The 72,089-nt window shown below is 34.9% G+C and overlaps 5 protein-coding genes, 1 long non-coding RNA gene and 2 pseudogenes across 7 annotated transcripts in view; 4 read left to right on the plus strand and 4 right to left on the minus strand.

The window, feature by feature from the left end:
• LOC122610411 (fruit protein pKIWI502) overlaps positions 1 to 1,512 on the plus strand; it is a 5,475-nt gene extending 3,963 nt beyond the window's left edge. The window contains exons 2-5 of the mRNA XM_043783405.1: positions 260 to 359; positions 437 to 532; positions 901 to 981; positions 1,105 to 1,512. Coding sequence (XP_043639340.1) covers positions 260 to 359; positions 437 to 532; positions 901 to 981; positions 1,105 to 1,167 — 340 coding nt within the window. The 3' untranslated portion in view covers positions 1,168 to 1,512. The remainder of the gene's footprint in view (positions 1 to 259; positions 360 to 436; positions 533 to 900; positions 982 to 1,104) is intronic.
• Positions 1,513 to 2,014: 502 nt separating this feature from the next.
• On the minus strand, positions 2,015 to 11,299 carry LOC122583427 (annotated as a pseudogene).
• Positions 11,300 to 15,219: 3,920 nt separating this feature from the next.
• On the minus strand, positions 15,220 to 17,914 carry LOC122584307 (sarcoplasmic reticulum histidine-rich calcium-binding protein). Of its 2 annotated transcripts, none has more exons than XM_043756520.1 (3): positions 17,829 to 17,914; positions 16,722 to 16,810; positions 15,220 to 16,548 (listed from the first exon to the last, which is right to left on the minus strand). In XM_043756520.1, exon 3 carries the CDS (start codon positions 16,521 to 16,523, stop codon positions 15,339 to 15,341), a length of 1,185 nt encoding a protein of 394 aa, XP_043612455.1. In that variant the 5' UTR covers positions 16,524 to 16,548; positions 16,722 to 16,810; positions 17,829 to 17,914; the 3' UTR covers positions 15,220 to 15,338. The 2 variants fall into 2 exon arrangements, with proteins under 2 accessions (XP_043612455.1, XP_043612449.1); XM_043756514.1 differs by having other exon boundaries at positions 15,220 to 16,582.
• Positions 17,915 to 20,847: 2,933 nt separating this feature from the next.
• Positions 20,848 to 24,832, minus strand: LOC122603127 (lysM domain-containing GPI-anchored protein 1-like). The gene is made up of 5 exons (XM_043775750.1): positions 23,992 to 24,832; positions 22,411 to 22,525; positions 22,166 to 22,327; positions 21,401 to 21,432; positions 20,848 to 21,302 (listed from the first exon to the last, which is right to left on the minus strand). The coding sequence occupies exons 1-5, from the start codon at positions 24,674 to 24,676 to the stop codon at positions 21,025 to 21,027; spliced, it is 1,272 nt and encodes a 423-aa protein (XP_043631685.1). The 5' UTR covers positions 24,677 to 24,832; the 3' UTR covers positions 20,848 to 21,024.
• A 2,777-nt stretch (positions 24,833 to 27,609) lies between these two features.
• On the plus strand, positions 27,610 to 32,819 carry LOC122592291 (GDSL esterase/lipase 6-like). Its single transcript, XM_043764489.1, has 4 exons — positions 27,610 to 27,844; positions 31,614 to 31,765; positions 31,927 to 32,392; positions 32,581 to 32,819. Exons 1-4 carry the CDS (start codon positions 27,610 to 27,612, stop codon positions 32,817 to 32,819), a joined length of 1,092 nt encoding a protein of 363 aa, XP_043620424.1.
• A 9,892-nt stretch (positions 32,820 to 42,711) lies between these two features.
• Positions 42,712 to 46,424, plus strand: LOC122599361 ((3S,6E)-nerolidol synthase 1-like). Its single transcript, XM_043775009.1, has 7 exons — positions 42,712 to 43,107; positions 43,439 to 43,712; positions 43,979 to 44,336; positions 45,108 to 45,326; positions 45,407 to 45,545; positions 45,634 to 45,882; positions 46,061 to 46,424. The coding sequence occupies exons 1-7, from the start codon at positions 42,856 to 42,858 to the stop codon at positions 46,331 to 46,333; spliced, it is 1,764 nt and encodes a 587-aa protein (XP_043630944.1). The 5' UTR covers positions 42,712 to 42,855; the 3' UTR covers positions 46,334 to 46,424.
• A 97-nt stretch (positions 46,425 to 46,521) lies between these two features.
• On the plus strand, positions 46,522 to 47,582 carry LOC122592301 (annotated as a pseudogene).
• Positions 47,583 to 64,544: 16,962 nt separating this feature from the next.
• LOC122597765 overlaps positions 64,545 to 72,089 on the minus strand; it is an 8,330-nt gene continuing 785 nt past the window's right edge. The window contains exon 2 of the long non-coding RNA XR_006323456.1: positions 64,545 to 64,898. This is a non-coding gene — a long non-coding RNA (uncharacterized LOC122597765). The remainder of the gene's footprint in view (positions 64,899 to 72,089) is intronic.

Genomic DNA, 72,089 nt, shown 5'->3' on the forward strand with positions numbered 1-72,089 from the left:
AATTTATTGTACGTGGAAAAAAAATAGATACTTTTGGACAGTACCCTGTTATATATGTTGGTTACTAAATGTTGCAAGCTATTTATAGTTTTAGCAATCATAAATGATGGTTTCATCCATTCAATAGGATTGTAATTTGTTAGTGGTGCCTCATTTACGGAAAATGTCTCCTGGATTACAACGTTCATATGCATCGACCATTGATTTTTCTATTTCTTCGTCTGTCTACAAATTACTCATTTCTGTTGTATTTTTGTAGCCCTATTCGTTCTTTAATCGAATCAGGCTTTAGTGCGGACAAGAGATCAGATGTGAGGTTATATTATGGTGCAAGAAGCCTTCAAAGAATGGCTTATCAGGTATCCTACAGTCTTCTATCATTTGTTGTATTTTATGCTCACATGATTCTTATCATCATTTACTTGAACCATTATAGGATAGATTTAAAGCCTGGGAATCTGCGGGAGTTACTATTGTGCCTGTGCTGTCCCAGCCTGATGAAAGTTGGGCTGGTGAATCCGGTTATGTACAGGTAGGTATCATGTTCTATTTTACTAGTGGCAGTTTTGATCCTTTACTTATGAATTGGTAAAGGAAACGTGTCAAGTGGTTTAAATGGGTTGTAAGTGATGCAACGTGTGTTTAAATGTATAATCTTTTTAATCATTTTGTTATAAAAACACCATTATGATTCCAATAACTGAGTTTTTATAATTGTTATCTGTTATAATTCTATAGAAAAAGATGATTTTTGGGACAGAGAGTGTAACTCAAGCCAAACCAGTTTTGACCTATACTGAAAAGTATCTTTTTTGACTTTTAACCCAAACATACCCATTTTACCACCTAGTAAGTTTACTTGTCAGTATAATAACCTATGCCACCATGTATTTTGAGCAGGCAGCTTTTGCTAGAGCTAAACAACTATATGCCCCTGAATCAACCGGCGCAGTGCTTTGCGGTCAAAAACAGATGGCTGAGGTCACTTTCATGTTTTTTGGTTTCTTAGATAACCAATAATTCGACTAGAAGTTATTGCTTTAATAAAATTATATGTATCAAAACAGTTGTGCAGCTGAATAACAAAATGAATGTGTGTTGCAGGAAGTTACTTCTATTCTTGTTGGCAATGGAGTACCCAACGAGAAGATCTTGAAGAACTTCTGAGGTCCATTTTGGTGGATTGTTGTACAATTATGGGGGAATAGTTGCTCTCAGTTCGTTCATTCCATGTTGCTAAGTGCCTGACTGGAATTACAAAATTTTTACCATTTTTGAGATGCAAGTGTAGAATTATTGCCTACATAGAAGCTTACTTTAAATTGGTCAGGCACCCGGGCAGTTTACGAGAGTAGACCAGGGTCCATGAATCGTGCTTGGTCACTGCCTGTACTATGTACTAACTACTCGTATATTTTTAGTCATGCTGAAATGTTATATAATGTCATAGGTCCAAATTTTGAACTTCGCTTCTTATTCAACATCAAATAATATATGGAGAACTTAAATGTTTTTCTCTGGTCCCAATACCTGGGAATCGATACTCTTTTTGATTTACAGTAATGGATTTTTCATTGCCCTTTAGGCGAATAGGATATGTTTTTGTCTACATTGAAGAAGTCGGGTTGAATGGTCAAGGGTGATATTCAATCTGAGAGGTTGGATAAATTTTTGTTTATAAATTATAATACTGGTATCAAATGATAATTTCCACTGTTTGTATACAGAATAACAGGATGTCATCTAAAGATAAACAATCTAGCACCACGTACAAATTCTTCAAAAAACTAAGGGGAAAGAAATTTCACACAAGTAGTTTCCAAAATATACATTCAAACAAGAATAACTGAAAATGACTACAAATATTATATGCTTAAATATTTACAACTGAAAACGTAACTATAATAATAGTAGGAACACTGAAAAATCAACAAATACATTAGGCAATGCAAGCTTGCTGTGAGACTATTGAGACCCACTACAACAATTTGGATCAACAGAAGGTGGCTATATATTTGCAGATTTTTAACTTTACACGTTGATTGATTTAATAATCACATCCGACGGTTTTAATTCATCTGGAACAATAAGCAAAAAAGTTATTTACTTGTTCAAAACAGCAATGATTAGGTATCAAACAAGTTATTGCATTCCAAGTTATACAACAACCATATCAACCACAATCTGTTAAGGGTTAGATCGAGAAAATGAAAATTTTCCTACCACTTAATGTCTAAAACCCATCTAAGGCGTCAACTCATCGTCCTTGTTGCTCACTTCAGAAGTATATGGGCTGGATGATGACGGTGAATACCCGTAACTTGGACTGCAATAAACCCATACAATTATTTAACAAGCTGAAAAGCATTATTAATCTGCATACCACCATTAACAATGCAGCATTTTATCTGAAATGTACCTGAGGGCACTGTAAGCAGGGCTTGAAGGAGAATACGAAGGAGACGTCGGTGAATACCGCGGTGAACTCAGACTGGGATAAAGAAATATACAACATTTAAATTTATACTGAATAAAGAACCACCCATATATAGTCAACTATGTTCAAATAACATATAAACAATATAAACGTAGAAGAGATAATTAGAGAAGACAACATATGTGGGACGTGTTTCCTTGACCCAAAATACCTTTTAGATTTTTGTTACAAACTTTTTGGTTGTTTTCATTTAAATAATGTGTTAAGGATAACCTGAAACATGACTAACTTATTAGTTGCCCATTTGAAATCAAACATAACCCAATTAAGTCATCCATATGTAAGTTTTTTTATATTGCCATCTGTACTCAACCAACTAATGGAGTACACAAACAGTAAGTTTCAGAAAGGAGATGCTGGCAGTAGTACCTGTAAGTTGGCGACAATGTTGGACGGCTGGGCGAATAGGCCAGACACGGGTAGGCGGGGGATGTTGGCGAGTAGGTTGGGGAGGTCGGCGAGTAGCCGGGGGAGGTCGGTGAGTAGGCGGGGGAGGTTGGCGAGTAGGTGGGGGAGGTCGGTGAGTAGCCGGGGGAGGTCTGCGAATAGGGGGAGGTTGGCGAGTACGCGGGGGAGGTCGGTGAGTAGGCGGGGGAGGTTGGCGAGTAGGCGGGGGGGGGGGGGGGTCGGTGAGTAGGCGGGGAGATTGGCGAGTAGGTGGGGGAGGTCGGCGAGTAGCCAGGGGAGGTCGGTGAGTAGGCGGGGGAGATTGGCGAGTAGGTGGGGGAGGTCGGTGAGTAGGCGGGGGAGGTGACCAAGTAGCTGGGACTGGTAGAACTATAACCTGGAGCACTCATACTATATGCTGGGGAAGTGGGACTATACCCGGGTGAAGCAAAATCAAAACCCCTGGCAATATAAGGCGAAAAATTTGCATGATTGTTGGGTGAAACTAGATAAGGATAGGGAGAAACCACCGGACTCTGAATCGTTGATCTGCGAGGAGACACTCCAATCTCAATCCCATTTCTATAAAAATGGTATCCGAGCATCAATAGCTTCTTGTATCATCCCCTCATTCATATACAAATAAAAGCCTCCTGTCCCTATCGGAGCGAGCTGGCCCACCATTATATTTTCCGTTACTCCCGAAATGTAATCAGTTTCGGCATAAACAGCTGCGTCGATTATAATATCAACTGTTTCTTCAAATGAGCATCTCTTCAGCGGCCCAGTATCATTCCTATTGATCCCGTGACGTGTTATGGCCATAAGGTGACCACGATAGGTCATAGTGTCGCATAATACAGCCAAATGCCGGCAATTCACATAGGATCCATCAAACGAAAGGACTGCTCGAAGCTCATCCAGTAACGACCTCCTAGCTGCTTCAATCCCAAGCACTTGAAACACTTCAATCAAATGATTACTGGTTGTTCTTGATGCATCAACATCCTCATGACACATGACCCCCAACAGATTTACACCTTCTGTGTCAAGCACCCATTCAACTTCTGGCTTGAATCCTTCATTCTCGTCAAATTTGTTAACTCTGCCTGATTTAATAAACACCTTATTGATGTCAGGTATACCACATAATGCCAAATCTGTTAACATATAACTCTCAATCTTCCTGAGGAACACATCATCTTCGGCGGATTCATCTTGTAGCTCGCTTTTGTGAGCCTCATCATTCATGATGCGAATTCTTAGAATCAACTTATCAGCATTGTCATCAGTATATATACAGTTTAGATCATCACCAAACGCGAGATTAATCTTCTGGGCAATATCTGCCATGCTCAACTTCTTATCAACCATCATCTCCCGATTCAGTTCAACACGGAGTAGCCAGGGAGATATCTTTTCTGGGTCGATTTCTTCATCAGGCATTTCATAGTATGACTTGACAAAGTCAGCATCCTCTTCTATAATTGTACTCACAGGATCCGGATCATACCATACTTCTGTTGCTTGAGTCACATCACGAAGAGTCGTGTATTCCAGATCACACTGGACATTCTTGGCCCGATCCTTTGACTTGCTGACATCAGGCTTCAAATAAACCGACAATGATGGGGTTTTGATGTTTTTAGCAACATTAATAATCTCTCGCAATCGAGGAACACCAAGAGTCACATTCTTGGCACTCACACCAGCATAATGGAAAGTGTTTAGAGTCATCTGTGTTGCTGGCTCACCAATCGACTGTGCTGCAACACACCCAACCATTTCCCCCGGTGAAACAAGTGACTGTAAGAACCTCGACTCTATCTCACCAATAACCCACTCAAACGCCTCTTGTGTAAGTTTGTACTCACTCAACACACGTTTGCTAGCAAGCGTGCTACGAAGAAGAATGTTGAAGAATAGAGTTGCATTCTTTTGAGCTTCAATACTCAATAAATCATCACCATGAACAACCCGCAAACGTTCTTGAAGCTTATCAACACATTCCACAATTTCTATGGGGTGCATATCTGAAGGCTGCCTCAAGTCAACCTTGAAAGTCTTCTGTGCATTCCATATAATTCGTTTAAGATTCACGGGAATGGGCCATGAATTATCACCTGTAGTAGCAATCTCGGTTGCAAGTTGGAGTCGATCATCTTCAAGTGTTTGTATTTCAGCATCAAACACATTGCGAAGTTCTGGACAAAACTTTAAACCCTCAACATATTCCGGAAGCATGTAACTCGGATTCCAATTCTCGTCATCAATCTCATATCTAAAAATCCGATCAAACTCATCTTTCTTAATTTTCAAAGAATCGAGTTTCTGATTTTCTACCCAAACTGCATCCATACCATCTTCGCCGTACAGAAATTGGATAACATCTCCCAGAGAGTTCCTGACTGTACCATCATACTTGACCATGATATCTTCCATGGCTTTTACTAACCGCCTTTGAATATAACCAGTTTCAGATGTTTTCACTGCAGTGTCAATTAGACCTTCTCTACCACCCATGGCATGGAAAAAGAATTCTTGTGGTGTTAAGCCTCTAAGATAGGAATTCTCCACAAACCACGACTTTCTGGCCCGTAGTCGTCTTTTGTGAAATGAGGGAGAGTCCGGTCCATGAAACCGAATGGGATTCGCTTACCCTCAACATTTTGTTGTCCCACACAGGCAGTCATTTGTGATATATTGATGAAACTTCCTTTTGATCCTGCTGTGACCATTGCCTTGAGATTGTTACTTTCTGATAAACTTCTCTGGGCACTACTTCCAGCATCATCACGAGCCTTGTTTAGCACCTGAGCACAGTAGTACGTTAATGTACGTAGAAATATAGTAGGGGTGGCAATATTGGTGATTCACACTTCAATTATCAGTAAGTTAACTGTAATTACAGAAACATTAATCTTCATATGTGGCAACTTAAAAGGTTGTATTAATTAGACAAAAAAAAAGACTTCACAGGGAACTATGGACCTGTTTGACCTGTTCAACCCATTCGACCCAATGCCGTTTTTATTTGAACCGTTTGAGATAAAACAATATCCAATTGACACATTCATAAGTATATGGGCTGAAACTGCCACCAACATTGGCGGCCATAGAACATAGCCAAGTACCTGATTCACTTTGTTTTCAAATGATTCCATCATGGTTCGACCAGGCTCTGCCTCCAACTGGTTGATTTGAGCAGCCTTGATAAGTTGTTGCACCTCATTCTTGGCTTGTGAAATAGTTTCATTGATGGTTTCCATAGTGGTTTCATCAGCAATCATGTCTCCAATCCCAATGCTGAACCCTTGTTGCAAAAGCCAGTAGTTAACAAGCCACTGGGTATGTCCAAGAAACTTACGGGAAGCATCTGGACCAACCTCCTCCCTGTAATATTTTATTTATACATTACAGACACGTGAACTAATTTCCATAAAATGTATAAGAGCAGTAGATGATAACGCACCAGATGACATGTGTAAGACTTCCAGCAGATGCACCGAGGGTTCTTTTACAAAAGGTACCAGTGACAACCTCTCCCTTCTCTATTCGAACTTGAGTGTCACTAGGCGTTAAATATCCAGTTTCAGTTTCTGAATGCCAAGCAGCTGTCCGGATGAGGTTTATCTTCTTTGGGATAATGAGATTGAACACCTGTTTTCCCGTCCATAGAGGTCTAGGTTTCAAAATGGCAGGTGCGGGTACGTTTCCATCAAAATCTTCCCACCACATCAATATATTCATAAAAACATCCTGCATACATGAAGAGGATGAATTCAGAGCATACCATGACAAATTTAATGAAATCTTGGGACACCATTAAAAAGTTGTTTTTTATTATTTAATCAAAAAATTTATCGTCCCTAATGAACGATTCATTCCATTCCAACATAACGGTCCATTTGTTCATATCTACTGTATCAGTGAGCAGTCCAAATAAAAAAATTTAACAAGATTGAATTGTGAGGATCACCTTCTCAATAAACGTATCTCTCTTGGTGATCATACGGCAACCTAAGAGTGTATCCTGCACAATACCCATAACAGGCCGATTTGCCTGTGGGGAAACAACGCATTGAGGTACCATCATCAACTCCAGAACCTCTGCTTTTGTTTCAAATGACTGAGGTACGTGCATGTTCATTTCATCTCCATCAAAATCAGCATTATATGGTGATGTGACTGATAAATTCAGCCGGAAAGTAGAGTACGGCATGATCTTAATCCTATGCCCCATTATGGACATCTTATGTAGACTTGGTTGTCGATTAAGAAGCACTAGATCTCCATCAATCAAGTGTCGTTCCACCTGTAAAATCACAAGTTTACCAAGTTAACACCATTAAGTCTTCAGATACGAAAGAGGATGTTGGACAGTGAACAAGAACATACACTAATGGAATGTGTGGGTATGTGTGTTTTGATAGTGATTATGTAATTCTGAAACAACTGTAGGAGATAAATTTTGGGTATGTCTTTGCTAATTACAGTTATAATAATCATATAATCAGTTGTTTCAGAGTCCAGAAAAAAGTAGACACGTAAGTTAGATAGGACTAGAGGTCTCTCCAATTAGATTAAAGTCATTAGACAAAAAGTTAATTACATAGTTTGGTTTCACCTTAGATAATCAGTTTTAAAACACATATCTTTAATACCCCTTGAATCAGAAGAGATAATAGAGTGAATATAGTGATCTGTCAAAGCCAAAACCAGAAGCCTATACATACTAAAATACCTTATATCCAGGCTCCAAATGACGATCACTGTTTTTCGTTAAGACACGAAGATCGAGCCTTTGACCATCATTTCTGATAATATACTTGGCCCCAGTTTTACCAGGGGGAGGATGGGGGCCATACTCAACAAGCTCCTTCAGCCTAGTGAAAAAAGAAAGATGAAAATCAACAGTCAAAAGGAAAATAAAATGCAAAAGCAGAATTGATGATAAATTTGTAGAAGAGTATACCATTCTGTGTTATAAGGAGTGACATTCTCAGGATAAGTAAGATTAAGAGCAATACTCCATGGTACTCCAAGTTCGTCAATGTTAATGGTTGGATCTGGAGTGATGACGGTACGTGCCGCAAAATCAACACGCTTCCCCATCAGGTTGCCTCTGATCTGACCTTCCTTTCCCTTGAGCCTACTACATATAGATTTGATTGGGCGACCCGACAGTTGAGTAGCCTGTGGAATAACCCAAGTTTTATTGACCATAACCATACTACTACTAATGCATACTTTCATATGAGTTGAGAGTAAAGATGTATGTATACATACCCTTGGCTGGCCCGGAAGCTCATTGTCAAAATATGTGGAAATATGAAACTGCAGTAAGTGAGCGAATTCGGAGATTACATGAGCAGGAGCTCCAGCCTTTTCTTGCCGCCTCAGGTTTTCATTGTGTCTGATTATCATGGCCAGCTGATGAGTTAAGTCATCCTGTTTGGCAGAAAATAAAAGTTGAGATGAAGTCTGTCAAGGCAATTAGGATGTCGATTAACTAGAAGCTCACATATTCACATAGTTAATCTCTTCTGAATTAATGAACATTATACATAAAAATAGAAGTGGCAAAATGGGCGGTCAGGCAAGTTGAGTGATGGTTCATAACGAGAGGGTCGAGTCTGGCTGGCCTGGATAGTGTGTTAAATACGATGATAGCAAGGACTAGGGTGTTTGCGTATTTACCATCCAAAATAAATGCGTATAATGCTAATGGTCAAAAAACTTGATATGATGGTATTATGGATCATACGCAATTTGTCCAACCTGCAAAACTTGGCCCAATTCCTATTCTGGTTTTCTATTTTGACATGTTACTATGTTAGAATTGAAACATTGAAACATAATCCAAATCGACCAATTCACATGTAAATGGGTAGAAATTTCCGCATCTACTTTAAATGCTCTGTATAAAAACACAAAGAAGAGGATCTCTTCTATTCCTTTCATTAAAAATTTTCCTTCTGCTTTTTTCTTTCCTTTTTCTGAGAGGAGTTCTAAATTATGTGGGCCAAAAGAGCCCAGATGAGAATGGTCAAAGCACATAATCAAGAAACTTGCCTCACACCGAGCCGACGTATCCATCATCACTGATGGTCTGACTGGAGGTGGTGGTATTGGGAGGACCTGCAGGATCATCCAATCTGGACGAGCATATTTGGGGTTCAATCCCAACAACATGCAGTCTTCATCACTTATCTGCTTTAATACGCCAAGAACCTAAAAAAAGGTTGAAGCTTATGAACCGTTGCATTGTAAAATGGAAGATAGAAAGAAACACAGTAGGTAGATATGTAAAATGCAATATGTGTTCTAAAATTTTACTCGTTCTGCAGAAAGCTGCTGCTTTCTTTCAGCTGGTTCAGGAAGCTGTTGAGAGTCATCAGTTTCCTTCTTCTGACACTTGTATTCTGCAACCATGACCATACCTTCAATAGTAATCTTTGGCTGCTGGGCACCACAACCCCCTCGACTCTTTTTAACACCATCCTGTACTTGGGAATCAATCTCATCACCAACTTCACATGAACTTTTGTTCTTGCATGCATCTAAAATCTGCTTAAGCCTATGTTTTGGATTGCTTATTTTTTGAGCTTGCTTGAATTTATGATCATTCTGTAAACAGGCATGCACACATGGATAGAGTCAAAAGTTTATCATGAGCGGACACAGCTTAAAACGAGACCAAAGAGAATATTCAATAACAAAAGATAATGCCAGCTAAAGAAATAAAAATGATTTCAACAAATCTAGATAGAAATAAAATCTCGAAGTAGCAGCCAAAATATGTTACTGGGCAAGCATTCATGTTAAACTGGCAAGTATCCTTCGCATTTTATATGGTAAAGGTATGAAAAACTAAAGACAGTAGTACTATAGTCAATTCTAGAAAGCAAAATCTGTTTACACTTGCAAGTAATTAGCAACAGGATTGGTCACTAAAAATTTATCTCCCAGAGAAGGTAGGAACTAGAATCTTACCCAAAGTTAGTCGATTGACATAAGAAGTGCATTGTACTACTGAACTCATATTTAAGTTCAATTTATAAATGATACACATCATACTACAGACGTTTCATCAAATCCGTGGTATCAGCTACATAACCTCAAGAAATCCAGATTGCATCCGTATAAAAATACCTCATCTGCAAGGATCTTTGAGCAATGGAAGCATACACATCGCAAAATACTGAATACAGTCTTCATAAATCCGATATGAAACATAGGTTTCGCAAGCTCAAGATGTCCAAAATGACCAGGGCACTCGGCCATATTAGCCGAGCAAGTTTCACATTTTAGCCTCCTATCAGTAGCCCCAAGCCTCGGGTCACTAAGTCCTGCCACCTTTGGTTTCCCTTTCTCATTCGTCTGACCGTGCTCAATTTGCACAACTGACATTTGTCTCTGCATCAATAACAATAATAAGACAAAGGTCAAGGAAATGATCATTTCATAATGTATCATTACAAGGCATTAGTAAATGCTAGCATTGCGGATACTTTTAAATGAAACAAATAAGCGACTTATCGCTTTTGGACTAAACTAGATAGGGTCAAAACGGGTCCAAATGGTCAGAACTGGTCAGAGGTTAGGCTGTCTTTCCCAACTTGCCATCAAGCCTTGACTAAACAGGTTAGGGCCGTAAACAAGTCAACACATGCTAACTTGTTTCATAACCGGGTCCAGGTCATGTTATTTCAGATTTTTCGATAGCCCACAAGAACCGCCAACCCACAATATCCATTAACCAGTTGACCAAACCAGTTAAGACCAAAAACAAGGGCCAACATCATAAACGGGTCAGGTTATGTTGCTTTTCCAACATCAAGAACCACTACCTGACCAATCGGCCATCAGGTTAGGGTCAAAACGGGACAGAATTATCTGTTACGTAAACAAGCTCAACTTTCCCATCCCATCTCAACCGCGTTTCAAAATACATTTAAATCATCATTCATCAAATTTAATTACTCCAGTGAATCTTTCCAAAAAATCTCAACTATTCAATTATTGCTTATATAAATTCACAAATTTTCATATATCTCCCTATTATATACGTCCAATTATAGTAATTCATAACTTGTTCATTGCCATTACTTTCAAAAAACCATTATTATTATTATTATCAAATATCATTAGTCTAGACGAGTCCACTTTTCAATGTCATTAACTTATAATTAAGTGAGGTTATAGGTTATTAATTATTAGGGTTTCGATTAAGGTTAGGATTATGTATACAGCTAACCCTAACCCGAACCCGAACCCGAACAAGATCGCCATCATGAATCAGTTACAAAACCCTAATTTTTAGAGAATTACAATTTCATCGGGACTTAGGATTCCAAATTGCACCGCTCGGACTTTAGTTACTTCCAGCGGCGAGTGCAAAAACATATCCATTACCATTGTATTGTATAATATATAATGAATAATTTTGTTTTTAGATATTTACGAAGGAATATGTATTATTATTATTATTATTATGATTGTTAGGGTTTCAGTCAGAGAGAAACGGGTCAAGAGGATATGTGTAATTGTGTACGAATGAAGAGTACCGAGCGGGGGATGCTTCATATAGATTTCGTTAACCGCCTTTTAGTCTAATTTTTATTTTACTCCTCCGGTTTTGTATATGTTTCTCCATCCTCTGCTGCTTTCTTTCGCTTATTCATTTTGATTAATTTAAAACACCATCAGAATAATCTTAATCGTAATTTTAATCTTAATTTTTTCTTTTACATATTGAACATCTATTTTAGAAAATTAAGCATTTTTTCAGTATTTCCATAATACCCCTTACACTCTTACTTAAACATAAAACTCTTATATACTCTTTTTTCCCTATTCTTTCTAATAATTACACGGTCTTATCAACCTTCTATCACCCTCCGCGCCGCCCTATTTCTCCACCGTCTCCCATTTATGTTTCCTTCGCCTTCTAGCCGCCGCAACGCACGGGCACTATGCTCGTTATACTAAAACACGGTTGCTCTAATAACTTATTGACCAATCACAATTATTGATTTTTTAAAGTTGACTTTTGTTTTCAATTGACTTTAATTTATATTTTTTTTTGTTTTCCATAATAGATTTACACTTTTTACCCAATAATTTTAATATAATAAATAAATAAATAATAGCTAATATATATCCAATAGAATAATAGCTAATATTTATCCCATAGAATAATAACTACTCGTATATATCTAACTGAATAATAACTAATATAGATTCAATAATATGTTCTATCATATAAATATAAAATTAATTAATTAAAAATAAATTAACATCTAATATCGATAACACCGTAAGCCCTGTATATTAGACACGAGCCTAAAATCTCAATTGACCAATCACATCTCTCAATTTCTCATAATTAATTAAATCGGCACATGTCTAAATTAATTTACACGATTTTCTATCACCAATTTACAGTTTTAAACTTTTTTCTCAAAATAATATTTTTATTAAAATAAAATAGATAAAATATAAAATTTATGTTTATCACAAATATCTAACTAATTAAATAATAAATTAATTAATAAATAAAAAAGCTAACTTTGTTTACAATTAGTATTCATCGAACTATTATTATCACTTATTAAATTATCAATGACTTTATATAAGAAAAACAAATACACAACAAAATCTATTTCTTTCATCGAATTATTAACAAAACTTTTACAACAACAAATATTGATAGATGAACATGTTATACGCTTTCGTCAATGTCTAAGTGTTATTTATTTTTTAATTTACCGGTTTGTTCTTTCATAATTTTAATTACATTGTTTATATTTGAATTCACTGGAAACAATCCGTGTATTTGACACGGGTCTAAATCTAGTATATACTAAAAGACTATTGAACTAATAATTTATTAACAATTCATATCGCTCAATTTTATTAAATTAGTTCTCGTTTATGTCATCATAATCCTAATATTCATTCAAATATATTATTACAATAGTATTTATATTAATATTTGTAGAACAGGTGTCACTAACTAACACTTTTTTTTTCATCTATAATTTACACTTTTTAGGCCTAAATACTTATTTTATATATTTTTTTATAATATTTAGCCATCAACTTGAGAAAATATTTTTTATTTTCCATCATTTAATTAATTAAATAGCTTATTGACCTAAGTACTTAATTATATTTTTATAATTTTGACTTTTATTGTATAAATAAATATATCACACCACTAATTCTATACCTAAAGATATATATTAGATTTTCAAAAAGCTATTAAAATTTTATAGCAATAAATGTCGGCTACACTCCTTATCCATATGTATAAGTATTAAATTAGAATTAGATAATTCTAACACAATAATTAAAACTCTACCTAAAGATAAAGGGATAAGTATCCTGGAATGTTACAAACTTTGGACGAATGTCTATAGTAGGAAATAACTAAAGTTTTGTGTATTGTATGTAAACAACTTTAAAAAATGTTTATTGTATATAAGAAAACATACGTGGCAACCATATAGAGGTGTCACTTGTCTGATTTTAATTGGTTGAATACATTTTCTTACATACAATAAACATTATTTTTGAGTTGTTTACATACAATACACACAACTTTAGTTATTTCCTATTATAGACATTTGTTCAAAGTTTGTTACATTACAAGATACTTATCCCAAAGATAAATGTTAAGTTATTAGAAAACTATTAAAAGTTTATAGTAATATTTTATAAATAAAATACAAAGCCTTAAATTTAAACCAATATGAATTCCAATAAAAATTCATGTTATCTCTCAAGGTACAATTTTCTCATTTTATATGTATTAACCTTTTGTATTAATAATGTTCACAGTTAATTGTTATCAAAACATTTAGCATTAATAATGTTGTAAGTCTCGTGTGCAGTGTTGAATACGGGTCAAAAATCTAGTACAACACACTATATATATATGTGATAGTTGTTGCTGAAGCCAAGGACGAATAATTTTAGTACAATATAACTTTTTTTCATTGTAAAGATATATTTGTAACTTTGCCTATATAAGAAAAATATTTATAAGAATAAATATACATCGTAAAACTAACATTCTAAATTTTGCCCCCTAGAAACAATTTTTCTGGTCTCGTCTCTAGCTGAAGCCATCACATATGCAACGCTTATTCAAAGAAACCATTTTCTAAAGCAAGTAAAAAGATAGATTTAAGAAATTGTAAACTCAAATCCGGAATTTTCAGTCCATATCAAGCTTTAGACCATAAAGCTTTTTGAATAATCATCCATTTTAGGTGAAGGCATACAACACGACCAAGATGGTCACTCATAAGTCATAATCTGCACGGTACCCTCAAAGCAACACAATGATGTTAACTAATTAAGAGTAATATGTTCATTTTTCTTTTTCTACCTAGGCACTTGAATCTATCGTACTTCGTACGTACGTATATCATTTGCTATCATAACAGACGAATTAGTTTCTATTTTATTGATTGAACTAGGATAAGTTAAGCATCATCCATTACATATGACAAACAGTATATTGTATGTTTTGACTTTTGACCATCAAAAACCAATAAACATTGTATATTCAAGCCTGAGTCTCGAGCTCTGTTATCAACTCGTTTGCAGCACTAACATATACCTTAGAAGATCAGACAATTTGTTTCCATCTTATTGATTCATGTTTTGAGTGCAAAAGAAATGACGCGACTGAAGATCACATGGATGAAAATGAAGCTTAGGTCTCACTGGACGATAATTTTTGGCAAGCAAAAGAAGACATGACTGCACAAAGTGAAGTAAGCACTCATGAAAAAGAGTGAACACATGATGTGCACGGGCTGCAATAGAGACCTACCGTTCATTCTCCATGCTTTCAAAGCTGTGGCGTCCAGAAGGCCATAACCATTGCTATGCAGACTCGTGGGACAGACCCATAGACCCATCACAATTCGACAATTCAAATCATGTTAGATATAAATGGGCAACCTAACAGGTCCTAACACTCGATATTGCCATTCTAGTTTCATGCAAACGCAACAAGCCCCAATGTTCAGGACCGTTCAACACTGAGAAGGTTTCACAAAGGAAAGAATGATTAAAGCTAATGTCCAACATAGATACACACAATGTTGTTAATGACTATCTGTTAATGGAATGTTTCAGATAAGAGAACAAGTATCATGCAACACACCAGTTTGCCAACTATTTAACAAAGATAATACCTATTGCAAGTTGCAACGCCAACCAAAGAACAAGTGGAAAACAATGATAAAGTTTTTACGGCAGTTGGTTTAAAAAAAAAAGCAAAAGATTTAATTTAACTTAAAAGAGACAAATCATGCACAACAACCCAGAGAATACGATTAAATAGACAGAATAGCTTTCAAATGTTGCAAGTTACAAAGTACAATGGAAGTTTTTGAGTTAAAAGAAAATCACTGAATCAATGCCTTCAAACCTAAATGATTGAACCCTTCTCAACTCCATCACCATCAGCGGTCACATTCCCCACCACAGGAACATGATGCCATCCATTCAGCCTAGGTTCTTCTCCGTGCTCATCAGCCCTGATATATGATCCATCCAAGTTAACATTATCATGGTCCCCTGGAGCACCATCAGGATGCCACCCATTATGCTCGTGTCCATCCTTGTGCTCGCCACTCCGGTCATATGATTTATCCCAGCCATTTCCATCAAATTCCCCTGTATCAGGACGTAATTGTTTCAGCACAGGTCCCTCCCTGTTTTTGTGAATTAGGTCATGAGCCAATCCATTCAACACAGGTCCATCTTCATGGTTGCGACGGTGATCATTGTGATGATCGTCTTTTATATTTCCAACTTGTCTATCTAAATCATGATTATAGTCAGATACCCTCCTTACTGATTGGTCTTTCCTGTCCGAATCAGATTTCAACTCATGGCTACGGGATCGGCGATGATGCTTATGACGGTGCTTAATGTGATGTCTTTTAACACCCTCTGAATCACTTGAATCAATATGTCTATGATGTTTATGATGATGGCGATGGTGCCTTGAATGTCTTCGTTTCCTTGTTCCACCATCACTTTCCTCACTAGATGAATCTGAATGCTTTGTGTGTCTCCTACGCTTTTCTAGCAATTGATCCTCATCACTGGAAGAACCCGAGTGATCAGAACCCGAGCTCGAGTGATGATGCTTATGCTTCTTATGACCACATTTTCTCTTGCGATCCTCCGATTCACTTTCATAACTGTCACTATCATCACCTAAACTTGAATATTTCCTCTTTGGTTTGCGTCTTCTCCTACGTTCTTCCAATTCACTTTCGTATGAGCTGTCACTGTCATCACCTGAACTCGAAGATCTCTTCTTTGGTTTGCGTTTCGATCTCTTCTCTTTCTTTTCCTTGTCATGCTTCCTATGCTTCTTGTGACTCTTCCTTCTTGACTTTTTAACCTCCTGGCTGCTTTCACTTCCGCTGTCACTATCAGATGCCGAGACAGATCTTCTCTTATGCTTCGTAGTCTTTGACTTCCTTTCATTGGCTTCGATGGCAGCTTCAAGTTTCTGCTGCCATTTCAAAGGTGCTTCCTTTTTGGCCAAAACACGCTTCTTTTTTTCCTCAACCAACTGGATAAACGTCTTGCAGTCCATTCAGATGTAAAAAGCAAGCTAATATCTGCATTATGGTATGATGATGACCGGAAGTGCATCTCAAAGAGAGAACGATACAATGTTAGTTACTTGATCATAATAATCCAATCTTGAAATACTTGACGAAAACAATAAAAACCAAAAGAAGCCTAAAAGTTTCTTTAGACTGAAATGCAAAAATTAGTTTGGGACTCTTACCTTATTTAGAAAGCCAACCAGCGAAAGTTTGAGATTGCTTTAAGAACCCAAAATCCCGAACTTGCGAATATCCAAAATTACCAAAGAATCTGAAAAAAGTTAAAAACATTTCATTAATAGGGAAAACGGGAGAGCAAATAAATTAAGAGGCCCTAGACCAAAAAAAACAATGTCAAAGAAAATAAGGAATTCAAAAATCAAGGAAAACACACCCATTTTGTCCTAGCACAAATTTTCTGGATTCAAATAAGTATTTTTTAGCCGAAAGAACGAGTTTATTGGCTTTTTGAGAATCCAATATAGCAATAAGCCAAGAAAAAGTTGTACTAATCAAACACCCTCTGTCCACCTAAGTCTCAAATTAAGCTCTACAAGATTGAAACTATGGCTACTTCAATTCACAGCAAAAAATTACAAGGTCCTAAGAAACGCAACCGGGATGAAAGTTCGTATCTTTTTTAATTAGTAAAACAAACACAGTACTAAATAGCTCAAACCCTACTTTATACATATATACAGATAAAAAAAACCACATCAACCTGCATAAGAATTCCACAAAAACAAACAAAAACCCTTATATCTTTTATCAAAAAATCAAAATCCATAAATTTAATCCTTTTGCATGACATGTTTTTATAAAACAAAAACTTTTTTCTTGAAACAGAAATAGTCCTTGAATCAAAACCCTATATACTTAAAATAGTCAAAATACAAACAGATTTTATTAGCAATTTACAAATATTAAATTCCCTAAATGTAATTAATTCATTAACTAACAATAAAAGTTCAATTCTTTGGGTTTTTTTCATGAAACAGACTTATTTCTATAATCAAACCCTAGATCCCAAAAAGCAATTAACTTTTTTTGGTCAACTGCTATTAAACATTCAAATAAATCCCTAAATTAATGAAATCGATAATTTCCTAATATCAATCAACAAACCCTAGATTATTAAAAAGCAATTAACTTTCTTAGGTCAAATGTTGTAAAAATTAAAATAAACCCCTAAAAATAATAAATCAACAATTTCCCCAAATCAATTAACAAACCCTAGATCGTTATTGATAATAACTATTAAATAAAATAAAGGAAAAAGATGAGAATACCTTTGAATCTTGAAGAAGAAGAAGAAAATCGATAATGGGAGCGATTAGCGATGAGTAAGTTGGTTATTTTATAAGCTAAAAAAAACTCGGTATCTGGAAGGTTCGTGTCAGGGGCGGTTTTGCTTTATCCTTGTTTATTAGAGTATTTCAACGTAACCCGTGTTGACTTTGGATCCGTTTTCCCAATTTCGGGTCGGGCCTAAAATTTTTAATCAATCAGCTCGTTTTGCATTTTAGAATTTAGACTCATAAAGAGATTTAAAAACATATGTGATGATATTAATAAACACCAATATAATTATTTTCTATATTTATTTTAACTTTTTTGTTTTATTAGGCTACATTTTCTTATTTATTTTTTACTGTGAGTAATTAATTAGTAGTTAACAGTTAGCATTCGAGACACCACAGTAACATCCAATTGGGCAGTATACGGTGCTCGAACCACGCATTCCTGATATAAAACCCAAGACTCTCGAAACCCCCCTAATAATCCACTCCTACAAATGTAGAAAGTGAGATTTGAATCTTGGTGGATTTCTCTAAGATCAAAAACCTTAACGATGGGCCACCAACGACTAACCATTGGCTTATTAGGCTACATGTGTTTACAAACTTTTTTAATGAAAAAATTATTTGTAGTTTTGACATTTTTATTTCTTTTTACTTATTATTTATATACACCATGGATGTCTCTCTCACTCTCTCTCTTTTTTTTTAACAGCAAGATAATTTTATTAATAAGGAACTTCGGCAAGGTGCCGAAATAAGCAAGTATTACATCAAGTAACTAGGACTACTAGGCCATAATGACCACGGCAACTTGACTTTATACAACGAGATGATACCTATGAAAACGACAAAGAAACAATCGAGTTAAAAACGTCTTCATTTGTTGTCTCTTTCCCGAATACCACATTATTTTGATTTTTCCATAAATACCACCACCAAATGGATGTCTCTTTTAAGTCTTTAACATCCTCTTACACCACCAAATCACAATACTTGGAGTCATAAAATTTGAAAGTACAAAAAAAGGGTATACGGTTGCTAACAAGGTTTAATTTTTTTTTTAACTTTGTGTAATGATAATAGGTGAAAAACTGTCAAACAAAATGTGCCCCAAGCTAAGATATCACAAATGTCACCTTGTCCTGACCCTTCGCACACTATAACCGAATTTCTTTTAATACAAAGCAAAAATTAAAAAAGAAAAAGTTAAAGGTGAAAATATAAAAACAAAAGTAAGTTTAACGATCAAAATAGAATATTTGGATTGTATTAAAAACTATTAAAACTACCTTATGCCTCCTAAATTGAAAGTTTTCGGTTCAATACTAAGCTTGAAGGTAGTTTAAATATTTGGATTGTAAGAAAGTAAGAATTTGTTTAACAAAAATTATCTAAAGAAATAATTAAAAGTAGTTTAAAAGCTACAAATAAATAATTAGTACAACGACAACAATAATGGTATCCAATCTGACATAAGCATGGCATGAGGGAGAAAAGATGTAGATAGTTTTTTTCTAACAAGGGTAGAGAGATTGCTTCCACAAAGAATTTCCGGCCAGAAAAGAAAGTAACAATGAAATGAGTATAGTAAATGGTCAGACCTGTAAGTAGAGTATCATCTAATACATTAAAGACAATAAGATGGCAGATTGTCACCCTATTGATTTTTCAGGTAACAATAAAAAATTAGATTTATAATTTTTATGTTTCTATTCACATTTAAAAGTGAATACAAACAAAGACTAAGAATAAAATAAAATTTTTAAAGCTTGAAAAGCTGAAATGAAGATAAAATGTGCGTGTCATTTCTTGTTCTACAGTATAAATATGCATTTTTGGTTGTTTGGATTTTATTTCAATGATCCGTATTATGCGAATTTAATGCATGACTATCTAATACAAGTATGTTAAAGTACGTCATGATGTGAAAGCTTTCACATGCTGGAATGCTGGATGTCACACCGTCTCCGGTATGTTGGTAGCTACTTGCTTTGTGTAGGTGTAGTAAATATTAGTACGAATGCAACAAGTAGAAATGGTTTCGATGTAACGTTGATACATCAAGTTTTTGGTGTGGTCAATCTAGTCTTATTGTCAAAGGAAAGTGGGATATTACTCGACTTCTATGAAGTTTTTTAAATCCACACTTTAAATATGTGTAATGTACATAAACACTTTAAAGCTCTTGTTATTCATTAATGCATTTAATCATTTGAATGAAATATGATTGAATTTTCGTTGAGCAACTCCTTGATGCATAAAACTAATTTGGCTGGCGCCTTTTAATCAAGCTATTCCAATTTCCTGTTTGCCAGTAAAACATTTTTTTTGCCTTTCTACAATCTACAAAGGTACACCGTACACAACTCCTAGTGGCCATTGCATATACACCACCCTCTACCATGATAGAGAAAAGATTAGCTTAAAGTTTGTAAAGATGACTATATCCAATCCAATATCATATCATATCATATAACCTAAATATATATAAAACTTTGATATCAAATTTTGAATTGAAAAGCTATTAATATCAAATTTTGATTCTATAGATATGCATCTTTTAAATAGTTTTAAAAAATATTTCTTTAAATTACTGGTTTGGTAGAGTGGTAGACGCACATTTTGTGCATCTTACAGGTCTTGGCTATATACTTTTGCACAAGTTTTTAGACCAACATGAGTGATCAACTGATCATGGTCTCATGGTATGAGCCGTTCAAAAAATAAATGAAAAATAATGGTCTCATCTCTCATGGTATGTCCATGAAATCATTGAGAATATGGGGTCCACTAAGAATAAAACATTTGTAGCTGAGGATCTGCAAACAGGAAACCTCAACGGCTCAACCTCATTACAAAATAACCAGTATAGTCCAAAAGAGACAGATAGATTGATAAACACATATCAAATGGACAAGACAGCTACAAAGCATCTCTACTTTTAAAATACATTAAGCCTAAAACATCAAGATTTAAAACTTTAAAATCTAATTTAAAGACACCAATGGGAAGTCACCAAGATTCATTTCATTCGAATGTTAAGTTCCAAAAAGTGACTACAGACATCCTAATCTCATACAATATTCCAAACCTAATACAAAATAGCCGACCCCGTGTGAATAGGTCCTTTTTTTGGGCATAATCAAGGTTGAATGTACAACAAACATGTTTGTACCTTCAAATACTACAAGAATGGATGTGCCACCTTGACAAACAAAGCTAGAGCTATGGCTAGTGAGAAACTGGACAACGGGGTCACCAAGGTGCACGCAGCCGAGAAACTTAAACTAGGACCACTTGCAGGAGGGAGTACTATGCTTGAGCCAGTTGATGGAATTGTTGAGCCTGGAAGACCGCCCATTGGTGCACCACCGAGTTGGAAAGGCGAAGGGGCTGGAGCATACCCCATGTTTGGGCTAACCATGGTTGGTGGTGGCATTAGTGGTGGAACCTGTTGTGGCCCTGCAAGACGTTTAACAACCAAATACACATCAGATTCAGAGTTCCTGTAGCATAATCTAACATCTTCAAATCACTTGTAAATTTTATGATCAATTTACCTGGGCACCGTGGTTGGAGAGAATTTGACAACCTGCAAAATAAAGTTTTAGAGAGAAGAGACAAAAATCTTTCAAAGATCAAATTCACACTTTGAACAATCCTATGTTCTCTTATGAAAATCTTCTTTCTAAAGATCATCAAAACAGGCTTAACTCAATAAAGTTTTAGAGAGAAGAGACCCTTCAGAATGACCTTTGAGACCAAGCAAATGGACTAATCTATGATTTCAACTTGTGTGACAGATTCTTAAGGGACATTAAGGAGATTATAACTAATCATATATACAAAGTAACTATTGTGTGGCATACCAAAATAGAAAGTGACACAAATTAATGTGGATTTTGACTTTAAATCACGGTAAGCATATTTTAGAGGTGTCCATGCCAATCTATATACTTATAAATGGGTTGAATTGGGTTGTGTATTCTCTCAATCTGGTCAAATAAACCATTTTAGCTAAAACGGGTCAAATGGGTTGAAAGATGCCCGGTGATTATTTCTAAGGCATACAATCTCCAAAATTGTTGTTTCCAAAGAATTAGATCATTATTGTATTAATTTGGTTTTATAATTACTAATAATGCACTAATCATTTATTTGAATTTTTCTGAAAATGGACAATAAAGTGCTTGAAGGACCATCCCAACCAGCCCATCCCTTTTTGCCAATTACCCGACACGGATAACCCACCCATCTTGCCACCTCAATATGCATCTCTAATTTCTATACTGGAAACAGAAGGGAGTGTAAATTTAGAAGAATACGCAGTGATTATTGTTCCGTTGACAAAGCCACCATAACCACAAGATGTGACGTTGCAGCCAGCACTAGTCTGCTGAGCTGTAACATTTCCGAGCATAAGGTTGCTACCTTTGCATTGCATACTCGAACAAGAAACTGATAATGAAGCTGGTTGGCAATACAACCTGCACCAAATAAGATGGAGATTAATATAAATGTTTTACAATTCCCTTTGAAAGGCATGGACACTAAGTATACGTGTTGTAACCTGCCCCCTGCTGTGCAACTACATTCAACACAATGATCCGCAGTGACAGCATAGGCTCCATTGGGTACGGATAATGCATAGTCTGATGCATAACGTGGGAAGTTTGAAGCACAAGCTGAAAATAAGCAGAAAAACAAAATCAAGTATAAGGTTTCAAAGGGTCTATGCTACAAAGAAAGCAGTAGTGGCTACCCTAATTCCCTTACCATTACCACAAACAACGAAAGTGGAAACTACTATTTTCTAACACTATTACATTTTCATTCTCTATAATTCCCTTGTACCAAGAAGCCCCTAAGTTCCAAGAAAGCATCAATTTTGGTAAGTTTGTTATTAGTTGCCGTGTTCCATTTTGGCAAGTTCTTAAACAACAGCGGCCAATTTCTCATGTAACAATTTAAATTTAATTACATTAACAAAACCGTGATCAACAAGTTTGAGCAACCCATGATGCACAAACACTATTAGTCTATTACACATACTTTGAAAAAAATTCTTCAAAAACTTCAACATCTCATAATATACTACAAGTCTAGATGAGTACTCTAAAACCGGAACAAAATTTCAAAGAAAAACATTCCTAATCTCAAAATGAAATGTATAATACTAAAAAGTTGGAAGCTTTAAACCCACAATCATGAAAGTACCAATCTAAAGTTAGAAATCTCCTTGAAACCTTTAAACTAAAGGAGACGAAAAAGGAGCTTTCTCTATTCAATAGTCAAGAATCCTTCATCATTTGTATTCCCACTTCCACAGGAAAAACAAAGCTAGCATCAATTTTAAATGAAACCACACACAAACTACACTTTCTTCTTCACCGAATACCCGCCTCATATAGCAGAATTAAATCCAATTAGGCATATACATAACCAAAAACCATCTTTTAACCGTTTTCCTAACACGTATTTACATTAGATCTTATTCCTACAATATACCATATTTTACAGTAAGTTAAGCATGAAATTGTCTACCATATATAACAGAAACGGATTAATTATCAAGACTTCAAAGATCATGGTAACCACATGTCCAAACACCCTCCTTGAAGTCCTTAACTACCACCATACTCCAAAATCCAGTCACTCACAATTATTAGCAAGACCTCAGGAATTACTTTATTCTCATGTGCATCGTACAAACCGCATAAACATCCCTTAACGAACCATTAAATTTCCAAAAAATACAAAAAAAAACAACATTTTAAGTCGGCAGGTCTCGTAAAAAACGGACAAAACTTAACAAGCACACTGTCTATTTTTGGGCATTTCTTCCCCACTACATTTAAAAACCAAATAAATTAGTAAAAAAATGCCTACATTTTCTCACCAATAAACACAAAAAGACAATTTTTTTCCTAAAAAAATTCCAACCAAATGCAAAAACTTTTCTCACCAAGAAATCCAAAAAACATTTTCATATCTAAATATTTCTAACATTATCTAAACATCAAGACCTGGTCAAAGAAATAGCTCGGAAATAGCCACAGTATCGTTAAACTTGACATCAGACAAACTTTCTTTCTTATAAAAAAAAATCCAAAAATAATACAGTAATAAAAAAAGGAACAAAAGTGAGTACCTGATAAAGGAATAGCAAGAATATCACCCTCTTCAATAGCAGCATTCCCCAAAGCATTCACACCCATCAGATCCGTCACCGTTGTTTTATATCTCGCCGCAATCCCCGCCAACGTGTCCACATTCTTAACAACGTAGGACAAATAAACCGCCGGCACATTATTGTCCGTACCATTAAAACAAGTACAAGGCAACGGCACAACCAAATTCTTCCCAACATCAATCACACTTCCAACATCCTCATCCACATCATTCGCTTCCTTAATCTGGTCAGCCGACACAAGCCCACCAAAAACGGAATCAGCAATGTTGGACAGAGTATCAGACGGTCGGGTCTTGTAATGTGTAGATACAGATTTACGTATACCGTCAGTGCAAGAACAAGTGATGGGTATTTGTAAAAAGAGCTGAGATGGTAAGATGTGTGAAACGACGTCGTTTGATGATTGAGTGAAGTCGATTGAGTTTGATGATAAAAGGGCGTATGGGTCGATTTGGAATAAGGATGCGAGTTCGGAGACTTTGAGGTCAGTGTAGAGGGTGTAGCCGAGAAGTGAGGTGCATGAGTCGTTGGTTGAACATGGCTCGATGGTGGACTTGGGTGTGGTGAGGGGTGTGGTTAGGGTTAGGATGAAGATGGTGGTGGTGAGTAGGTGGTGGTGGATTATGGTGGTGGGTTTTTTCATTTTTTGGAGTGATTTTTTGTTAGGGTTTTTTGGGAAGGTGTGTGAAAGGGAAGAAGATGTTTTGCAGAGTGGAGTGAGGAAAGTATTGTTTTTTTGGAATTGTGTGGAAAGAATTCAAATTGTGTCTATAGGTTTGACACTTTGACTAGATGGGACTATGGGAGGATGGTTTTGAATTTTTCTTTTTGAGTTACTCGTATTTATGGAGGATGGTTTGAATAAAAATGTTTTTAATGATCCAAAACAATGTTTTAAAAACTGGTACTTTAATTATACCGGCATGAAAAAAAATTTCAGTATTACCGGTATTATCGATAATACCGGCCGGTACGACTATTTTTAATTTATTATATTTTTTTGTGTAAAAATCTTACAAAACTTGTTACAATTTAACAAACATAGTCAAAATGCAATTATAATTTACTCAAAAATAATACCAAATATGTATTTCATAACAAAATATAGGTTTTAAAGTTCACAAATAACAAAAAATAACATTAAAGTATCATAAAAATAATTTTTAAAAAAAATCAAAATTTATTTTTTGAAAATACCGGAAATACCGGTATGGTAATACCGGAAAAATACCAGACTTAAAATACCGGCGTGGTCTCCGGTACCGGTAATACCGGTATTTAAAATATTGATCCTAAATTCCTAATCATTTTAAAAGGCGTATGGTATTCCGATCAGACTTTTAGTACTTAAACCATACTAATTGCAGCGATTGTAATTAAACCATACTAATTGCAACGATTACTGACAGGGGGTCCCCTATTTTTTGACAAATTTGCATTACATACAGGGGGCCCACACTATTTGCAGCGACTATCACTGCAAATAGTAGGTGTGGTCGAGATACCAAAAAAGCTTGGTTGGGATACGGTGGGCGTTTTAAAAACCATGATTATTTAGACATCAATAGTTATCCAATTAAACTAGGGATGAGCCAAAAATCCCAAGTCCCGAGTCTCGTTCCGGTACCGGGAAGTGGTACCGAGTCCCAAGTGGGATCGGGACCAGTATTGGAATTTGATGGTTTTCGGGATTGGGACCGGGATGAGACCGGAAAAATCACGCGAACTACGGGATTTCCCGGTACCGTCCCGATCCCGCCTTATTTGGGACCGGGACCGGTACCACATTTTTGGGATTTTCGGGACCGGTACCGTCGGTCCCGGGACTGGTACGAGACGGGACCGGTCCCACGCCCATCCCTAAAATAAACCATTTGCAAAGTAGAAATACCTCAATCTATTCAACTTACAATGACTTATGAAATTTACATATGTTATAATGCTAGATGAAGAATGAAAAGATGGGTAAGGTATTAAAAAGATGTCCTTCTGTTATAAGAAAAGGATTACTTGTGCAGTGTGTTGGTTGGCATATTTTTAGGTACCCTAGTCAAAGAAAAATAAAAGGTGTGTATACGGTCGTTGGTCGTAACAATCTTTGACCAACCATGGAGTACGTTGTCCCTGGACATATACTAGAATTCATATCAAAAATCGAAATGATTATTTGAATATTCATGTTTATGGCCACATTTTAGAGTAAGTTACAATGATATCTATCGTTTTATGCCCATACCAAAATAAGTTTTTTTTCTGGGGTGTATAAAGTTTAAAAACATTCTTTTCAAGTTCTAAAATATTTCATGGCAATGTTAAGTTTGAAACCAAAAATGTGCATTTCGGTTTATCAGCCAATGATCATTTAAACCTTTTAACTAAAGATGACAATAATATCATGAACCTTATTTGATCAAGTAACTTTTTATTTAAATAAAACCTGAAGTTGAAACGAAAATCTCTATATAAAAATTTCTTAATCATTATTTGGCATCTAGTTAAGATCAATTTTAACTGTTAATAGGGTTGGTGACCTATTAGTAAGTCTTTGACCTTAGAGGAATCCATCTGGGTTCGAATCTCACTTCCAACATTTATGGGGGTGGATTAATAGAGAATTTTTGAGAGTCTTTTATTTCATCCCAAGTAGGGTGTAAACGAGCCGAACCGAGCTCGATCGAACCTTATTGTTTATGCTCGAGCTCGGCTCGCGATATGTTAAAAAAGCTCGAGCTCGGTTCGTTTGACAAAAAAAAAAAACTCTACAAAATCGAGCTCGGTAAATTAACTATAAGCTCGATTATCAAAAGTTCGTGAAAAAAGCTCGTTAGTCTATATATGAAAGCTCGTTTAGGCTCGCGAGCTTATTCGAGTTATATATTCGAACTTCGAGCTCGGTTAGTAAACGAGTCAATAGTTAAGCTCGAATTCGACTCGAGCTCATTTAGGCTCGACTCGAAACGAGCTTTTTCCGAATCGAATTCGAATAATTCGCAAGTAAGATTGACTCATTTACACCTCTAATCCCAAGTATAGGTGTAATTTAGAAGTAGGAGTACATTATAATGTATTCCAAAAAAAATATATATATTTTTAACCGGTTATTTTTCATTAATAAAATTTGTAATAGTTTTTAAAAAAGAATATACCACCAAAAGCACATGTATTACTTTTTATAACTTGTAATTATATATGGCTCACGTAAGGTAATATATTGAGGTAAATTGTATTCGTACATGGTAATTGGTATTACGTTAATGTCGTCTTTTTAAAAAAAACATATATCACTAGACATGTACTTTTTAACAAGTCACATTTTATTTATCATGTTTCATGTCCTAGTGAAATTGTCGTAACTGTTACTTCTTTAAATTTTATGTAGTAACAATAATGGAAAGGATAACGATGACAAGCAGCTAATGGTGTGCTTTTCTCATGTATTTCGTTACCCGCATTTTTTTTCTTTTTGTTTCCTTTATTTAACTTAATTATTTTTGTTACGGCTTCTTCAACTATTTTTAGCTAGCTTCAAATTGTATAATTTGTACAAAAATTTGAACCAAATTTGTGACTAGCTTGATGGGGAGATTGCCACATTTGATCCTTTTCCTCGGTATATATCTTGCAGTTTTAGCATTGGTCGATGCGAATGTTAAATCTGTTTTTGTGTTTGGAGACTCCCAATTTGATCCAGGGAACAATAAATATATCAAGGATTGCGGTGTTCAGGCTAACTTTACACCTTATGGCTCGAGTTTCTTTCACACTCCAACAGGACGATTCACAAATGGTCGAACAGTTGTTGATTTCATTGGTGAGTCCCCCTACTCTAGCTATGTTCACACTTAAACAACCCCAAAGTTACATTTATACTATACTAAAAATTTATAGGAATGTAAAAGTAAATTATGCGCGGAATCTACAAGTTCGTATAACACATAATAAACTTTTACCATATTTCATTTTTAACCTCTTAAACTTTCTATTTTTTAACATTTGTCCCACATTAAAGTTTTCGTTTTTATTTTCTTGACACTAAATTTTTGGGTTCTCATGTTTTCATCAAATAAGTTTCACCTGGTCACGATTTTACTTTTAAACATTTGGTATGACTATTTTCATTCGTCTTTTTATATACATAACGTTTTTTAATTTGTCCCACATCAAGTTTTCGTTTTTATTTTATTGACACTGAAACCTGGTCACGATTTTGCTTATAAACATTTGGTCACGATTTTGTCGTGTAGAAAGTGCACCCCGTGGCAACGCACGGATATGATAACTCGTTAGTATATATTTTTCCTATAAACATCATCTTTCTTTGTAGATGAGATCCACAAGCATATGATGTGCCTTTCATATGAAAATTTATCATGTCATATATAGAATTTTAAAAGTTCAAATAAATATTATACTATTAAAAGTTGTATAAACTAAATATAAACTTTAATAATCGTGTTCCAAATAATCGTGTTCCAAATAATCGTGTTCCAAATTTTCCTTTAGAATTATAGCGGAGGCCGGAGGAGATGCTTCATCTTTAGATACCAACAAAGTACGAGAACTTTTTATGAAGAACAACGTTAATAAAGCCCAACCTGATAAAGATAAGGCCCAACCTAATATCATTAAGCCCTACCATAAATAACGTATTTATTTCTTTTTAAGTATATATATCTTACCGGGTTATTTAAGAACTAATAAAAAAAAAAATAATTCAAGAACCATTTTGGATCACATATTTTTTTTTTTAATTAAATAATAAAATTCATCCAAATCATTCGAAATGTTTTATCTCACAAACCGTAAATCGTTAGACGAAACAAAAAGTATGGGTAGTCTTAAAATTCCGTCCTCTTTTATTAGAGATCCAATTCGATATACTTTTGACGCCTTTTTAATTTTTGTTTTTTCCCCCTTGCACTTGTGTACCTACACTTGTGTAGGATCATTGTTTTCACATATAAATTAGTAAATGAACATATGTACACAACAATGAAGGTTAAAGGCGAAGCCCGTTAATCCATGGTGGAGCCATGGTGGCCAAAGGCGGATCCCGTCAGTCCATGGCGGAGCCATAGCGGCTAAGGGCGGAGCCCGTTAGGTAGATCACCCATCACCGGTCACCACATATGACCTATCACACTATGACCTATCACCCTCAATGACCTATCACCCCCACCAGCTTTGGTTTATGAATATCCTTAAGGGTGAAGCCCGCTCCGAATCTTAATTTTTGTTCAACCTACACATGTGTAAGTTATGTGTAAGTACCAAAAAGAAAACGAAAATTAAAAAGTCGTCAAAAGTATATCGAATTGGATTTCTAATGAAAGATGACGAAATTTTAAGACTACCCATGTTTTTTGTTTCGTCTAACGATTTACGATTTGTGAGATAAAACATTTTGAATTATTTAGATGAATTTTCATATTTAATTGAAAAGAGAGAAAAAAAAATATATATTTGTGGTCCAAAATTGTTTGAGTTTTTTTTTGTTTTTTTTTTTATGAGTTCTTAAAATAACTCACCCTATCTTATAATTCTTTTTGTGCAGTTGTGCCCGATATATGCAAAACATTCTTAAAACACTTTCTAAGCCGACTATATGATTGATTGTCTATAACAAACTTTTCACATGTCCCACGTACTTATATAACTAAGTATTATTTGTTGTTAAATATTGTACTTTTCATGTTATAGTATCATATGTATTGTGTGATTTTTTTTATTTGGGTATAACATATCAAACAATAGCCAAATTATTATTTGATGAGATTTTATTATTATATAATCATTAAATTTAATAGCTTTGATTTATTAATCATCGTATCTAAAATATAGAAGAACGTGTGAAATGTGACAAAATTTAAGTTATGAATGTGACGTGATACAACATGTTATCTGATTCTGATCTCTAAACTATGCCATAAATATCTCCAAATTACTATCACAGATTCAAATTCAAAAGGTAAATATAAGAGACTTTTTGTTATTTCTATATTTGGATTATAAGCTACTCGTATATCTATACGCAGACTCTTATATAAAGCAATTTTTTTTTTATCGGTCTTTCAACTTTCCAATCTTTAAAATATCAAAAAAGGCCATATTAATATACACTAGCTAATTAAACCCGGGTTTTTTTAAGTATCGGTTCTGACCCAGACATATTCCGTTCAGATCAATATTAGAAGAAAAAAGTTGAAAAGTTTAAAAAATTTTTAAAAAAACCCGTAAAAAGTTTAATGTTAATGTTGATGACTATTCATTTATCATTGTATACATGTTTTAAAAATTATTTATATAAGGATAGAAAAATGGATGAAAGTTTAAGATAGCTAAAGGAAGTAAACATGTTTAAGGTAAAAAAAAAAAGCAATAAGAAAATAAAAATACAAAGATTATGATGTCATATCTATTTAAATATTATGTTAGCAAAATATGAGGGTTTGCCATGTCATTTTTTTTCTAAAAATAGTTTCTGAAAACAATTTTGTTTTATTAATATAAGAGATAACTATTTTACATTAATAATATACACTATTCGCCTCCGCCACCACCATTACCCGTGGCTGCCACCATCACGCCGTCGACGCTACATCGCCTGGGCATTCGTCTAATAAAACAAATGAATAGTGTCTTAGATCTTTCGGTTTTCAACATTTTAAATTTATATTATTTTTTATATTTATTCTACTTATCCAATCCTGCAATGGTGACTTAGACATAGGTCAAGGTGGACGACCGACCGAGGTCCGATTTTTTAATTTCTTTTACGTATATTATATAAAAAATATATATGTTTCTAACTAAGGCTATTACAAATCTTAACAATTATCTAAAAATTATAAAAAGATACTTAACTTAAAAAAAGCCCACTTACATATTTTTCATGGTTAAAAAATAATAATATTATAGCTCTTAAAAAAAAACCGAAACCTGCAGCCGTGCTATGTGCTAAAGCCTTATAATCTGCAATCAATTATCATTGTCACAATTCACAAAAGTTTAAATGGTAACAAGCAGCACAATCATATCTTTGGAATTCAAACTATCAAACTTAAGATATTATTCAGTATTATGATCGGACTTATTTTTAGATTTAATGTCATAAATGTTTGATATTATTCAGTATTTTGCTAAGATTAAAAAATAAAAGAAATAAAAAAATAATAATACTTATCGTGATTTTTATATATTAGTTTATATAATTATAATTATTACACCTATCATCCGAGCCTTCTTTTTCCTCTTCGGCTGAAGTCCATAAATCCTCAGATACGGCACTGCAATCCTGTATTGGAAATTTCATCAATATATACCAAACGTACGTTATATATATATATATATATATATATGTATGTATGTATGTATTTACAAGTCATCGGTATCACCTCTTGTGAGGTTATAAACATTTTAAGAAAAAGAAGTCATCTATCGTCACACGTTGTGATCGTATGATATTTAATATGATTAAAAGGGTAAAAATTTATAAAAGAATAAAATAATCAAATAAGACATAAAAGGTATGAAAAGAATATTGTTATGTTAAACTAATTTGTAGGTCGGAAACTTTTTAGCACAATACATGGGTATCAAGTTCCAAAAACCATTTCAAGAGGTACACCAACGATTACAAAAAAGAAGCCGGAAAGGTATTCTCATTCCCGCTAACGGAATCAACTTTGCTAGTGCCGGAAGTGGACTGTTGCCAACTACAAATGATTACGAGGTATGATGACTAACCCATGTATTTTACAACTTCAACTTGAATGGTTAGAGAGGTTAAATATAGCAAAATAAGTAAGACAAAAAATTTCAAACTATAAGTTACTTGTAACTTTTTTATATCTTCTCATTATGTTTGTTTCATGTATGTCCAACAATGAGAAGAAAGTGACAACAATCCAAGTCCAGCTACAACAATTCCAAGGCCTAATTAAGCACAATCATTTGCACAAGAAGCAAATCGCGAAATCCATATATTTAGTGGCATCGGGTTCAAATGATATTTTTAGTTATTACTTTTTACCACAAACAACCAACTTAACCAAGCAAGAATATGTACATGCCATGTTACAAGAAACATCAAACTTCGTTGACAAAATTTACAAGCTTGGGGCTCGTCGTATCGCTATTTTTCCAATAGGTCCTATGGGGTGTATTCCCGGCAGAGTCCTCATAAATAAAGCACCTATTAACCGATGCTCTGGAATAGTTAACAACATGTGTAAATATTACAATGTTGGCTTGAAACGTTTGATAAGCAGTATACCAAGAAAGTACCCCGGTGCAATTGGCGTTTGTGGAGAAGTGTATAACAATGTACAAAAGTTGCGTGCTAACCCAAAACTTTACGGTACTAATTCCTTCATATATTGTCTTATTTGTATACCAAAAATTCAATAACGACAAGTAGACGTGGAATATGTATTGCTTTGGGTTAATCAACAAACATATCGTCCATTTTCAAACAAAGAAACACTAAATTTACATCAAAGATTGACTAGGTTAATTTATATGTTCCTGCTCTTTGAAATTGACTAGGTTTTTCCAATGTAAGTGAAGCATGCTGTGGGGGTGGACCTCTAAATGGAATGTTGCAATGTGGTTCACCAAATTACAAGTTGTGCAAGAACCCTAATGAGTACTTTTACTGGGATTTTTTTCATCCCTCTGAACGTACTTATCGACTATTTGCCAAGATGTTATGGGCTGGAGGCAAAAAAGAAATATGGCCCATTAATCTAAAGACTTTGGCTCATATTACCTTACCATTCTCTTGAGCCCATTGTATCTATATATTTATTTATTTATGAGCCTCATGTATTAATCCAAATAACAAGACACAGTCCTTCTACAAGAATAAATTGTTATTGTGATATGTCGTTTGCTTTTGTAGCAAAAAGTTTTTGAAGTAAGATAATAATGCTTCAGTAGTTCATTTGAAATTTATACCTTTGAGACTAATTTTTGGGTGTAACCGGAAGGACCAAATTAAATTGCATCTTCAAGTTGTTCCTTATGTGTTAAGTCAAGTTGAATTAGAAATCCCTTCTCTTTTTGCTCAATGTTCATCCTTCCCCGTTCTTAGGTTGGCTCTCCCTATTAACAAAACATTCACACAAAATTAAAGTTTTAAAAAATATTAAACATTTTCACAGTTTGTCACACTGAATTTCTTCAAACTTTCTCTTGTGTGAAGAAATTTGGTCTCACAAATTACTTCCACACTTTTAAGTGTGAACGATTATATACTTTTACACACTTGAAAATGTAAACTTTTAATAAATGTGTGTTCTTTTCGCACATTTATAAGTGTGAAGAATTTAACAATTTTTTCACACATTTTAGAAATGCGAAAAATTGAATGTCAATAAATGATATATTTGTTGTAGTGTTAAGATTTAGACTTACCACCATTTAAGAACCACTAGATTGGTATTTCAATGGTAAAAAAAATCTTTCCATGAGGGTTTGCAGGTTCAAGTATTAAAAGACAACTTTTTTTTTTTGATATGTTGTTGTGCTTTTGGTCACACCATTTGACGATTTTCCTCATACTAGTTATTGGGTGAGAGACTATCTAATGTGGGTCCGGTTAAGACAAAATAGTCTATATCTTCTATTGTGATATTCGATTTTTTTTTTTATGTGGAGGCCCCAACCAAATTAAACCAAAGCCCCTTACTTCTTCAATATTTAGCCCCTTCACAAAAAGAAAGCTCCATACGTACAGGCGGTACAACAGATATTTTCCCTTTTCACCTTTCCCTCCAAACTCCAAAGTGATCTAAAATTCTAAATCTAAATTTCTTATGTCCCTCTAAATTTCCTAATATGAAATTACGAAATTTTAATCTTTCTTGAGCTTGTTTGGATTGTTGGATCTCCTTTTCACTATAATATTGAATTCAAAGGTAAATTTTCTAAACCCTAACTCCTTTTTTTTAATATTATTTAATTGCTATTATTGTTTACTAGGGCTTAAATATATGTAATATTATTAGTTATACTTGTTTAATTGTTTTGTTAGGAATCATGGAAAAATACCTCAAAAGGAAAGAACCATCATCAAATGATGGTATTGGTGTGAAATTTTCATATAAAAATATGACTAATAATAATGAACCACCGCCAATCTCTACACCTAAAATGCCTAAACTAGTTGATTTAGATAATCTTCCATGGGATCCCGTTGATATGATACGTATTTTGGATTATCATCCTAATCAAAGAGATGAAATAAGAAGAAAATATTGGATCAATGGACCTTGTCAACCACGTGGTCATAAATTTCCAATAAGAAAGTTAGGGAATAAGGGAAGACGTTTTTGTGTGGAATGGTTTGGGAAGTATGGTAATTGGTTAGAGTATAGAGTAAAAGCGGACAAAGCGTTTTGCTTGTGTAACATTACTTATGTGGTGATTATGTGGGGAACCAAAGTGGGGGTGATTCATTTACAATAAAAGGATTTAATTGTTGGAACAAAACCAAGAGTCTTGTTAAGCATGTTGGTGAAATCAATAGTCATCACAATAGAGCTCTTAAAAGTTGTGAGGATCTGGTAAATCCAAAGCAAAATATTGAAATGGCTTTTCATAAACAAGATGATGTCGTGAGGCGTGCAAATCGAATTCGCTTAAATGCTACAGTTTCTGCTTGTAGATTTTGTTTGAAATGTGCATTACCTTTTCGTGGTCATGATGAGAGGGAAACATCTCTTTTCAAAGGAAACTTTTTGGAAACAATGGATTTAATTTTAAGTCAAAATGAGGAACTTCGTAATTTGCCAAAAGCCGTTGGGAATAATCAATATAAGGCTCCATCAATCCAAAAAGATATTGCCACTTGCTTTGAACTTGAAATACTTGAATCCAATTTTCAAATCTCGCACGGGGTAGAGACAATTGTAACTCAAATCTAGGGGTGTTCGTGGTCTGGTTTTGACTAAATCTCAAACCAAACCAGGATTTGCTGTTTCAACATATTTTAAACCAAACCAGACCAATTGTGTTGTCTAACCGGACAAAACTAAACCATGTAAGCCGGTCCGGTTTGACCGGTTCAACGGTTTCGTGATCATTTTTTCTTTTCATTTTTATCTCAAAATATTTTTATGCATATATTCCGTATATAGATTTTTTCTTTCTTTTATTACACAAATAGATATCACGAACACTATGATCTTAACATTATTAATAAAAGCACTAATTAAGTTATAATTATATTGTGTTTTATACTAACAAAATATGAAATAATAAAGGGGATGAAGGACTCGAGGCTTATAACTTTAATCTTTGAGTGAAAAAACAATGGAGTAATGAAGATAGAAAAAATAAAAGGATAAATGAAAAATAGGAAAGAATGAAAATAAAAGTAGATTTATATGATATAAATAAATGTTTAATAGAATATCTTATACGTGTTTACCAAAAAATCTTTTACAATATATCTGAACTAAAATATCTGGTAATATATTGCACATACTACTAAAATATATAAATGTTAAATAGAATATCTTTGGTAAAAGTTGATGAATATTATATATATATAAATATACATATATCTTTTGGTCCGGTCCGGTTTTTGACGGTTTACGTTTTGCTCAAACCGTAACTGGACCAAGGAACCCGGTTTTTTAAAACTTAAAACGCCAGACCAGACTTTAACAACTTAAACCGACCAAACCAATCCAAGTACCCCGGTTTGGTCCGGTTTTCACGGTTTGACGGTTTGATGAACACCCCTACTCAAATCGTTAAAACACAATTGTTAGTAAATTCTAGTATATATAGGCTGTAGAAATGGGTTGGGCTTCCATCTTGTTCATGGGCTTCGACTTCCTTCACACGAACTAGATGCCTCTTGCTGACGTCATCACGAGGTGATGATGACATCATCACGACCTTGATGATGCCTTCTTTTCATCATAATCAGCCCTTGGAATTGTATTACGACGAACAATAAAAGGTGCTCAAAAATTGCACATACAGTACCATTTAAGAATTTGCATGAGAAAAAAAAGGATTCTCTATCTTTGTATGAAATATGAAAATATCTCTTTCTCAATGGTCCTCCCATAGAAGTCAATGTTACATACTTACATCACACAACCACAAAGGCCACCATCATTATTATAAGTCAAACCAAGATCTCAAATTTCATGAAAAAAAGGGTGCATGATGTGGATCGATGCTCAAAATATGGTAGTAATGACGTGAAAAAGTGTTTCACTAAATCGTGAGAAGATGTTAAAATCCGATAGTTCTGGAACTAATTAGAAGCCCAAATTCATCTTTGCTTCTGAAAGATCGGTGTGCAATATTTGTTATTCAGTCTGCACATAAGTCTTCAAGGTTATTCATATTTTTGTCATTTATCTAGCAAATAGTATTTAAGAGGTGTTTAGATTTGCATTTTCTAACTGATTATTTCATTATTAGGACTTGATAGCTCCGTACTTGAAGCAGAAGCAGAATACGAAGTTACCTTCGTACAGGTGATAAGTATATATACCTATAACGGAGCTCGACCTCCGTTCAACATGATAGCCCCGGAGCTCTAAAGGTAACGACTACCTAGCTCCAAGAAGATCGGATAAAGATCTTTCCCACGATTATTAAGTAACAAGATTACCACAAATCTCCTCAAAAAGGAAACAAGATATTCACAAAGGAGGAAGAGATTTACCCTAATTCTCTTTATCCTTCTCTCCAAGTTATTTACCATCTATATAAATAGAGGAGGAAGCCTCACGACACATCATCATACGCATGATACGAATATAAACTAAAACCCTCACACCTAGTTTATTCGACCTCCGAATAAACTCTAAACAAAACCCTTAAACCCTAAGTCGAACGAATCGACTTAGACACAACAAAATCATCCGGTGTAAAGCGGTCTTCGACCCTCTGACCGTAAGAGAATCGCCGATAAACACCAACAACCCAACTCACACCTCCGGTTGAGCCATAGTGTGATTATTTGATCAAACAATACCAAAACCAAAATATCATAGACTAAAACTTAAGTTACCTATATAACAAAACTTAAGTTACCTATTTACTATGGGCTACAACCAAAACAAACTTTTATTCTTGATTATATCATTTTGCTGTAAGTTCATTGAATAACCATATTTTACAACCACCGAAAAATATTCCAGCCAGAATTTTTAACATTTCAAAAAATACCATCTTATGCAGTTCTTTTGATCACAACTAACCATTTGATTATGATCTTTATATACTATATAGTCATTTTGAAAACATACATTAGAACACACCTCCTTCAAATCTTGAAACACTACCTTTGAAATATGTATCTTAGAAGTTAAGTACATTTGATACTTAAATATCGGGTTTTGACAAATCATCTTATGAAATGGAATACGTTAATTAAGCCTAAATTAATGGAGTAGTTATCAAGAAAATATATGCCCTGCAACTCCCTCACCACACACCCACAAATTCGACAAAAACACTCACTTTTTGGCAAGTATTCCATTATACGCTCATATTAGAGTGACCAGAAAAGTCAAAGTACCATACAGGAAGTGTTAATGTATACTCTCCGTATGGTAGGTGTTTAAACACCCAACATACAGGAAATATCAATGTATTACCGTACGGTGAGTGTTTGAGTATTTATATCGATTTGAGGTGTTTTTATAGCAAGAACTTAAATGAATCCACTTACACGGAATTTAAGACCACCTACCAAAGTAATTGAGTATTAATACTAGCATACTTGTATAGGTGGCGTAATAAATACTTGTCTTGGGGCCTTTAATAAAATCATATATTAGTTAACTAGTTTTTAGACATGTCTGATGGACGGGTGGTTTCAAAACACGTCTTAACTTGTTATAAACAGAAACTTGTATAAAATTGTTTTTAATATTATAGAAAATATATAAATATAATAGAATATAAGATATTATTTAATAATATAAATATTAAAAAAAAAGTAATAGTTAAAAGAAAAATAAATAGAATATAAGAAATTATTTAATAATGTAAAAGCTAAAAAAAAAAAAGTAAAAAAAGAAAAAGAAAAATGTTAATAAAAAGGAGAGAGATCCAGGAAACAAAAGGACCCTAATAGCTCTAAATGCTTTTTCAAAATCCTCTCTTAGTGAGTTGCAAAAAACAAACATAAACGCTCCCGTTCTAGAAACGCTTTCTAACTTTTAGACTTTACAAGGTTTAGATAAAAAAAATTACGAAAAAAACAACAAATGCTACCTTCTTGAAACACTTTCTAAATATTAAGCTTTCTAAGGTTTGGATAAAATGCCTGAACATTGTCATTAATGTCGCATCATACTAGAGGAATTTCCAAAGAATTGTATTTGCGAAATAGCACTAAGTGGTGACTTAAGAACTAATGCGGATTCATTGGATAGAGATTTTATTAATGCATTTATCCGAACGACTATGGTCTATCACGCATTAGAGTGGTCAGGCTGAAGATGACCTCATAGGTAGAGTGGTGATGATGAGAACCACCAATAATAAGGTGTTTAGGTTTAATATTTACCCATACAATGTCATTATGAATGGGATAGTTAAGGAAGGGAAAACTGTTAGCTTGATAAATATATTAGGGTCAATGCTTGTCTTTAGGCTGATTGCTTCAAGCCGGAGAAGACAGACATTGTTCGTCCTCAATCTATCCACAAGGAAGATGAGGATGTTGGAATAAACATGATTTGATTCTGGTGATAAAATATCACAGATCATCCTGTGGAACCTGTTAGAGCATCAAACATGATTGCTATTAATTCCGGGTTCCCAAAACAAGATGATTGAGTAATAATGGGATGGGAAATTTGGATGGAACGTGATGCACGAATTTCCTAGAGGATAGGCACACAAAATTAAGTGAGGGACTAGTCTCTTATCAATTTTAACTTAGGGTTAATGTCTCTATTTATAATGAGAGTATTTACACATTCAACTCCTTTGGTGTTTAATGTGTGCACTGTTAGTTTTCTTAGTTATAATCACCTAATGGGAAACCCTATAGTATGTCTTTAAGAGTAAATACGTCAATTATGTATTTACTAGACATTAGGATTTCAGTTATCGTCAATTACCATATCAGGAATGATTAATGATCAGTGACGGTCACACCAACGTGGTTCCAATAGAGGAGGATTCCGATCCCTATACCCCATATTTTACCCAGCCTTTCATAAGGTCGCCGGTTAAGCTTAAATTCTTTCACGAATCTCGATGACCCCAACGTTTCTATGGATTTTGTGGAGAGAAATGAGGAAAAGGTCATGTATGATTGTTTCGGTTCCTTGGGAATATCTACTTGGGAAAACATGGTGCCCATGTTAACTCAACAAGAGTTTAGAAGCCCGAATGCCATGATCTTTTGTCCACGGGGGTTTAGAGGATCAACATTTTTTGTATTGATAAGGAATGATCCTCCGGTATACTCCTTGAAGACGAATTTGGAACTTCGAAACCCATTGATGGATCTTCGGGTGACACACTTGATTGGGAATTCAGGTTATCTCGTAAAGATGCGTTGGATTCATAATGAGGATGACTCGGTCTATCAGGGGAGTGTCTTTGTTTTGTCTGATCGATGACTGAAGGAGTTGCGGTTGCGTGAGTGTAGTTCAAGTGAGTTGTTTGATAATCTTCATGTTTGTTATCGTCTTTCGAATTGCTTTCTTGGTGATGTTTGCTTATGTGTAAACCTGTCCGTGACCACGTCTAGAAATAGCCAGTTTGGTTCCATCACATATAGATACTTCATGGGACAACTTCATGGGTGGTGGACGATCAAAACCAAATGTGATTGCATCACATGCAAGTTCGACATTTACCACCAAGATTTTGCTCATTAGTTTTGATATGTTGGGCTTACATGTAATGCAATGACATTTGGTTGTTAACGGTCCACCACCCATAAATTTTTGTCCCCATGAAGAAATTATATGTAATGGAACCCAACCGGATCATATCTCTAGATGTGGTCATGGATAGGTATACTTACTCGCAAATAACACCTAGAAAGTAATTCGATAGGCGGTAATAGATGGGCGGATCGTCAAACAAACCACTTGGAACTACACTCACATATCGTAACTCGTTCGGTCATCGTTCAGACAAAACAAAGACACTCCCATGATGGATAGATAGACCGGGTCATCCTGGTTGTGAATCCAACGCATCTTTTCGAGATAACCTTTATTCCTAAATCAAGCGTGTCACCCGGAGATCCATCAACGGGAAGATGACCTTCATTAATTTCCAATCAAGCGTGTCACCTTGGTGGTCCAAGTAGCTAGCTTGCAAGGTGACCTCCAACAACTTCAACATTTAAGAAGCTAGTGAAACATGAATTGTGGTGGTCCAGACCGAAGAGCTCCTCCAGAAATAAGCAACAAAAGACACAAAGTATAGTGACGCTAGGCATCCAAGTAACCGATTAGATCATATGGTCCATATATAGGTGAGCTGAATTTCTAGCCTACACAAGCCTTGAACTTGATGTTACACACTTTGAAGGTATGAATATCTCTGTTATGTTACTTTTGCTAACGTATCTTGTGCTGTGTGTTTTATTATGAACTACTTTCGGTTTATATCTCTTAACGTATTTACTTATATGCAGGCTAAATCTAACACTTACGGTATGATGCGTAAATTGTTGTTTTATGTATGATGCTTTCCAAACTTAAAAAATGTAAACTTATTTAACTATTTTCGGCTTGAAGCCGAATTAAACATATCTATCATTTAACTCTTGTACACACTTGACACTACACTTGTATTCTCTCTTAAAAATATCATAGAATAAAAAATCCATGAGAAACATGTGGATATAATTATTTAGATACCGCTTGGACCACACGGCGCTATCCGGCCATATGGGACATGCCTAAATTTAAATGGAACCATTAACGTTGTACAATTAAGATATTTATTGTTATATGAATTACAATTTTATCAATAAAAAATAGATATTCTTATTTCGAACCTTTTTAATATCTTTAAGATTGTAACTACTGAGATTTGAATTTAACATTTGCTTCAAAGTGTTAGCTATTAAGTCATGTCCGAGGTGGCCGGTTAAAATATTTTTAAAAACTACTTTATATTTAAGCTTCAATTGAAAAGCTCTCCCCAATTATAATGCCCTTGTTTCTAACATTTTACATAGAATGTTTTGCCGTTTTGGTATTGAGTTTGGATTTATGTTTTATATTGCATTGTATAATAGCAGGTTACCTCACGATAGTATGGCATGATAGTAGCGGATTCGAGATGTGAGAGGTGAGTGACAACCGGTGGTGGCGGTAATGATGACAGTGAGATAAGGGTACTATTGTAAAATTTTTAAAGAATGAGAGTATTATAGTATTTTAGGTGATATTATAGAAAATGGGTAATACATGTATTATAGGGAACGAGCATGGTACTCGTGCGTTGCGGTGGATATCATGGACAGCGGTGTCCGTGGTGTTGGTGATGATGGACGACGACGGTCAAGCTTTGAAGGTTTTAGGAAGATTTTTAGTAAGACTTAATAATTAATCATTTTCCTTTTGGTATATAGAAAGAGATAATATATTGTGTCTGTGTTGTTTTGGCAGAGAAAGAATGAGCAAATGTGGATATTTGTGTTTTGTTTTAAGGGGAAAGGTAAGTTGGTAATTTTTTATGTTTCAAAAATTCTAAACTTTCAACACCACCTATATAATTTTTATAAAAGAGTATAGATAAGAAGTTGATACTGTAATATGTAAAAGCATTTTGAACACTTAAAAGTTTTAATTTTAAGACATGTCAAAGATAAAAACCTCAAAAGCGCTTTAATATGATGTAATTCAGATATACAATTTTCAATGAATACGACTGATTTTCTGAAGCTTTCACCACGACAAATTTTAAGCCTAATTAATTATTTACTTTCATCAAATTAAGACACTTAAACAAAAATAACGTGAACAAAACTAATTGATGATCCATTAGTAAATTTTAAGGCAGATTTGATTTTTGCAATTTTTGACTTTTGGGTAATCTAGAAATAGGATTAAGATTGCTGTCTTTAATTTGAAAAAGCGAAATCGATATGTATTCAATTTCTAGAAATTTTATATGTTAAAAAAAACACTTTTACTTGATTCTTATGATAAACTAGAATTATGACCCGCGCGTTGCGACGAGGTAACAAACCTTCAAGAAAAGATATCGATGAAGAAGGTGATATTTAAAAGAAATGTGTAAGTAAAATGTTGCACATATTAAGAAGTCAAAAACCAGATATAATATAGATCAGTGCATTATTATTAGACTACATGAAAATTAAGTTGTCATACTACATAATGCATTGTGTATTATTATAGAAGAAAATAAATCGGGCTTAGCAGTTCAGAGTGATAAGAAGAGTTAATTGGATTTTTATCAAATGCAAAATGAGAATCATAAAGGGAAAATCAGAAAGGATAAAGTAAGAAAATTCAGGAAGGATTGAAAATGAACGGAAATATTAAAAAGGAAAAGATAAGAAAATTCAAGAAGACTTAAAAAAAAAACGTGACAATTTACCTAATATATCATATGTCTCTCTATAAATAGTAGTATCAAATGCTTCAAAAATGATACATTTTATGAACAGTAACTTTACCCCACAAAGCGAAGTTACTATTACTATTTTAAATATATAAATGATACATTATGCCCCTCGCGACCAACCACAATTCCCTCCTATAAAACCAGGCTTCGATCAATTAACCTTTTGGCTATCACACCTCGCTCTCTCTCGTTCCAACTTACACAAACATTATAATGGCCATCCTATCAATACTGTCGTCGTACCAAAGTCGTTTGCCAACAATATTGGTCATATCTGCTCATAAAGATATCCAATACCAACCCATTAACACTAAATATACTCAAGTTTCTACCACTAGTGATCTTAGAAACAGCACACGGAAAATTACTAGTACTACTTCAGACCAGCTGATTAAACACGACTCCTCTAATAAACCTTACGAGTCCTTCTTCTGCAACCACATCAACTATATTAATATTGCAGAGGTAATTATATATCGTTTCTTTTAGTTTCTACATCAAGATATATCGATCTTCATAGCTAATTGCGCGATACAAATAGTTAATGGTAAATGCATGGGTCGATCGCTATATAGAATTTGTAGGCCAAACTACGATATCCTATAGGATAAAAAGTACATATTCCAACAACATATGTAGCGTATTTATCATAGAGATGAAAAAACTATGCAACAAAACGCACTCTAAATCGATCTTAGTTTTACTAATATCAATTCAACTTTAATTAAAGGATTATTTTATGACCTAAAAGTTCCACTCTATTCTAATTCGATCTTTCCTTAAATTGTACACGCAGGAAAAACAGGATGCAAAACATGAAAGGTTGGTGAAACAAGTGAGGAGATTGATGGCCAAATTAGTTAATGATGACGACACCTTTGAGGATTTGATTTTGGTTGATGCTCTCCAAAGACTTGCAATTGATTACCACTTTGAGGATATCATCAACATAATATTGATAAAACGTTACCGGCAATTTAATAACACAGAAATTTTTGTACATCACAATCTGTATGAAGTCTCTCTTACTTTTCGGATGTTACGACAGAATGGTTTTCATGTGTCTGCAGGTTTGAACCTTCGTTTTCACTATGTATTTTTAAAAAAAAATCTATTCACTAAAATGATACAGTAAAATCTCTTCTCTGGTAATTATATATAAATAATCAGATGCATGATAAGGTTCATGTAAAAACTAATTATATATGAACATACAGTTCATGTGTGAACGAATATATTCACATATACAATTCACATGTGAATAAAGTACTTATAGTTTAAAAATTCTCATATTTATTTTAATTCAAATGGTTTTCACATGAATCTTTTCCATCAGATCCATTTATGAAATTCAAAGGAAATGATGGTAACTTTGAGGACAAATGGAATAAGGACATTGTTGGATTAATGGCATTACATGAAGCTTCACATTTACGAATAAAAGGTGAAATGATACTCGATGAAGCTGAACGTTATAGCTACCGGCTTTTGAATGACTTGATGAATTATGTTGATGCTGACCAAGCTGAAATGATCAGAAATACACTTGAGAATCCATATCATAAAACCATGCCATTGTTTGATATAAAGAAATGTATCAAGTATTTTGATGGCACAATCTTGCAAGAATTAGCAGAACTGAATTTCAGTATGATGCAGAGTATACGGCAAAAGGAATTAGACCAGATCTCAAGGTACTAATTGCTAGATACAAATAACACTAATAGATACACACGTATTTTATTTTATTTTTCTCTATCACTATCATCTCTTTTTATTTGATTATTCAATGTACGTGATTGAAACACTACATAAATATCTTTCTCTATTTCATTGTATGCAACATATACTCCATTACGATGGCACCACAAAATGCATCAATTGGGCCCCACGAATAAATGGACACAACAAACTTTAGCCACGTATGGCCAAGGTTGACCTTGAGTTTTTTATGTCCAAGACGAAATGAAAAAAGTTGTCGGACGAAACAAAAAATGTAAGTCCCTACTTAATTTTCTAAAACACCTTTCAAAACAGAAAAAATAATTTTGTGAAATATAATAGAGTTAATTTCATATTTACCCATATTAAACCACATAAATATGAAATATACCTCAGTCAAATTAGAAAAAAAATAAGTCCCTACTTAATTTTTTTTGTATTCAAAAAAATAATTTCAACCGCACCACCACCCATACTTTTCAGGTGTAATCACACCTAGTCTTCGGGCCGTCTTGATCAAACAGACCATTTTTTCTGTATAATTTAATTATTGCCATTAATAATAAGCTCTTAATATAAAGAATATATATCTGGATTTGCCTAATACAGTCACTACATATACAGAACTAGTACTACACACTTTTTAGATTTCATATAAAACAAATATGAACATCTCAGACATGTGCAAAATGCAACCTAAAGTAGGAGCCTATTTCAGTTACATCAAACATCAATTTTTGTAGGTGGTGGAAGGACCTGGGTCTTGGTCAAGAGTTAACTCGTGCGAGGGACCAACCTTTAAAGTGGTACCTTTGGTCTATGGCTGCCCTAACTGATCCTACCCTTTCACAGCAGAGGATTCTTCTCACGAAAACGATCTCACTCATATATATCATGGATGACATTTTTGATGTTTATGGCACTATTGAAGAACTAACTATATTCACAGAAGCCATCAACAGGTAATTGATTATTACAGGACCCAAAAGTATATATTGTCGACCCTCATGATTACAACTTAATGTTAATTATATACATGTAGATGGGACATCAAAGCTAATGAACAACTTCCCTACTACATGAAGTCAACTTTCAAGGCTGTTTTCGACATTACAAATGAAATCGCAAACAAAGTTCACGAGCAACATGGGTTTAATCCCATTAGCTTCTTGCAGAACTCGGTATATATGCTGATCATAATCTTTCCCTTTTTAAAAGATTAATTCAAATAACTTGAACTATGAAACGAACACATATATAATGTTGCAGTGGGCGACACTATGCAATGCATTCCTAGTGGAAGCAAAATGGTTTGCTTCAGGGCACATTCTAAACGCAAAAGAATACTTGGAAAATGGGATTGTTACTTCCGGAGTAGAAGTTGTGCTCGTTCACTGCTTTTTCCTGCTTGGTGATGGTAAAACCCGGGAACAAGCAGGCCTTATTAACGACAACCGTGACATTATATCATCAGTCGCAACAATCCTGCGGCTGTGGGATGATTTGGGAAGTGCACAAGTAAGAACTTAAGTCCCCCTAGTCCTTAATCTTGCTATAAACACAACCTTGTGTGCTAATTAATGATGTAAATTTAATTTGTTTTTTTTTTAATTTCAAGTTAGTATACGTATATAGATGAATTAACGGATTTGTAGACAATATTTTAAGTGTATATCTATGTTCTTGTGACTAACAGGATGAGAGTCAAGATGGAAATGATGGATCATATATCATGTATATTCAGAATGAACATGAAGGTTGTTCCGTCGACGTTGCACGTGAGCATGTCATGAACTTGATTTCGGATACATGGAAACGTCTTAACAAAGAGTGTCTTTCTTCCAATCCATTTTCAGCCACTTTTATAACGGCGGCCAATAATATAGCAAGAATGGTGCCTTTGATGTATAGTTATGGTGACAATGGCTCACTTCCTCTACTTGATGATAATATCAAGTTTATGCTATAGGATAGTAGTGATTCGGGTTGTCCTGTAAATTCATTTTCCTATAGGATTGACATTTAGTTTGTGATCAGAAATACAAACATATATTTCACCATCTATACTTCCCCCCGTACGTTACTAACTACATCCGCCCCTGTTTATACTAGCTTATCTCAACCCCACTGAAACCCAGTACAAATGATTACGAGGTATGATGACTAACCCGGCCCATGTAGTTTACGACTTCAACTTTAATGGTTAGAAGTTAAATATAGCAAAATAAGTAAGACAAAAAGTTTCAAACTATAAATTACTTGTATCTTTTTTGTATTTTCTCATTATGTTTGTTTCATGTACAACAATGGGAAGAAAGTGACAACAATCCAAGTCCAGCTACAACAATTCCAATGCCTAATTAAGCAAATTCATTTGCACAAGAAGCAAACTGCGAAATCCATATATTTAGTGGCATCTGTTTTGAATGACATTTTCGTTATTACTTTTTACCTGAAACAACCAACCTAACCAAGCAAGAATATGTACATGCCATGTTACAAGAAACATCAAACTTCATTGACAAAATCTACAAGCTTGGGGCTCGACGCATCGCCATTTTTCCAATAGGTCCTATAGGGTGTATTCCCGGCAGAGTTCTCATAAAAAAAGCACCTATTAACCGATGCTCTGGAATAATAAACAACATGTGTAAATTAAATATTACAATGTTGGCTTGAAACGTTTGATAAACAGTATACCAAGAAAGTACCCCGGTGCAATTGGCATTTATGGAGAAGTGTATACCAATGTACAAAAGTTGCGTGCTAACCCAAAACTTTACGGTATTAATTCTTTCATATACTGTCTTATTTTGCATACCAAAAATTCAATAATGATAAGTAGATCGATGTGGAATATGTATTGCTTTGGGTTAATCAACAAACATATCGTCCATTTTCAAACAAAGAAACACTAAATTTACAACAAAGATTGACTAGGTTAATTTATATGTTCCTGCTCTTTGAAATTGGACTAGGTTTTTCCAATGTAAGTGAAGCATGCTGTGGGGGTGGACCTCTAAATGGAATGTTGCAATGTGGTTCACCAAATTACAAGTTGTGTAAGAATCCTAATGAGTACTTTTACTGGGATTTTTTTCATCCCCTCTGAACGTACTTATCGACTATTTGCCAAAATGTTATGGGCTGGAGGCAAAAAAGAAATATCGCCCATTAATCTAAAGATTTTGGCCCATATTACCATACCATTCTTTTGAGCCCATTGTATCTATATATATATATTTATTTATTTATGAGCCTCATGTATTTTCTATATAGATTTAAAACCCGTGTGAATACGTGTGCCATCTCACAAACGAAAACAAGACACTATCCTTTTACAAGAATTATTTTTTATTATCATATTATGTGATAAGTCGATTGCTTTCGTAGCAAAAGATTTTTGAAATAAGACAATAATGCTTAGACAGTTCATTTGAAATTTATACTTTTGGGACTGATTTTTGGGTGTTGACCGGAAGGACCAAATTTCATTGCACCTTCCAGTTGTTTTTTATGCGGGTAAGTCAAGTTCAGTTGGAAAGTCTTTCCCTCTTTGCTCATCTTTTCCCGTTCTTAGGTTGGCTAGCTCTCCCTAAAAACAAAACGTTGACTCAATTTCTTCACACTTCTTTTGTGTGAAAAAACTTGGTGTCACAAATTACTTTCACATTTTTAAGTATGAACAATTATATACTTTTATACACTTGAAAATGTGAACGTTTTTTATACATATATATAAGTGTGAAAAGATTTTGATTCTTTAAATTTCTTCACACTTTTAAATGTGTGTTCTTTTCACACATTTACAAGTGCGATCAAATTAACAAATTTTCACACTTCTTAAAAGTGCAAAGAAATGAATGTGAATAAATGATATATTTGTTGTAGTGCTAAGACTTACAACTACCACTATTTAAGAACCATTGAATTAGTATTTCAATGGTTAAAAAGTCTTTCCATGGGGGTTTGGATTTAGAAAAATTCAGCTTCAAGTCTTAAAGGATAAGGTTTTTTTTTCTGATATGTTGTCGTGCTTTTGGCCATACTAATTGGGGATTTTCCTCATACTAGATTTCGCGTGAGATGCTCTCTAAAACGGATCCGGTGAAGACAACATAGTCAATATCTTCTGCTGTGATATTCTATCCGCATCTATATTAACCACCATTTTTAAGAGTTACGACTACCCCATTACTTAACAACCATCACTATTTAAGAGTTACAACTACTTTTGTACTTTACAACCACCACCAGTTAAGAATTACGACTACTCTTTTACTTTACAACCATCACCATTTATGAATTAGGACTACTTTTTTATTTTACAACTATCACCATTTAAGAGCTACAACTACCACTCTTACTCATCTACCTACCACTATTTAAGTATGCATGCGAAAAGAGGGGATTCTCTCTCGTTGTGTGAAATATCTCTCTCTCTCAATGGTCCTTCTACTGAGACGAATGTTACATTAAACAACCGCAAAGACCACCATCATTATTATAAGTCAAACCCTAAACAAAGATCTCAAATCCCATGAAAAAGGGTGCATGATATGGATCGATGCTGAAAAGAAATGAACGGTAATGGATCTCCATGATATAGTTCGAGTCTAACTAGCAACTATGCCCGATTGGTCATCATGTTATATAGTTTTGTCCGGTGCATTTTGATTCCGATTCTAACAAGGTACTATTTATGTTTTATAGTACGAGTATAACATTTTAGCAACTTTTTTTTTAATGTTAATATCTTGTATGCTAATGTTACGAACTATATATAGTGCTCCAATCTGTGAGTGAATTTATAGAATACTTTATCTATTGGTTAACACTCGTGGTCTTTATTACTATATTATAGCTTTTGTCTATTACACTAATATTTTTATTTTGGTATTTTGTTAGAATGTTTACAACACGTGGTGGGACTAGAGTTAATTTCCTTCCTTGTGAGGTACCTTCAAAGAAATGTTGCAGCTCTATCCTGCAATTAATATGGTAGTAATGTCGTGGAAAAGTGCTTAACTGAATCGTAAGATGTATCTAATCCGATAGTTCTGGAACTAAGTAGATGCCCAAATTCATCTTTGCTTCTAAAAGACCAGTATGCAAATTTTGTTATTCAGTCTGCACTTAAAGTCTCCAAGGTTAGTTCATTTTTTTTTTTTTTGCCATTTATCGAGCAAATAGTATTTAAGAGGTGTTTATATTTGCATTTGATCATTGATTATTTGATAATTAGGACTTCAAGTCACAATAGGAAGTCATGACTATTTACATAGACAAAGAATGTTTTTCGATCACTATCTTTTTATTTAGTAGTACATAACCCATTTTCCAATGGCTGCAACCAAAACCAAATTATCATAGACTAAAACTTAAGTTGCCTATATAAAGTTACCTATTTACTATTGGCTACAACCAAAACAAAATTTTATTCTTGATTATATCATTTTGCTATCAGTTTATTGAATAACCATATTTTTCAAGCACTGAAAAATATTCTAATTAGAATTTTAAAATTTTAAATAGCATCTGAATACCATCTTATGGAGTTCTTTTGATCACAACTAACCATTTGATTATGATCTTTATATACTATATAGTCATTTCGAAAACATAGAACACCTCCTTCAAATCTTGAAACATTGCCTTTTAAATATGTATCTTAGAGACTCAAATTAATTATATTTGATATTTTTAATATTGGGTACTAACTAAATATATATCTTATGAAATGGGCTACATTAATTAAGCCTAGATTAATGGAGTAATTATCAAGAAAATATACGCTATGTAATTTTGTTTCTTTCCGGTCTCCCCATCACACACCAACAAATTTGACAAAAGCACTCACTCTTTGGCAAGTATTCCATTATACGCTCGTATTAGAGCTTTGACCAGAATAGTCAAAGTACCATACAGAAAGTATCAATGTATATTTTCTGTATGCTAGGTGTTTAAACACCCAAGATACGAGAAATATCAATGTATCCTTACCGTATGGTGGGCGTTTAAGTATTTATGTCGAATTGAGGTGTTCTTATAGCAAGAACCTAAATGAATCCACTTATACGGAATTTAAGACCACCTAACAAAGTAATTGAGTATTAATACTAGTATACTTGTATAGGTGGTGTAATAAATACTCGGTATCCTGGGGCCCCTAATAAAATCCTATATTGTTTCACTAGTATTCAAACCCATCCGTGGACGGGTGGCTTCAAATCAAGTATCTAAGTATCTTAATTTGTTATATGTAGAAACATGTATGAAATTGTTTTTAATGTTATATAATATATATAGATATAATTAGGGATGTGCACGGTTCTAAACCCGGCCCGAACCGAGATGACTCGTGACCCGCGAGAGCATGAAAAACAGAACCGTGACCCAACCCGTGAAAGTTCGGGTCGGTCAGGTACGGAAGGATTTCCTTCACAACTTTTCAGTTTTTAGCTTTACCCGACCCGGCCTTTCCAACCCGTGACCCGGGAATGCACTAAAAACATGACCCGTGACCTGGTCCTTTAAGGTTTCGGGCGGGTCGGGTCGGGTCGGTAATGGGCCAGACTCGAGTTTTCGGGTTTTTTGCTCATCCCTAAATATAATAGAATATAAGATGTAATTTAATAATGTAAATGCTATAAAAAGAACTGTTTAATAATAAAATGCTAAAAAAAAGTCAAAAAGAAAAAGAAAGATGTTAATGAAGAGGGGAGAGAGGCGGGAAACAAAGGGATCCTAATAGATCCATAAGCTTTTTCAAAATCCTCTTTTAGTATATATTGAGATTGAGATGTTCAAAAAATTAAAATAACTATTACTTACGGTGTGTTTGGTAAGAAGCTTTTTGGAACTTTTAAAAAGTTCGAGCTTTAAGCTTTAAAAAAAAAAGCTCCTATTTGATAAATAGTCTCAATTGGTTAGAAGACCTGTAAGCTTTTAAATTTAAATTTAAAGAAAAAGCTTCTTTTTCTAACGCTACCTATACCAACGTTTTGAGGAAGCTGCGAGCTTTTGGAATAGAAAATTACATAAATACCATCAATGTGGCCTTACATTAATGGTTTACTGTGTGGCAAGTTGGCAGAATGGCAGCGACCATGTTTTTGACTTTAAACGTACGGAGTATCCTCCCATATTTTTAACATAATGCTTGTCATATATTGTTTTTGAGTTATGCACTAACATTTTATATATTTTTCATATAAGCATTAATAGGAAATCACATGTTTTTTATTTTTCTTTTTTATGTATACATAGATAAAAAACAATATAAAAATTATTTATATAGATTTAACTGAAATTTTTTATATGCATATATATATATATATATATATATACTGAACATAAGTATTTTTTATTTACGCCCAATTTGGTCAATTACACATTTTATTAAAAACTACAGCTAATTCACCAAACACTTAAGTGTATCAATAAAACTACAGCTACAAGCTTTCCGCTACAGCTAACAGCTAGTAGCTATCAGCTACCAGCTAATTTCGTCAAACATATCCTGGTAACTCTAGAGAACATGATTTCATGCTAACCAAATTGTCTAAAAGTTGGGGGAAAAAAATATGGAATTTACAATCTACACTTAATTAGTAGTTAATTTAACATCAAAACTTTAGCTTGTTAATTGGATGTTCTATGAATTAATAGCCGTTATGCATGTCAAGAAATTTGGTTGGAAAAGCAGTAAATTTTTAATGATTAATTTCATTTATTACTCTTTTGTGTTATTGCAAAAGGGATTTGCTAACTAGTTAGTTAAGGAGCATTTAGTTAAGGAGCATTTAATAAACCTGTTATTTCTTTATTAATCAAAAATTATATTTAATGTGTATTAATTCAACTTAGCAATTTCTATTTTTAAGTCATATAATTAATACATATTTTAAGAAAGTTACTTAACTAGTGCACTAGGGGCACTAGTTAGCAAATCTCATTACAAAAATGACAAAGTGATCCGTTGGGTTTTAATTTTTAAATGATTTTTATAACAAAATGGCTAGTATTGAGATGGTAATCCAAACAAACTGCGGGTTTTGTTAAAAGTCTTTTATTTCACCAATATTTACTAACTAGATTAAACTCGCACATTGTGCGGATAACTGAGAACATAAATAAAAAATACAATAATTGATAGTTAAATTATTATTTATAATTTATAATAAGATAAAAAAGTGTTAGATTACGACGTACAAACAATAGAATTATAGCCTATGAATACATAATATACGTCAAATATATAAAATCATAACTAATTAATACAAATATTTATAAATCATGAAAATGTTTCTTATGATATTTAATTGTTAAATATAATATAGTAAATACTTTTCAAAAATATAAACATAATATAATAAACAATTTAAAAAGTTAAAAAATAAATATTTAATTATTAAGATAATGATTGATGATCAAGATCATATATATTGACAATTTAAATGAAAAAAATGAAACCTCATTAAAAATTCAATGTGACAAAAACCTTAGAAAAAAAATTATCCTTTTTTATTGATATATAGATAAGTCTAATCAAAAGACAACTGTACAATTTACATAAAGCTTATAAAAATGTCAATTAATAAAGCTCAAATTGAATATTGTTATTGTTAATAAATATCAAACATGTTATGCATACACACAAAGAAAAGTATCCAGCAAAAAGAAATCAACAACATCATGTCAATCTATACTCATTATCCCAGTGAAATATATCTCATATGTACAACCAAAATAGAAATTTAACATGAGAACATAGAACTCTTTACTCATTTGTTTACTTTGAATGATAATTATTATATATATATATATATAAAGTAACATAACATAATGAATATCTGATAATATTAAATATTAAATTAAAATGTATATAAATCTTTACCTATCTAATTATATCTTTACTTAGTGTATGTGTATCTTAAAATCTTAAAAAACCTATATATATACGTATATATGTAAAAAAATATAACATGATAGATAAGTATTAATATTAAATATCACATAGTAAACTACATTAAACTTAAACTTAAAAAAAATAAAAATTAAAATATATAAATAAATAGTCAAAAATTATAATAATTTGACAAATAAGCAAAAATCCTACATGTCATTTAAAAGAAGATGTCATATAAGCATTTTCATATCCTCTCTTAGTTATATAGAGAGATTTTATAACAAGAAATGAAGTTTCTTGGTTGTTTGGTTGATTTTTTGACAGTTGTTTCACACGGATAATTACTACATCGTTTATTACATAGTTGAGGAAATTGAAATCTGCACGCTTGTTTAATTGCTTTACATTGATGCCTAGAGTAGATACCTAGATAGCATTGTTACCATAACTATCACGACATCTCATATGCATCAATTGCTTCACATTGATGTCATGATCAATAGATAGTTGTATTATGTTATCACCGTAACGAGTGTAGCATATAATTATGAGTGTGCGTAGCTACGCGTCTCATAATTGATATGGTAAGTGGCGTAAAGTATCACAGAATTTGGCAAACTAAAGAACGGAACAACAATCCCGGTAACGTCAATTTAACGCTTTGCAGGTAAAGAGCAGTAGATTCTTAAATGTCTTTTTTTTAGCGTTTAGATCTGGGGTCTTCTCGTGTGATTTCTAAATATATAGTAGAGTAGGTGTATCATGTAACTTTGTAAGTTTGATTGATGTTATGATCAAGACTGTCGAGCATTGTTGCTAGCATCGACTTGAAAGGGTGTGGACATAGATCTAAAGTTTAACTTAAAATTACACCTAAACACTTTACTAATCGACAATTAATGCTATGACGACGTCTATCTACACAACGAGTAGATGCCAGAAACGCGAACATAGGTAACATCTAGTGACCTATACGTTAAATATCGCGAAAAAAGGTGTGTCTAGGTCAACTTCAGATAGTTTTTTGTGTGTGTAAATTGTATAACCCATGTATCCATCTTGATTGTAAGTATCATTTTGCATTTAAACAAAGAAAAGAGAAAAGGGAAATACAAAAAGTGACCCCGCCGCTTAGTCACTTGTAAGTATCAAGGCTCCCCTTTTTAGGGTTTATTGAAGGTTTTGGATTAGAAATAAAAAAGAAGAAAAAAAAAATGTCTGAACGTCCTCATCAACGCCGCCGCGAAGAAAACTAGAATTTTCAGAGAATATGATCCGTGAAATTGCCCTTCGTGGTGACGTAAGGCTTCTTGCTGCGATCAGGTATTCTGCCCCAACTCTAAGATCTTGTGGTATGACGATTGATGATAGGGATTTTGTTAGTGAGTTCAACCGGAGGGATCAACCCCTTTGGTCTGTAACACATTATAGAGGCACCGACGACCCGTTAGGCTAAGTCGTGATGGTGTGAGCCACTCACATTTTTGTTGTTAACTTCGACTTAGAAAGGTATAATGTGATTAACATTGAGTTGGTTAGTGAGGGAGAAACAGTAAGCCTGTTAAACGTTGTAGGGTCGATTTTCGTGTTTTCGTAGGTTTCCCCATGATATTTGCCGAATTATACATATTTAGTATCTCCATTTGTTGGCAAATATCCATTGCTTTAATGCATTTTATGTCCGTTTATTGTAATTGTAGTTACTTATTGGCTTGCATAAGAATTTTGTAGGTATATCACGTGGTCTTGGTAATTATGGAGCCAAATAGGAGCTAAACAGATAAATGACGACTTTAATTGTGACCAAATGAAGTCATGATGTTCGACTTTATTATTGGCTGAGCAAATACACACAAGCAACACTCCCATATTTATATTGTCTTGGAGATTTTTGGTGTTGCTTAACTTGCTTTAGTTCCAGTCGTGATCCCCCATATCCACATGTCCAGTTTGTTCACTTTGTTGTTAAGTTGGGTTGTGAGGCAATCGAGCCTAGTATCCTTTCTATTAGACTTTTGGGCCGTGAGAAACAAGGAGCGCAGTCGGAGAATTATACAACATACCCTCATTTACTTTAGTGACATGCTTTATAGGGAATAAAAAGAAATCACGCAGTAGTCAAGGTTGAAGGCCATGACATTTTTTTTTATGTGGAGATGATTTTCTTTTAATTTGATGGCTAAGCACGTGAGGGTATGCATAAAACAAAGTCAAACTCACATTCATAATTGATTTCAATTTGTGAGTTTCTTTGTTGACCCGCCAATCAGAACAAGCCACGACAGCAGCTCCAATTTTCTTCCTAAATTTTAGTCCAGCCGAAAACATTCACAAGACCATATTATATGTTTATTGTTTTGTATCTTGATATGGGCAGCTACTAGAATGGATCTAACAGAAGACAACTACAGCAGCCCAAAAGCCCATTTTTGTTTAATTGTTTGGATCGGCTAGCACTAAAGAGCAACAACATCACAGTATTTTTGGTCTTCAAAAATTGATGGGTGTTGACTTTTGACCGGACCCCAAACCACACTTTCACAACAATTATATACTTCCTGTGATGGTTTCTTGCGGCTAGAAACGGGCCACGACACCCTACTTTTTTCATGAAGGATTTTAGTTTTTGGAGGTGATAGATATATAAAGAACATCGGACAGAAAGAAAGAGGAGAAGGAAGGCAGGAAACAAAATATCATCATCTCAATACCAAACCTTTCTCACCCAATATCAAAAACCCTCCATTCATTACATTACACACCACCCATCTTCTTATTCACCATCATCTACACAAAACTCAACCCATTTTTGCTCATTAATAGAAAATAAGTTATTTTTGAGAAGATTTAGGGTTTGGATTATTGTGAGATTTGGAGAAGACGGAGATTTCATCATCCATCCATCCACCTTTTGTTGTGTGTTTTTTTGGTTGTAATCTAAACTCTCTTTTATTTTCATTTTAGCTTGTAAACATTAAGCCTGTGTTCTCGAGTTTATATGTAAAGGAAGGGGAAAAAAGAGAAGAGGGATGAATGAAATAGAAGGGGTGGAGTTTCCTTCCTTCCAAATCATCCCAAAAGTGGGAGGAAAATATCTTTAACAAATTCTATAAAATTCTCCTTCCAAATCTTTTCCCCTCTTTTCTCTTCTTCCCTTAAATAAAACTGAAGAACCCAAATATTTTTAAAATCCTTTACAATCTTTTCCTTTCCTTTTAAAACAAAACTCAAGAACATACCCTAAGATATTATGTTGATTAATATGATAATTTATGTTTATGTGGCTATTATGACTATGATTAGTGAGTACATTATTTTGTGTTTGTTTGGGCGTAGGAATTAAACTCTTTTGTGATAATTAATTAGTGGTTGATGGATTGATTAAATTAATATTTATGAACTTTGACTTTAGAGTCAAAGTTTTGCTAGTCATATAGAATAGCATTGTGAGTGGATTTTTCTTTGAAAATGGAATCATTGATTGATGATTAATTTTTGGTCATTGTGAAAGTAGACAACTTGAAATCGAATGTTAGTCTTAATTGTAATTAGTGAAACATGTCATTTTTTCAACTAATAGAATATGATACTATTATAAATGCAACCATTAAGTTTGTACATATTGTATTAGGGTTTGTTTAGTTATAAAAAGAAGACACTCACCTTATAATCGAATGAATCAAAATGAGTCATTTTTAATGTTTAAGTAATGAAGTCAAGGAATACTAGGCAATCCTATACTTGTTATTTCAAGTGAGTCCAAAACTGAAGTTTATTATTAAAAGAGCAACATCTAAATTGTAAATGGGTGTTTTGGCTTACGTCGCTCTCATGAGAAGTCAACGGACATAGATTTTAATTTGTCAATCCGGTTCTTATTGTTTTATCTTGTTCAACCACTATCATTGCAAAAAGATGGAAATTTGCCTAAGCAAACACATTTGTTTGAGATTGATATTGTTTATTTGCGTACTTGTTTTCTTAGTTTAAGTATTACTTGCATATTTTATTTTCGTAGTTTAATTCATTCAAAAACTCCTTCTCTTTTTAATTAAACAAGGTGTATAACGACACCACTCGATAACGCAAAAGTTTTTTTTTTTTTTTTTTATGTCCCCACTGCGCCGCAGTGAGGTCGAGTACTTCCACTGCGCCGCAGTGGAAATTCTCGGACCAAAACTGGAAGAACCTCCACTGCGCCGCAGTGGGCTAGGCACGCTCCCACTGCGCCGCAGTGGGAAGAAGAGAGAGATTTGGGCAGTGGGATTCCACTGCGCCGCAGTGGGCTCGGCACGCTCCCACTGCGCCGCAGTGGCCCATTTACCCAGCAACATCAAATTTTTGCCCACAACAAGACTTAACCAAAACCTTTGAACCACAACCAACATTATAAGGAAGTTACGTTCCAGAATTGAAAGTAAGAGAGTTAACCCGAAAACATTCATATTTGCCGAATTAGTTTGATCCATGATCGACCACGCAACTATATGGGTCGATTACCCATTTGACATGCTACAACCAAACCAACTATCCTTATCAACTCCAAAAGACAAGAACATGACCAATTACAAAACATATCAAAATATGGCCAATAACAACCAAAATGTACCATGAGCCAATGTCAAGAGGGACAACTAGGTTTCTAACCAAATCATGCTATTCTTCCGAGAATGGCCAAGATACCTTCCAACTATCTACAATCTCTAGCAACTTCGTTCTCTATTCTTCGAGTCAAGCAAACCTAGTTCCTTCTTCCAGGAACCACCTAAAATCAAAAGGGTAAACAGATGAAAGGTAAGCGAATGCTTAGTGAATATGCTTGCATAATATCATATAAACGAAGGAGGGCAATGCTCAAGGGACTGTTGCATATGGACTATGACACCGTCGTGTCATATCCATAATACTCACCCTTGGGCTAGGCATTACATGGATCCATATAAGCAAACGATTACCATCACAATTAAAACAATAACAGATGCTCCGCATGAGCCTATGGCCACCAATTAGGCCTGTAATCAAGCTCAACCATAAACATGGGACTTAACGCCAAATCAATTACCACCACAGACTCACTCAACATGAATGGTAATTGACCCGACGAATATACAATTTATGCAAGTATACTCACCTCCTTCGCGACACAACAAATAATCAAGATAACCGCAAATGCACAAAACCAAGCTTTCAACCTATCAACATATCATAATGCACATATAAGACACCATTCACATTTCCTAGCTATTTCACTATAGCTAAACCAACCTTTCACTAGCATTCCTAACCCTAACCCTTCCCATTAAGTCATTGAGTTGCTTACTTAACAAAATCTCATATTACCCAAGGATTCATCATCATCATCATGTAGCTAGCAAAGTCACCATTTCCTTATTTGGAGTTTCACTACTAACATTCTCATTATTAAAGATTTCAACATGCAACTCAACGACACAATCATAATATACAAGAATTTTGGGGAAAAACTCATATAGGCACTCATTACTAGCAAAATCCCCAATTTCACCTTACAAGAACCCTAATTCAAAGAAAAGAAAAGAAATTAGGTTAAGAATTCTATACCTCAATGATGGAAGATAAAAGATTAGGGTTTTCAAATCACAAACTCTTCCCTTTTTCTTTCAATAATTCGGCCACCACCACTACTCCAACTCAAACCCTAACTTTTCAATTTCTTGATCATATGAGGTTATTGTTATGATGATTCTTGGATAATTTAGTAGTATTGCATGAAGGATTTAGTTGAGGTTTTCTTTGAATTAAGAAGAATTATGGAGAAGAAGAAGAAAGGATGAGTTAGTGGAAATGTGAATAACCCATAACAATGTGGCTGGCACTCCATATGGATGCCACGACCCATTTAGAATTCTGATGATAAAATACCCGCTATCCGTTAACGTTCCAACTAAATTAACCCCATAATCAAAAATAAAATATTAGGAACTTATTTTAATGTCAAAACTACAAAAAGGGGTTATTTTATTACCTTAAAATTATTGGGGTGTTACAACTCTCCCCCACTTGGAACGGATCATGACCTCATGATCCAAGCCATATGCAAGGACGAATAGTATACTAAAACATCATGTTCGGATTCCCACGTACAATCGGACATCCTTCCATGCTTCCATAAAATCTTGTATGTTCTCACTGTCTTGTTTTGAACTCTCCTAAGTTCTTCTTCCATGATGGCGACTGGTTCTTCCATATAGTTCAATTTGTTGTCCACTTCAATTTCCTCCAAAGGTACATAGGATGCATCGTCGGCGAGACACTTTCTAAGGTGCGAGACATGAAAAGTGGGATGAATTCCCGAAAGCTCATCGGGCAATTCTAAACGATATGCAACTTTGCCAACTCTAGTAAGAATCTTGAAAGGACCGATGAAACGGGGGCTCAACTTTCCACGTTTTCGAAACCGTAAGACGCCTTTCCATGGAGACACTTTTAACAAAACACGATCTCCCACATCGAACTCAATCGGTCTTCTTCGTTTGTCCGCATAGGATTTTTGTCGATCTTGGGCCGCCTTAAGTCTTTCCTTGATCACATCAATCTTCTCGGTTGTCTTCAAAACCACTTCCGTACCACCAATTTCTCTTTGTCCCACTTCTCCCCAACAAATGGGAGATCTACACTTCCTACCATACAACATCTCATATGGTGGCATTTGTATGCTTGAGTGGTAACTATTGTTGTACGAGAACTCCACCAATGGTAGGTAAAGATCCCAAGTCCCACCAAAATCGATGATGCACGCCCGTAGCATGTCTTCGAGAGTTTGGATAGTTCTCTCACTTTGGCCATCGGTTTGTGGATGATAAGCGGTACTAAACTTTAAAGTCGTACCCATTTCTTCTTGAAATTTCCGCCAAAAGTGAGAAGTGAAACGAGTATCCCTATCCGACACAATGAAGATTGGAACTCCATGCCTTGCTACTACTTCTTTAACATATATCTTCGCCAAAACTTCGGATGATGATGCTTCGCGAATGGGGAGGAACAAGGCACTTTTCGTTAACCTATCAACAATCACCCAAATCGTGTCGAATTGGTTTCTAGGTGTTTTGGGCAATTTGGTGACAAAATCCATAGTGATATCCTCCCATTTCCACTTAGGGATCTCTAGTGGTTGCATCATACCGTACGGCTTTTGATGCTCCGCCTTGACTTGAGCACAAGTTAGACACCCTTCCACACATTTCACCACATCTCTCTTCATTCCGGGCCACCAATAATCAACCTTTAGGTCATGATACATCTTGGTAGCACCGGGGTGAATAGAATATTTGGATTTGTGAGCTTCATTGAGTAAAACTTGTTTTAACTCACAAGAGAAAGGAATCCAAATTCTTCCAAAGCGCAGGGTAAGACCACGCGAATCCTTGGCGAAATATTGCGTTTGACCTTGAATTCTCTCCTTCTTAGGGTCCCGTTGTAAAGCCTTTTCTTGAGCCGTTTTTATTTGCTCCATAAAATCATTAGTGATTAAGACCCATAATGGGGAGATGATGATAGAATGATGTGAACTCTTCCGGCTTAGCGCATCCGCCACAACATTTGCCTTCCCGGGATGATACCAAATTTCGCAATCGTAGTCTTTCAAAAGATCAAGCCATCTTCGTTGCCGATTATTGAGGTCTCTTTGTTCGAAGAAGTACTTAAGGCTCTTGTGATCGGAATAGATGGTGAATTTGACTCCATAGAGATAGTGGCGCCAAATCTTCAATGCGAAAACAACCGCCGCCAACTCTAAATCATGAGTGGGATAACGCTTCTCATGCTCCTTCAATTGTCTTGAGGCATAGGCAATGACCTTTCCTCTTTGCATCAACACGCACCCAAGCCCATTTGATGATGCATCACAATACACTGTCATATCCTCCATGCCTTCAGGTAGAACAAGTACCGGGGCTTGACTCAATTTCTCCCGTAATTGCCGAAAAGCAACTTCTTGATCATTTCCCCATTCAAATTTGATGTTCTTCCGAGTTAACTTGGTCAAAGGTGAGGCTATTTTGGAGAAATCTTGTATAAAACGACGATAGTACCCCGCTAGACCAAGGAAACTTCTAATCTCCGATGGGTTCTTTGGTTGATCCCATTTCATCACCGCATTTATCTTTGCCGGATCCACCTTGATTCCTTCATTACTAACAATGTGACCAAGGAATTGTACCTCCCTTAGCCAGAATTCACATTTGGAGAACTTGGCATAGAGTCTTTCTTTTCGCAAGGTTCCCAACACCTCTCCCAAGTGGATTTCATGTTCGGATGAACTCTTAGAATAGATAAGGATATCATCAATGAAAACGATAACAGATTTATCAAGCATGGGACGGCATGCACGGTTCATGAGATCCATGAAGGTCGCGGGAGCATTTGTAAGACCAAAAGGCATGACCACGAATTCAAAATGGCCATAACGAGTACGAAAAGCGGTCTTAGGGATATCTTCATCACGTACTTTGAGTTGGTGATAACCCGAACGAAGATCTATTTTGGAAAAATACGAAGCTCCTTGAAGTTGATCAAATAAGTCGTCGATTCTCGGCAATGGATATTTATTCTTAATGGTCACCTTGTTTAACTCCCGGTAATCGATACACATGCGCATGCTCCCGTCTTTCTTTTTAACAAATAGTACCGGTGCACCCCAAGGAGAATTACTAGGGCGAATGAACCCCTTTTCTAGTAACTCCTGGAGTTGCTTCATCATTTCTTGCATCTCCGTTGGTGCCAATCGATAGGGAGCCTTAGCAATGGGGGTAGCCCCCGGAACAAGATCAATAGAAAACTCAACTTGCCGCTCGGGAGGAACACCCGGCAAGTCGTCGGGAAAAACATCGGAAAAATCACGAACTATGGGGATATCTTCAATAGATAGAGATTTCTTCTTGACATCAACGATGTGAGCAAGGTATGCATGACATCCATGAGACAAATAACGCCGGGCACGAGCAAAAGTACAAACGGATATAGGGCGCCCAGTTCTATCACCATATACTATCAAGTCTTCACCTTTAGAGGTCTTCAAATAAACTGCCTTTTCGTCACACGCTATCTTGGCATTACAAGAACTCAACCAATCCATACCCAAAATCACATCACATCAAACTCTCCCATTGGGAAGGGAATTAGGTTAACTTGGAAGAATTCCGTAACAATTTTGATTTCACAATTTTTATACACCTCTCTTACTATCTCCGTCCTCCCGTTCCCGACCTCAACTTGTAAGGTATGATCTAAACTCGATTTAGACATAGGAATAGCATGAATCATCCTAGTTGCAACAAATGATCTATTCGCCCCGGAGTCAAAAAGAATTCGCATAGGCACATTATACATAAGAAAGGTACCTGTAACTACGTCATCAGCGTTCTTAGCTTGCTCCACGGTAAGTTGGAAGGACCTCCCCCGCTGATTGCCGTGTGCCAATGCATTCTTCCTTTCTGCCTCTCTCCTTCGTTCCTCTTGTCTCTCTTCTTCGGTTAGCTTAGGACATGAGCTCTTCATATGTCCCTCTTCAAAACACTTAAAGCAAATGAGGGGCTTATGGGGCTTCGACCTACAATCTCGACTCACATGGCCCGTCTTCCCACAGTTGTAGCAAGCTTTCTCCCTACACGAGCCATGATGATTTCTCTTACAAGTTTTGCAAAAGGGAGCATTTCTTCTAAAGGCATTACTACCGGAAGCACCTTCTTGTTTAAACCTTTTATTTGGTGAATTATCCCCATTATACTTTCTCTTCACCTCATTCTCATCCACTCTAGTTTGCTCGATCTCGTAATCTCGAGCCACATCACACAACATGGAGAAAGACTCCATTTGACGTAAACTAATCCTCTCCCTCAAACTCTTCTTCAACTTCATATAAAACTGCTCCTTCATCAAGTGCTCATTCTCTAAGAACTCGGGACAGAATTGTGCCTTATCAAGAAATTGGGCACGAAACTCCGTCAAACTAAGGGTTCCTTGAGATTCATTGAGGAATTCACTCCTCAACCTAGTCACCTCCGCCTCTGATCTAAATTCCTTATAGAACATGGCCTTGAACTCAGGCCAATCCACGTTATCAAGTGCTTCCTTCTTCACCAACAATAAATTGTCCCACCATCTCTTCGCTTTATCCCTCAACATGCTCACAGCATACACCACTTTAAGATCCTCAGGGCATTGACTGGTGCGAAAAGACCCTTCAATCTCTGACACCCATCTGGTACAGACAATGGGGTTGCGGTCACCATGATATTCAGGAGGGTGACACACATCAAAATCCTTAAAAGAGAACTTCTTCTTGTGGAACTTCTCCCCCATTACTTCCACCTCCTCATCTTCATTGTCCTTCTTACCCTTCCCTTTTCCATCTCTCTTTTCAAATTCTCGCTGAACATTTAGAGCCACCTCCTCTCTAATCATCTGGGCTATATGATCATTCATAGCCCCTTCCATTGTTTGGTTTAGCCTTTTAAGTAAAAGTGGAGTGTATTTCTCCAACGCCCTTCCAATTTGGTCGGAAATGTCCATGCTATTTTCCGGGAAGGTAACTTCCTCTTCGTCATGTCGATCATGTTCTTCCTCCTCACATTGTTGTTCCGCCATTCTATAATAAGAGTAAGTAAATCGATTTAAATACACAGCCTATCTCTCTCTACGAGTCATAAGCCAAAACCTATAACTTTATACTAGACCGTTCCAAAGTTTGATGCGGTTGGTTTATCAATTTGTTAGTACTTCAATCACAATAAGGCCGGCTTCTTATTGTGCTTTAATACTAGCAAGTTCATAAGCTAACATCATCGAACACATATTCGGGTCCCATATAAAATTTCTAATACCTAAGGTCGAGTCTCAACTAAGGTTTAAGTCTAGGCACTCGCTATACGAGGGAATACCTAAATCCCTTAAACCTTGGCTTTGATACCACTTATAACGACACCACTCGATAACGCAAAAGTTTTTTTTTTTTTTTTTTTTATGTCCCCACTGCGCCGCAGTGAGGTCGAGTACTTCCACTGCGCCGCAGTGGAAATTCTCGGACCAAAACTGGAAGAACCTCCACTGCGCCGCAGTGGGAAGAAGAGAGAGATTTGGGCAGTGGGATTCCACTGCGCCGAAGTGGGCTCGGCACGCTCCCACTGCGCCGCAGTGGCCCATTTACCCAGCAACATCAAATTTTTGCCCACAACAAGACTTAACCAAAACCTTTGAACCACAACCAACATTATAAGGAAGTTACGTTCCAGAATTGAAAGTAAGAGAGTTAACCCGAAAACATTCATATTTGCCGAATTAGTTTGATCCATGATCGACCACGCAACTATATGGGTCGATTACCCATTTGACATGCTACAACCAAACCAACTATCCTTATCAACTCCAAAAGACAAGAACATGACCAATTACAAAACATATCAAAATATGGCCAATAACAACCAAAATGTACCATGAGCCAATGTCAAGAGGGACAACTAGGTTTCTAACCAAATCATGCTATTCTTCCGAGAATGGCCAAGATACCTTCCAACTATCTACAATCTCTAGCAACTTCGTTCTCTATTCTTCGAGTCAAGCAAACCTAGTTCCTTCTTCCAGGAACCACCTAAAATCAAAAGGGTAAACAGATGAAAGGTAAGCGAATGCTTAGTGAATATGCTTGCATAATATCATATAAACGAAGGAGGGCAATGCTCAAGGGACTGTTGCATATGGACTATGACACCGTCGTGTCATATCCATAATACTCACCCTTGGGCTAGGCATTACATGGATCCATATAAGCAAACGATTACCATCACAATTAAAACAATAACAGATGCTCCGCATGAGCCTATGGCCACCAATTAGGCCTGTAATCAAGCTCAACCATAAACATGGGACTTAACGCCAAATCAATTACCACCACAGACTCACTCAACATGAATGGTAATTGACCCGACGAATATACAATTTATGCAAGTATACTCACCTCCTTCGCGACACAACAAATAATCAAGATAACCGCAAATGCACAAAACCAAGCTTTCAACCTATCAACATATCATAATGCACATATAAGACACCATTCACATTTCCTAGCTATTTCACTATAGCTAAACCAACCTTTCACTAGCATTCCTAACCCTAACCCTTCCCATTAAGTCATTGAGTTGCTTACTTAACAAAATCTCATATTACCCAAGGATTCATCATCATCATCATGTAGCTAGCAAAGTCACCATTTCCTTATTTGGAGTTTCACTACTAACATTCTCATTATTAAAGATTTCAACATGCAACTCAACGACACAATCATAATATACAAGAATTTTGGGGAAAAACTCATATAGGCACTCATTACTAGCAAAATCCCCAATTTCACCTTACAAGAACCCTAATTCAAAGAAAAGAAAAGAAATTAGGTTAAGAATTCTATACCTCAATGATGGAAGATAAAAGATTAGGGTTTTCAAATCACAAACTCTTCCCTTTTTCTTTCAATAATTCGGCCACCACCACTACTCCAACTCAAACCCTAACTTTTCAATTTCTTGATCATATGAGGTTATTGTTATGATGATTCTTGGATAATTTAGTAGTATTGCATGAAGGATTTAGTTGAGGTTTTCTTTGAATTAAGAAGAATTATGGAGAAGAAGAAGAAAGGATGAGTTAGTGGAAATGTGAATAACCCATAACAATGTGGCTGGCACTCCATATGGATGCCACGACCCATTTAGAATTCTGATGATAAAATACCCGCTATCCGTTAACGTTCCAACTAAATTAACCCCATAATCAAAAATAAAATATTAGGAACTTATTTTAATGTCAAAACTACAAAAAGGGGTTATTTTATTACCTTAAAATTATTGGGGTGTTACAAGGTGCATTGCTTTTTCATTTTAATTCGCATAAGATCTTCAATTCATCGCCTCCTTGTCAACATCCGAGTCATATTTGCCATATACTTGTGTATTTGGTCAGATTTTTAACTTTCCTTCATTTCGTTTCCACCTTCATTATTATTGACTGCGACCTGTTAGATTTCCAACAACATCTTCTGGGCCCGACATCACCCCAACAAAATAATATGGGCAACGTTAATAGATTGGTGGATTTTCAAACCGATGGTCAGGGACATCACTGACATGATCATATCTCACGCGAGCCTCATTGAGCTGAAAGAGAGATTCCCCTTATTGACTGTTGTGTCAGGTCAACCACACCATGAATCCAACGCATAGTAAACAAGTACCCCTCGTTCCCAATTGACCTGATGGAGCGCATACCTATGAGTGGATTCCTAAGTGTCGCATTTGGTCAAGAGGAGTACACAGGTTCAACATTCCTTGTGGACACAAAATATGTGGTTCCTAAGATGCCCAGACTAAAAAACATAGAATTGGCTGCCTCAAAGTCTTGTGGAGTTAGGATGTCTGCATTCATAGCATCGCCGTCTTCCCAAGGAATTAAAGACATCGGGTGCACACCATACCTGATAATGCCCAAATTGGTTATCTCCACGAATGTCAGGCGGGCATTCGGGTCTTGGAGATACACATTAAGCTCCACTGGCCGCCTATTGAAAGACGTGGTGGCAAAAGGGGGTATCGAGATGGGAATACGTCTCAATTGCCCGTTGGACAGATTGAGGCTAGCAGATTTTGTTGTCTTATGTTTGGGGCAACCAACGAAAACATGAAAATCGACCCCACAACATTAAACATGAAAATCGACCCCACAACATTTAGCATGCTTACTGTTTCTCCCTCACTAACCAACTCAGTCTTAATCACATTACACCTTTCTAAGTAGAAGTTAACAACAAAATTGTCAGTGGCTCGCACCATCACGACCCAGCCTAATTGGTCGTCGGCGCCTCTATAATGCGTTATAGACCAAAGGGGTTGGTCCCTCCGGTTGAACTCATTAACAAAATCCCTATCATCAATCGTCATAGCACAAGATCTTAGAGCTGGGGCAGAATACCTGATCCTAACAATAAGCCTTGGGTCACCACGGAGGGCAATATCACGGATCTAAACACTTTACTAATCGACAATTAATGCTATGTCGATGTCTATCTACACAATGAGTAGACGCCAGAAACTAGAATTTCCGGAGAACATGATCCGTGAAATTGCCCTCTGTGGTGACCTAAGGCTTCTTGCTCCGATCAGGTATTCTGCCCCAACTCTAAGATCTTGTGCTATGATGATTGATGATAGGGATTTTGTTAATGATTTCAACCGGAGGGATCGACCCCTTTGGTCTGTAACGCATTATAGAGGCGCAGGCGACCCGTTAGGCTGGGTCGTGATGGTGTGAGCCACTGACAGTTTTGTTGTTAACTTTGACTTAGAAAGGTATAATGTGATTAACACTGAGCTGGTAGTAAGGGAGAAACAGTAAGCATATTAAATGTTGTGGGGTCGATTTTCGTGTTTTCGTTGGTTGCCCCAAACGCAAGATAACAAAATCTGCTAGCCTCAATCTGTCCAACGGGCAATTGAGACATATTCCCATCCCGATACCCCCTTTGCTACCACGACTTTCAATAGGCCGCCAGTGTAGCTTAATGTGTATCTCCAAGACCTGAATACCTGCGAGAGAACGAATTCGGGCATTATTAGGTATGGTGTGCAATTGATGTCTTCAATTCCTTGGGAAGACCGCGATGCTAGGAATGTGGACATCCTAACTCCGCAAGAGTTTGAGGCAGCCAATTCTATGTTGTTTAGCCTGGGCTTCTTAGGAACAACATATTTTGTGTCCACGAGGAATGGTGAACCTGTGTACTCCTTTCGACCAAATGCGGCACTTAGGAATCCACTCATGGGTATGCGCTCCATCAGGTCAATTGGGAACGAGGGGTACTTGTTTACTATGCGCTGGATTTATGGTGTGGTTGACCCGACACAACAGTCAATAAAGGGAGTGTCTCTCTTTCAGCTCAATGAGGCTCGTGTGAGATATGATCATGTCAGTGATGTCCATGACCATCGGTTTGAAAATCCACCAAAATCTATCAATGTAGTTTGAATTAGTTGCTGTGAGTTTACTTGTATATATGATCAATAATCTGCTTACTATGTTATTTAGAAATGCATGCTTACCAATTGCATTTAATGTAGTTTGAATTAGTTACTATGAGGTTACTTATATATATGATAAAAAACTGCTTACTATGCTACTACTATTTAGTAATGCATGCTTACCAATTACATTTAATGTAGTATTTTAGGGATCTCATGCACAAAACATGTGTCATGTGTATGTGGACTTTCTTTTTCTTTTTTTTTTCAATTAATTAATAACGTTTTGATTTGAATATAAAGTTTGTGTCTTTCAATTAGTGCTTTGAGGGGGCCATCACAAGCCACTTGCTTATATATTTAATTAGATCTCCCATTTGCTTATCGTTGGCCCTTTTTTTGCCTTAGGGGCAAGGGTGTAGTCGGCGATTTATATTGGCAAAAAACATCGGCTCTCATCGGCTCTTTGGCTACCCTATGGCACATGCATGAGCTAGTTTTGGCAAGTTTAATCTGATAGTTTTGGCTATTTATATCGGCATGTTTTGACTGATCCTTGTGAACGTTGGGAGCGTGCCTTTGTGACCATTTGTTTTTCTTCTTGTGCCAAACCTTTCAACTTCATCGGAAACCTAGCCTGAAAATTTGGGGGGTTTTCGATATATTTGAAAAAACAAAACCCTAGTATAGTTGTATACACCTCTCTGTTGAATAATAATGATAATAAGGTCGATAGCCCTAACTATAAATTGATAAAGTCGATAACCCTAACTTAACATTATTATCATTTACAATAAACAACAATTTAATCTGGCATCCATGATTTCCTTAAAATAATGATATGGAAAATTTTACCTTGGTGGGATATGACCGTCACCGAAGGAAAACCAATAACAAACAAACGTATCTTAATTTAATCTTACCTTTTATTTATGGGTTCTATTTCCTTCCTGGGATTTGGGCTTATTTAATGGGCAGCGAAAAGCAAAGTTTGATACACAGGTCGAGAAACAAAAACAAGTATGACATGTTAGTATTTTGATGGGAAAGATGTTGCTTAACTAAAATAAATAAAAAAATTGCCTAAGGGGGCTCAGAGTGGACCATCGGGTTGAGGCGGGTTGGGTACAAATCGACGGCTACACCACTGCCACCATCAAAAGTATAGCCCGGCGGGTTGGATGAAAGGTTCTGAGCCCGTTGCCCATAAAATCGGAAGGTGGGGACCACAATGAAGAAAGAGCGTTGCGATTGGTTACTCTTTTTTATAGTTTTTAATTATTTTTAAAAAAAACTGTACTATGTATATATATATATATATAGTTTGTGTGTATATCATGGAGAAGAAGCAGCGCAGTCTGCAGAAACTTTTTTTTTTTTAGTATAGTGTTAACAAAACAGACCCTTTATTATTATATATTTACAGATTTTGTTAACTTTTCTAAATATAATTTATTTTAAATAATTTGTTCAATTTAACTAATGTAATGGATTTTTAAGTTTAATAATAGTATGTTTAAATTAGAAAAAATTGTTTAGTTTACTTTTAAAATGAAAAAGAAAAGTTTTTTTGAGAGAGTTGAAAACTTATGAAACGCAGTAAAAATGGTTGGAAAGGTTGGTTGGGAGGATTGAATGGTAAAATTGAGTTGTAAGGATTTTATTGGTTGAATTTGGAAGGGTTGATAAAATTAGTTTGCACCACTCCTAGTCCCTAAAGGGAGTATTAGGGATAAAAGAAAACTTTATTATATTAAAATTTAATTTTAAAGATAAAAAATGATGTAAATTATAAAATTATTAGTTTCCATAATTATATCATTAAAAACATTAATTATTAATGTCTATGAACTTAAATAAGGAAATAATAATAATAATTTAAATTTATTAAAATATAATTAAACCTAAGAAAGTTATATAAGGTAAATGACATTATCATTTGATCTAATGACTCTAACTAAAAGTTGAACTTAATCTAAGGTTTCATACTTTTGCAATTATAAATTTAGCTTACTATAAACTCCATATTTTTTTTAGTTCTTTATTAAGAAGGTCGGTTTGACATCCGGTCCAGTTTTCAAAACATTGATTTAATAAAAACGTTATATGATAAAAATTCTATATAAAAATCCTTATAACCAATTTTTATTACATTATATGATAAAAATCATATACAAAAATATAAATTAATAAAAACATATTACATTAAAAAAGAATATTTTATTGTATAAAAATTAACTTTAAAGATAAAAAATGATGAAAAATATAAAATTATCAGTTTTATAATTATATCATTAAAGACATTAATTATTGATGTCTACAAACTTAAATAAGGAAATAATAATAATTTAAATTTATTAAAATAAAATTAAATCTAAAAAATTTATATAAGGTATATGACATCATCATTTGATCTAATAACTCTAATTAAAAGTTGAACTTAATCTAAGGGTCCATACTTTATAAATTAAGGTTTTTTTTATATATATTTCGAGATATTATAAAGCAAATAGCTTTTCTTTAAAATTTTAAGTTTCAACCACTGTTGTAAAACTCACCGAGTAGAGTCGAGTACTCGCTACAAGGTAGGGTGTCTAGTCGGCCGATTACCCCGAGTACTCCCCGACTTGACCACTTTTACCTCGAGTACTCACCGCATACACCCGAGTACTCCCAACTCGCTTGTCAATCGACCTGGGAGCGACTAGCGACTTTCGCAACCTTGGTTTCAACATTTCATCAAAACCAAATTGCATCAATAACCTACACTACTCGCCGCCACCGCCGCCACCACCACCAATTTCTGCCGCTACCACCGCCGCCGCTCGCCACCACCACTCGTCACCGTCTCTGCCATTACATCACCACCACCGACGCCACCTCTACCGTTACCGCAACACGCAGGTACCGTTCTAGTAAAAATAAACAGAAGTAGAAGTACTCTTCCAGTAGCTATAATCAAATAATAAAGTTTAGCCGAATACCCTTTCTATTGAACAAGTGATAATACATATTATATATATATATATATATATATATAATATTGTCAACACAACTAAGAAGAAAAAATAAACTAACCTTTTAATCTAGACCATTCAAATTAAGAATCAAATTAATCCTTTGAAATTAAAAGTCAACTTTGATGTTTAATTATAGTAATCTTTTATGATATGAGGTTGGGTATTGTAAAATAATTATTACAGTAAAACACATAGAACAATATCTTGACCCTTAGATCAGGGACGGCTCCACAATGGGGGCAGTGTGGGCAACTGCCCCCATTCTAATTTTGGTACAATGTAATTTTTTAGAGGTATATTTATAGTTTTATTTCTAAATAATACTCGTAACAATAAACAGAAAATACATTATACATACAAATGTCACCATCGTTGTCATAAGCCTCTTCTTTGGAAGTATGTTACTTATGTTGGGAGCATTAGTTTTGAAATAAAATTTTCTATTGGTAATATAAAAATCTTCAGTTATTTTGATTTTTAACGAAGTTGAAAAAGAGAAGTTAAAGAAAGTGTTTTATTTGTTTGGGTAATTGTATCAAAATTTATCACATGCTCTAAAATTGTAAAGAACAATGTTTAAGTTAAAGATTGATGTTCTCATAACTGGCACCCACACGAAATTATTTTAAGGGTCCATTTTTTCTAAATTCTCCGTTGAGAATTAATTTTTATTTAAAAAATTTTTTCCCCTCAAAGATGACTCTAATAAATATAATAAGAGACTTTTAAATTTGCCCCCTCACAAAAAAAGTTCTG

Source organism: Erigeron canadensis, chromosome 1 (assembly GCF_010389155.1).
Source record: "Erigeron canadensis isolate Cc75 chromosome 1, C_canadensis_v1, whole genome shotgun sequence".
NCBI lineage: Eukaryota > Viridiplantae > Streptophyta > Magnoliopsida > Asterales > Asteraceae > Erigeron > Erigeron canadensis.

Bases quoted from the DNA above. Each gene is read 5' to 3' on its own strand.
- LOC122592291 (XM_043764489.1), top strand. From the start codon at position 27,610: ATGGGGAGATTGCCACATTTGATCCTTTTCCTCGGTATATATCTTGCA. The intron at 31,766-31,926 runs GTATGATGACTA...AACAATGAGAAG, and splicing joins CAACTACAAATGATTACGAG to AAAGTGACAACAATCCAAGT. The intron at 32,393-32,580 runs GTACTAATTCCT...GAAATTGACTAG, and splicing joins TGCTAACCCAAAACTTTACG to GTTTTTCCAATGTAAGTGAA.
- LOC122599361 (XM_043775009.1), top strand. From the start codon at position 42,856: ATGGCCATCCTATCAATACTGTCGTCGTACCAAAGTCGTTTGCCAACA. The intron at 43,108-43,438 runs GTAATTATATAT...TTGTACACGCAG, and splicing joins ACTATATTAATATTGCAGAG to GAAAAACAGGATGCAAAACA. The intron at 43,713-43,978 runs GTTTGAACCTTC...CTTTTCCATCAG, and splicing joins TGGTTTTCATGTGTCTGCAG to ATCCATTTATGAAATTCAAA.
- LOC122603127 (XM_043775750.1), bottom strand. From the start codon at position 24,676: ATGAAAAAACCCACCACCATAATCCACCACCACCTACTCACCACCACC. The intron at 21,433-22,165 runs GTATTCTTCTAA...TTTATTTTGCAG, and splicing joins AACGGAACAATAATCACTGC to GTTGTCAAATTCTCTCCAAC. The intron at 21,303-21,400 runs GTAAATTGATCA...AACGTCTTGCAG, and splicing joins TCTCCAACCACGGTGCCCAG to GGCCACAACAGGTTCCACCA.
- LOC122584307 (XM_043756520.1), bottom strand. From the start codon at position 16,523: ATGGACTGCAAGACGTTTATCCAGTTGGTTGAGGAAAAAAAGAAGCGT.